The sequence below is a fragment of the Callionymus lyra genome, chromosome 3 (assembly GCF_982586985.1).
Source record: "Callionymus lyra chromosome 3, fCalLyr1.hap1.1, whole genome shotgun sequence".
In the NCBI taxonomy this organism is placed as follows: Eukaryota; Metazoa; Chordata; class Actinopteri; order Syngnathiformes; family Callionymidae; genus Callionymus; species Callionymus lyra.
In genome coordinates, this window is record NC_141820.1 from 40,696,746 (window position 1) to 40,761,694 (window position 64,949).

The following is a 64,949-nucleotide window of genomic DNA, read 5'->3' on the forward strand; positions in this document are numbered from 1 at the left end:
TGCGTATATATATTTGCATATATATATATATATTTTACAAATTCAATATTTTCTAGTAAAACTATTTTTCAAAATGTACTCTTGATTCCCAAGAACATTTCCATACTTCTGTAAACACATCCAGACTCCTTTCTTATAAAAAATAATGTATCATGAGGGGAAACCAGGATTCGAACCAGGGAACTTTTTATCTGCAGTTAAACGCTCATAATCACCTCAGTATAACAGGTAATTCAAATATGATGTTTAAAATCAAACAACATTACATTACTTGACAGAAAATCCTGTTTATTAAGCAGTTTTCAACCTTGCCCCACAACATTTGCACTCAGGCCGTGGACCTATGGTACACTACCGTCATATCTTACAGGTAACTGATTCGATTTAACAAAGTAACATTCGATTTCAATTTTTTTTTCTCGCAAATTTCACCCACCACACGTCTGACATTTACATGAGTACACATACACAGATACAAGAAGATAATCTTTTTGTTGTAAGTCCCTTTCAGGATAGACAGCTACATTTAAGGGGTTTGGGTGTGGAGCTCCATCTTGGCTTCACAAAATGTTATTGAAAATCCCCATTTTGTTGGTTAATCAGTCAACAGAAGCTACAATCAACTAGATTCTTCTTTCAGGACGACTCATTTGTGTCATGTGATGTAAGATAACCTTATTAGCATGTTTCCAAACAGCCTCAGGCAGTTTGCAGACTAGGCTTTTTTATTAACAGTATATACTTTCTGAGGAGTACTGAATGTGGTCCACCTTATTCCTGCTAAACTGTACTGATAAACGAAGGAGACCTCCTGAGGGATCAATAAAGTTCTACCTAAACAGTTTGGTCCAAAGATACAAAAAAGGCGGTGAAATTATAGCTCTGGTAATATGTGGCTATAAAACACACAGAGGTCATGCAGTACTACGCTTGCTAAGTTCTACAGTGATATTATGCTTCTTGCAAGATCTTTCTAGATATGGTGCATGAAATCTTAGCCTTTGGATTTCCTAGCGTGCATGTCTTCTTAATTTTGAGTCTGGTTCTGAGCCTGGAGCAGAACAATCACGTCCTTCAGAAGTATTCCCTGTAAATTTCTTAATGTGCATCGGATCCAGCTAAGATAGTCAAGCCTTAACTGAAGACAGTCAAAGCAGTTGCACCAACACCTGTGATGAGTGAACCTCCTCCTTAGAAGTTCTACTGCTCCGCCTGGAGGCTGTCAGACTTGCTGGAAGCCTTGAAGCCTCTCACTTCCTCAAACACCAGTTCTGTACAAAAGAGATCAAAGTTTAAAGTACGACATTTTTGGATTTTCAGAATCACAAACAGTACTACAGAGGGGCAGTACTGCCAATGGGAGTGATTTTTCTTTTTTACTGTGCTTCTCGTTTGAATGTATTGCCAAACACGTTTGAACGTATTACCAAACGTTTTGGAACGTATTAGCAAACATGTTGTAATGTATTACCAAACACGTTGGAACGTATTCAAACATGTTGCGTGTCTAAGTCGTGTCATCATTAAAAGGAGGTTAAAGTGTTAATTCAATAATACTAATAATATATATAATATTTACGTGAAATACTTATTTTATGTATGTTTCTGAAGAAAGTTTGTTCAACCTACACTCTCCATGTCATGTGTACAAATGCTTAGACAATGACCAAAGTCGTCTGACCAGCATTCAAACAACGCCTCGGAGTACCTCCACTGGGCCTCTCCAACTGCTTCCAGGCCCTCCAGTCTGAAAGTGGCCTGAGGCGAATGATCAATATATGGGGTCTCCGGTGGTGGTTCCGTGTTCGACCTCAGACCTTTTACTTCTGCTTTTTAACTTCTTTTAATCCAAATTTTAACACAGAAGAGCTACTCTCTCATTTTAACAGCAGTTTTCAAACCATCCTGGAGACTGTCGCCCCTTTCAAATTAAAAAAACATATCTGATCCCCACAACACTAGATAGATGAAATTACAAATGAAAGTGCAGGATGAATGAAAAAAAAGATGGTCTACAAGTATCCAAAGGCAAAAGCATTAAAAAATACCAGACAGCAGTTAAAGAAGCAAAAAGGGTTTCTAATGTGATTTTAACGAACCAAGCCAACCCACGGATTTAATTCCATGTTTTAGATTATTTTTTAATCCCAAATAAATCCCTCTCCCCAAATTCTACTCCCGAAGACTGTCAAAGAATTCTGCACTTTAGAAATAACCATCACTTACTTACTTACTTACTTACTTTTTTATAACCATGAGTCCATGAAATAAGGCAACAGATAACACCCCCAGATAAGATAATTGACACAAGCCACTCGGTTTCTAATTATTTTACTAATTTTATGGCACTGACCCTTCCCGTTTAAGATACGACTTCATCCAAGATGAAAACCACCTCATGTGCTCTTGATGTCATTCCCACTAAATGTTTAAAGGATGTTTTAAATACAGTTGGGCCCAGCATTTTACACATTTTTGACAGCTCTGTTTTAGAAGGATAAACTTAACTGACAACAACAATAATAACAACACATTTACTGTGTTTCACAACCCTGTCAATAAAGGTTTTCTTATTCTCTCATTTTCATAAAGTCACAACTCTACATGTACCAGGCTAGCATACCACTGTAAATTTAAGCTTATTCATTTCAGCCTAAAGCCAGGAGTAGGAGTTTAGAAGTTAGAAGCTAAAGTAGCTCAAGTTTAGGTGGGTAAAGCGCAAACATTGAAGGTTAGCTAGCTAAAGAATAGCTGCCTCAAGTCTTGGTAGTTAGCTACAGACTAGATGGCTAGCTAAGTACTGAAGTCAGGACAGCTTAATTGGGCAGGGGACCAGAGATTTCAGAAATCACTGCTCTATAAATGTCACCTTTCCACTCCTCCAGAGTGCGATCCTTGCTCTCAAGTGTCTGATCATAAGGCAGCGCTTCCGGCTCATCATCCGGATCATGGTACTGGGAAAAATACGTGTGTGACAAAGCCTCACTGGCCGATATCCGGCCGTCACCATCCAGAACCAGCATTCTCTTGAGCAGGTCTACAGCTGGAAGAGTTTATTACAGAATTCATAAGTTTTCAAACTTGCAAACTTTACTTGAAGAGGTGTGTAGCACTGGCCACTGACCAAGTGGGTTGGCTCCCCTGAAGATCTTTTCTAGGTCCTGCTGGGGCATGTAAGGCAGCGACTGGATGTACTTTTGCGCCTTGAATGAGAGATGACGGATCAAGAGGTCACACCAGACAATCTCTTGCTGTTCATCCATCAACAGGAAGTCACCAAAATCAATGACCCTGCATCTTTCCCTTCCTCACGTGTTCAGAGCAGATCTTCTTCAGCAAGTCAGGTGTCGGGGTCCCCACCATCTCCATGATTCTCTTCAGCTGGTCGATATCTTCCTAAGTGCTCAGGAACATTTGTGAAATAACAGGATGGACGAGAAACCTTATAGATGAGGTGATGCTAAAGGTGGGGGAACTTTTGACCCCCACACAAACACACGATCAACATACATGCATACTGATTACTGAATTAAGACAAGCTCAACTTGGGTTAGAGTCAAGTCACCGGTAGAATAAACATTTCTTTCTGCCTGGCAACAACACCTGAAGATTAACACAAAAGGACAAACTGAGCCGGCGAGACCCCAGGGGGAAAGCAGAAGACACAAACCAATGCCCATAACTAGTGTGACCTCCGCCCGGGAACATTTTAAGTTTTTCGATCACACGAGACAACAGGAAAACTCTCCCAGTGGGACGCCAGTGAGCAGAAACATCAAAAGACAATAGGGCCAGAAGATCAGCGTTCTTCTGTTCTGGACAGTCAATTTTTTTTTGTTGAGTCACAGGAGGAACGAGGCCCGGTCGATCGTCAAAGCTTGTATTTCTTTTGCTTAGAAGTTGGAAAAAAAAACGACTCGAACATACTCTGGATTGTTCCTTTCCTCCACAAATCAAAGGATAAGACCCGGGACGGGAGTGCCGGTCTCTGTGCGCAAACGCCGTGTATGACTTTAATAGCATTTACCTTGTAAACCGTTTTTGAATTCCATGCCACACCCTCTGCAGGAGTTGATCGTGTACATCCTGTAAACTTTTTTTGAAGGATGCAGATTGTGTGCTCCAGGTATTAATGCTTCAGGAATTGTAAAAAAGAAGATTAAAAAAAAAAATAGTTGGAGAGGATTTGTAGATACATGCATGTTGTACTTACTACCAAGCCAGTGAACATGTGCCAGTATTCTGAAGAAATCTGTAGAAATGGTATCTCTGAAGTTGGTGCACAATGTAAGGTATGCACCATCTCCCACCAGTAGGATAAGACGGGAGTGACCGGTTTCTGAGTTCAATGTTTTTATACAACTTTTTTTTTCCTCAATATTTCATGTTGACTTTTCCTATTTTTACGCTTTCTTTGTTGTTGCATAGCTGACTTTTTGGTGAAGTCAAGATACATTTTTATAAAGATTTATTTTACTTTTTATATGATCTACCCATTTACACTGTGATGTATTCAAAAACTAATTTCGGATCAGATGGTTCAGTGACTGCAATTGCGATTCAAATCCTAGAAAGACTTCATCCACAGAAAGCAGGTAGCTATGTGAAGGTACAGAGGTGAAGGAATGCAGAAAAAGGATACAGTCAGTGCCCGGAAACAAGACCTTCCCCTTCAGCAGTTCTCCCATGATGCAGCCCACCGACCACATATCCACTATGATACAGAGACAAACTTTTGAGTTGGCCCAAAATGTACTGTTAACTGCGTCTGCTACCATTCTGGTTATAGTGCATCCAGTTCAGCATGATCTCCGGTGCTCGGTACCAGCGGGTCGCCACGTAGCCAGTCATCTCGTCGTCCGTCTGCCTGGCCAAACCGAAGTCCAAGATCTGCCAACATGATTGTGTTAAAATAATATTTCAACACAAACTCTGCTAGTTGAGTAGAGAATCACCCTTAGCTCACAGTCTTCATTCACAGCCACATTGCTGGGTTTGAGGTCCTGAGATGAGAGAATAAGTGATTGACAAAAATACCAGTGGTGCTTGCGGCCTGTACTACAAAATCTGATATCTTTTCACCCTTTTTCACATTTTGATTAAGAAATGTTGATGGATTTGTCATAATAATTGTGCCATTTTTACATGTTTCATCAGTCCAATAAACGATTACATTTTTCCTGACCACATAGTCACTCTAATATTGAGATCTCAAATTAGGGACATCCCTGTTTTTACGGTTGTAAAGAGAGTTGGCGGTTAGAAGGTGGGGACTCACTCTGTGGATCAGTCCGGCTGAGTGGATGTACTGTTTCCCCAAAGAGACAAGTGGAAGAGGAAGAGAAAGAGAGACAACCTGTTAACTTGGGTCAAGGGTGCAGCTGGACATGATCCCACATTTCTTCAAGGAGATGCTTTTGTTTGTTGCATAGCAACCACTGAACTGACACTAGGTCACTTTGATACTCCTACTGGTCTCATTTAAATTAAGTCGCTCGGGGAGTGGAATCCAGACAAACTAGGTAGTATTTATTAATTATAATTGAAAGACAATATCATATTAAAAATGAATGTAAAAATTGTTTATCTAAAAGACATGGATTAATCTAATTTACGAGCTTAAATAGAACAAATATTCTATTTACGTTTCTCAGTGAAATAAATATTAAAACTCACCTTGAGGCCTCGCAGCAGCTGATAAATCAAAAACTGCACATGTTCATCTGACAGACGCTGAAATTTGACGATGTTATTAAGGTCGGCACCCATCAAGTTGGTCACCAGGTACCTGCAAGAGACCATGGCAACCTTCAGTCTCTTTGAGGATCACAAACAGCCTAATATGCGTTATAAAAATGTTTGTGGAAGATTTACAGTTCATTGAAGTCCTCCAACGAGGCTGCAGGTGAGAAGACGTCAAGAAGTCCGATCACCTGCATAGACAGAAGGACACGGCACTGTCACTGAGAGTCAGTGGAACTGAGGTTATTTATAAAAACTCACATTCTCATGTTTCATGTGTTTAAGGAGTCTGAGTTCCCGGTAGGATCTGCGACTGTGGATGAGAGACTGGAAAGGCCTCGAGAGCTTTTTCACTGCGACCTTTTGTCGCAACACCACGTCGTATGCAGAGCTGCAACAACAGTAAATGTATTGTTGACAAAAATCTACAACAAGGAGATCAGCAAAACGGTAACAATGTTTTAAAGACCTAAAAGAGATTTTAAAATGTGATCAGCAGAAAATAAATCAGAAACAGGAACAAAGAAGAGGAAGGAAACATACAGCAGTCAGAAAAGAGGCGCAGACAAAAAAACGGGGAAGTGAAAGAATGACTAGAAATTCAGTTTTAAGTTCCAAAAAAGCAGAACATGAGATAATCACATATTCTGTTTCCAAGAGAGAATGGAAGACCATTGTCAGAATCTGATGGTTGAGCAGACGTTCTCCACTCTCCGTGACAAATTAGTGAGGCCCTGGTATTTACAAGAAAAAAGATATATATATGCCCCTCTGGGTTTTTATTGGTGAGGTCTCACTCCCTGTGACACCCCGCTCTCACTTGAAGTCAACCCTTTTCGAGGCCCTCTGAAGTTCCTGAAGTATGTCCCGAATGACCCCCACTGTCATACTGCGATTCATTACTTGTGATTTGCTGAGATCTGTTCTTTCCTCCAATATAGTCTGAAGATATATCCTCAGATTGTTCCACATATATGTACTCATGTTTATTAAATGTTAATGTTAACAATATTATCTTTTCTATTAGAACTAATATTGAAATATATTCTTGTATTTACCTTATGACATTTGCTTTTACTATTCACAAACTAAGGTTGAACTATATTACTTTTAACATCCTGCATTCAAATGTGTAATCAGTGTGTGTATTTAGAGTGTCTGCGACCCAATGTTCCCTTTTTGATTGACATGCACAGCAGCCAATCTGAGCTCCCGCCTCTTCGAGTGAACGCATGGCAAAGTTAATATGAATCAAGAATAAAAAGAGAAAATGTGCAGACTTCCCGACATTCATTTTACACAGTTCAGAAAAAACGATATAGAATTATAAGCTTTGTTTTTTTAAATATCGAACACAATAATGCGTAAAGTTAAATAATCCACTGGTCGCCCCTGTATTCTTGTTGATAAGCGTGAGTGTAAAATATAAATATTTACACCAACATCTGAACTCATTTACAATAATGTGATTCATGTCAGACATGTTTAAAATTAGCAATTGTAAACTGTTAGTTTAAATTCATGTTTTCATTTGTTTTTGTTTTTTCATGATTACAGAAAGGAGAAATTTAAGTCTTGTGATTAACTTAAATATGATCGACATATTGAAATGGGGGCATGGAAAGGGATGAACCCGTCTGAATTATTTGTTGATTTTGATGAACAAAGGAAAAAGGCTCGAATTTGTGTCAAGCACAGATTCTTACATCTGAATATTTATTGTGCATCATTCGGGTTCGAATGAATGACCATTTTTAGTTGGAAATCAATGCAATTCTTAGAACATATGAGTCTGAACTTGTCTGCAGTGGAGGATGACATTTAACACAGGCTGACACGTAAGACCAGGTCTTATGGACATCTTTGGAAGTTACTCTCAGAGGAAAAGTATCTTCTTATGAGGAAATATCCTCCTTACTGACTGACTCTAGTTATTTATGTAAGTCAGCATTTCTATGAAGATGATTAAATCCACACATCCTTCCATCATGACTGATTATCAGTGCATTCACTTCATTCAGTGTAAATCATCTGAGTAAAGTACGTAATTACTTATGTTGAGTAAATTTGATGAAGGTAGATCTTGTGGACTTGATCATTATAAAAGTATCTCGCAAACCAAAAAAGTGTGAGCACCCCTCTTTTAGATAATTTAAATGGCAAAATTTAAGATTATGATTAATAAATACTTTCCATGGGTAACAATCATGGACTGACATTGATCTCTTCTTGGAGATGTGACTATTCCACAAAATATTATATCATTTGAATGTACAATTAGAGAAATTGATAATTAAATCATAATATTGTAGCTAGGAAGCATAATATTAATTGTCAAAGATGACATCGTTATTATATAAATCAATTACATTATCCCAAGTTAATATTGAATGGATGCGATACTGGCCTGATGACAGTACGTCTGATGTTGCTCACAGTGGTGCAAGGGACTGCTTGGGAAGATGCTGTGTTTGCTCTGACGCGAAAAAAATTAGAGGGAACATTGCTCTGACCCCAAAGGTTTTCTGTTCCAACATTCTCAACAACTTGAGCCAAGGAGTTACCATCTGTGTGGGTTCTGCTATTCAATGTGAGTCATAAAAGATATAAGTAAATGGGTATCTGCTTAGAAATGTATGTGTGAGAGGCACATCTTTGTTAGTTCATATTATCTCTGTTCAAATGTTGAAGACACACAGAAGATAAGGCTAAGGTGGAAGACAGACTAAGCTGATAATTTATAGTCGTGGTAGTAAGGGTAGATAAAAAGCGAAAACAGACCCAAAATATGTAACAAGGAAATAACTTATTGTATTCAGAGACGGGACTAGATCGGAAAAGATACCTTCTCTACCCAGCTATAGTGTAATGGTCATAAATCACCTGAAGAAGGGGGCTCTGGAGGTGTTTGTAAGGAAGGCAAATTTGAAGGTTCGGGGCCACTCTCTGGAAGGATCTGGTGGACCAAGCGCTCCGACTTTGATATTTTTTAATAATTTGAACATTTTATAATAGTTTCTACATTCTGAAAAATCTGTATTTTTGTTAACTATGTATCTTGATTTTTGTGATTGTACTTGAGTTCTTGTATGGCCTATTTTTCATAATCATTTTACCTTAAATAAATGTTGTTTTATTTCTAAGTTTCACTCTTCCTTGGTAGAAACAAATGCGCAGGACTCAAGAGAGAAGCACAGGACTGAGTTCTTCAACTTTGAATTGAATTGAATTGAAGAAACTGTGGTTAGTTTATGACACAAATCATTCACTCAGGCAAAGTCCAGTCTTAGTAATTTAATATCTGGTATGTGTCTGAGAGCACAATGTTCACCTGGATAGAGGAAACTGAGAAATAAGGAAAACTCCTGCGTTCACTCTCGGGACAGTAAACATGGCTGCAGTGTCATGTTCACACACTTCAGTGAACAACACACAGAGTACATGCTGCCAGGCCGGATGTTCCTGTCGAGTTTGATCAGTAGCCAGACTGTGACGAGAAACAGGATTTACACTTCTCTTCCTCACATCGACATGATATGACTGCACAGCTCAAAACATTTTGTAATTCAAGTATATGTAACTTCAGTTTGAAGTCACATTAGCTAACAAATGAGAATTTCTTTACGCAACTGTGATACTGTTAGTTTTGACAAAATGTAAATATGTTTTTTTCTAAGAAAATATAGCAGTAAGCATATAAGAATAGCATTTACTATATATATATATATATATATATATATATTACTATATCATAATTATAAAAAAAAAGAAGAAATGATGATGAAAAACCAGTGAAAATGGAGTTCATTGCTGTGCCCCTTGTGAATGCTTGGGCCCACTTAAAGTTGTAACTGGTACACTTGTGTACGAATGTTAGACCCATGAATCCAGGCATACTTGGTGGTTTTTAAAGGGCATCTAATGTGTTGATTTGACTGCCTCTTAAATTAATCTTGGACCTCTATTATACTCACCAGCAGTGTCTGTTTGCAAGAAACTATTTAATGAAAATATTTACGTCAGAAAATCTGCTTAAACCCTGCCCACTCTAACAATTATTTTCTGGAGATAAAATCTCTTTACCATAACCATATCCACTCTGCTGGGATCGATAGTCACAGAGAGATAGCCTTGCCTGGTCATCTGCTCATCATTCCAGATACAACACTCAAGATGGCCCAGAGGTCTAAGGTGCTATGTTCACAATGCAGTCTTGACTGAAGGCTTCTGCGATAAATGTGATGAGAAGAAGCTGGAAGTGCTCCATCTTACAATTTGAGCCTGTTGAATATATGCTAAACTACCAGTGTGTGGATATAGCATTCTTACAGAGGAGAGAAATCTTTTCAGGCTGTTACTCCAAAGCTTTGGAACGATCTTCTCTCTCTTTGCGCTTGATGGAGTCTACTGACTCCTTTAAGAAACATCTTAAGACGTTTCTATTTGTTCAGGCTTTTCCTTGAATTTTCTGGAACTCCTGTGTTGTTCTCAGTATTATCTTGATCTTTAAAGTATGTACTTTTTTGAGTATTGTTTTGATTGTTTAAGCGCTTTGTGAACCTGGTCTCGAAAAGCGCTATATAAATAAATATTACTTACTTACTTACTAATGTACTCACAGCTGCACACAATGATGTTTACAGCTTGGTTATTTTCCTAGACCCTTTTACTAAGGATGGGTCCTATAGGTTTTTTTGTCGATTCCGGTGCCAAATCAGAAAGTGAGTTGGAGAGTGGATCATTACTGAAGGCAGCGTTACACTTAGACTAGATTTGATAAAAATGCTTCACATAAATTAGTCTGTTGTCAAGTGTGTCTTAGCTGTGCTCCTTTATCTCCCTTCGCCATCTCACTATCTTGTTTCTCGTCTGCCTTTTTTCAAATGTTCTTTCCTTTCTTCTGATGAACATGAAGGATTACGGAACCATGTCGGTCCTTGAACTTGTGTTAGCGATCTCAAAGAGGCTGCTTTGGGAAATTAGCTGAAATGTAGATTCACCCCAGAGACTGAGTCAGAAGCTGCACCCCCATCACGCCGACTTTTATAAATAAATGCCATGCTCAGACACCCCCTCCCCCCAACTCCTGACCATGAAAAACCAGCAACAATAGCTCGGCAACAACAAAGTGGGAGGTTAGTGAAGAAAGGACTTTGTCACATTCGTTTTATTACAAAGTTGCTTTATAATAAAAATAATAAAAGACCCAAAACAGAACCTTGAGGGACTCCACACAACAGACCAGCTGATTCAGCTCTGCAGCTCGCCAGAGCTCTGACGTCATCAGACATGCTCGATGTCTGTGCTACATTCCTCCCTGTGACGTGTGTGCAGCGCAACAGCGCCTTTGTTTGCCTGGACCTCAACAGAGATCTTGAGCCAACAAAACTTAGGAGTGGTGGTCAGATGTTTTCATTTCCTCTTCTAATTTGGTGTTTACTCCAGAGCTACCCACATGGTCCAGCTGTCCAACGGAACACCCTCAAAAGGTCAGGCTGTGCTCCGCTGTCACAGCCTCAGTGACGTCATCAGTGATGCATGTCGGCCTGTTGAATGCTCGCTCCATTGCAAATAAATCCCTTACTCTGAATGATCTCTTCCCAAGAGAAAAAAACGGTGTCGTATCTCTAATTCTGATCCGAGCTTGCCTGATCCAGTGTGAATCAGTTTGAGTGGAATGTTGATTGTGAATGTGTAGTCAAAAGTTTCCGCTCTTAGATCAAGCAGTCATTTATACTTCATATTTTGATGATCTTTTAGTATTAATTTAATTATGGCTTATACGTATAGAATAATTTTAATCTAACAGTTTGATTCACTGTTTCACAAATCATTGTGTTAAAATAATGGATCAGGTTGCACATCTGAAATCGAACTTCAAAATTCAGAAAAAAGTAACCTTGGAAAAATAAAGATCTCCTGAGTCTGAAGAGATTGTCGAAAGGCTGAGCGTCTCTGGAAGTCTACTAAACTTGTGGTGCACAGAATTCACCTCAGGAATCTGATGTCCACATTTAATTAAATGATGGAAACTTCCAGATCTGATTACATTTGGAAACTGGTAACAGTAAAAAAGAAAAACATCAAAGTATTGTTTGACACCATAAATTCTCTCGTGTGTCCTGCTGCTCCAATCACCCGCGTCTTCTGTGAAGCTGACAGCAATTTGTTGTTGAGATTTTTCACTGACAAAATGTATTAATCAAAGAGAAACTCCCTCCCCATTTGTGTGGAACCTCTGCTGTCTCCACCTTGTGGGCCTTCGTTAAAGCTATAACTCTGTCTGATATTTCGACACTGGTGAGCAAGATGAAACCCTCTTCTTGCTTGTCCGACCTCCTTCCATGTAGGCTCTGTCATGTTTATGTTCTTCCTGTTTTATTTTGAAGGTGTGTTTCCGTTTGTGTGTGTCCTGTGTGTTCTATTGACAGACGCTGGCAGGTGCACGGCTGGTGACGATTGAGTGCGGGTTCTTCCTATTGATAAGGAGCATCTCTACCCGGAAGAACTCGCCAGAGTATTGAGTTTCCAGACCAGGTTGGCTATCCCTCTGATCTCGCTCCTCGCTTTTGAAATCTTTACTTTGTAAATCCTGTGGATACCCCTGACGTAATCAGCGCTTTATTTTACTCACGTGAGTCTTTTTGTTTTTAGTTGCTGTTTGACACCCTGATCTCCAGCCGTGCCCTGCCTCCGTCCCGAGCGCCTGTTTTGTTTTTTGTTCCTGTTCCTCCCTATTACGGACCGCTTTGGAGTTATTAAAGACTTTTATTCTCTAATTGGGTTACTAAAATGGCAAACCTCTCCCTTTCCACAAGGGTTTTTCCAAATGCATTTAAACCTTTACTAAAAAAGCCAGGCTTAGACCCCACTGACCTCAGTAATTTGAGGCCTTCTTCTAAGCTTCCATTCTTGTCCAATCTAAGAGAAGGTGGTGTCTGAGCAGCTATCGTTGTTCCTTAATCAGAGCGACATCAAGTTTCAGTCTGGCTTCCGCAAACATCACTCTACGGAGACAGCCTTACTGAAAGTGTCCAGTGACATCATGATATCAGCTGATTTGGGTAAATACACTGTTCTGGTTCTCTTGGATCTGCAGAAATCTGACCAGAAACTGTTTCCTTCAACTGAGAAAAATCTCTAAACTTCGGAAAATAATGTCACAACATGATCTGGAGCTTGTAATCCATGCGTTTGTGTCTTCGTCTGGACTATTGTAACAGTTTGTTTTCATGTCTTAAAAACGCACTCTGTAATTTTTAGTCGCGCGAACGCCAGTGGACTAAAGTGGTAGTGTTTAGCACGTCGGGAGACAACATTTCCAATTAGAACCCGCTAAACGTCCCGGTTTGCAGCAGTTGGACGAATTTTCATTGGCTGAATGAAGAATGGATATTGATGAGGTAATGAATCAGATTGTGGATAATGAAATATGATGTGTTAAGACGGCTATTTCGAGTCTATGTGGAAAATTTGGTAAATCGATAACTATAAATACTCTTTACAAGTTTGTTGTCAGTGATTTCTTAATTACTAAAAAGTAAGAGCACTTTGATACATTGTTTGATGAAAATTGCAATATAAATTAAATGTATTATTATCAATAATAACAAGATACCTTCTTAGATTAAAATCTTTCCCATAAAATTCAATATGATTCAGATCATTAAAAATGTTTATTTTACATTTGTAAAGTAACATTTGTGTTTTTTTAAAAACAGGAGTTGTGCAATATGGCCCACATGCAGCTTTACATTCTCGACGAAGAGGTTTTGCAACTGGCAAAAGTTCCATGGAATGATATATTCGCTGTAGATGACAAACAAGCCAGGAGTGGAGCAAAGACAAAACGGGCAAGCAGCCTCTAGACAGTTTGTGCTGTGGCAACATGGATGTCTGGGTGTAGGAAATAGGGCCATTATTCCTAGTTGTTGCGTCTGGAAAATAAGGCACAGTTTTCCAGACGTTTCCAGGTCCGCAGACCTAAGAGTACAAGTATAAGAGTTTACATTATATCATGTGTGTTTGTGTTTTAAATATATTTCAACATTTGTGTAAAACAAGACAACTTTATATATATATATATTTTTAATTAAACACATCAAACATCCACCCATCTGACATGTGTCCTCACTAGCTCCGCTTTAGGTGGTGGTGATACAGAACCTAGAAGCCCTAAACTCGGGGGGTCATCTGGCCCAAGGCTTTGTTTTTGAGGAAGTCCACATCTACTTTGCAGCCTCTTTCTGAGAATATCTCTCTGCAGTTGTGGTATGTAGGCATAATCATTTTTCTCCTTCACCGTGTACATGCTCCATGAATTTGAATTGTTATTGAAGTCTGTAATCGAAAGAAAAAACAAATATAAGAATACTATTTTTCCATTTAGATTCCATTCCGGTATATATACTTACATCTTGGGGCCATCTTTGTTTCGTGCCGAGCCACGGCCATTGTGACTATTGTAGTCAATAGACGCAAGCAGAGTCCTGGTGCGATACACTCGGGGAGTGTAGGAGAACCTTAAGATGTGGTTCTGGAAATATTCCAGATCAGATGTTGTCCTGTCGAGTATGAGAACAAACATACAAGTGAAATGAAACCAGAATACGATATTGCATTTGATTTGTTCAGAGTCAATCAAACAGACATCAGAGTTTATAAATCGAGTGCATACCTAAAGTTGATGAACTTAGATTGAACCTTAGATTCTTCAACAATTTCTTGTCTAGGACAATGGCAACAAGAGGCTGGTGAGCAGCTGAACCTATAATCAGACATGTTATTGTGAGATGGATACATGCAAAGCAAAAATAAACACACCCAAAAATAGATAATTACCTTGTTTTATCCATGATTTCTTGTGGTTACTTTCAACCAGTGGTTCATCTCACAAGATCCAGTTGCCCACGTGTGTTTGTTTCGAAAATGATGGATAGAATGTGGTAGAAGTGACTTCTTTTGAACGCTTTAGAGAAATAACGTCAATTAATCATGAGAAGTGCCTGAGAAACACAATTGCATACACACTAGTAATAAAATAAAGAGACAAAGTACCACAATGGGAAAAATGCATCTTCTATGTTTTATCAGAAAATTTGAATAAAAAAATAACAATTACCAATAAACATACAATATAAAAAAGACAATAACAAAAACGATGTTTATAAAACAACACAGTACACTAGACACACCTAACAGTAAAACCAAGTCTTGAAGAAATAATTTTTCCTGGATAACTTAAAGTTAGGAGCTACTGAAGTGAACTATACACATCGGGCCTGACTTGAAAAAAGTTAGCCATGCTAACTAGTCAGTCCTGAATCTCTGTTTCTCTCAACATTATAACAAATCCTTTGTTGTATTTACAAAACTGTCAATAACCGGGTTGAGTCTCTGAGAATTAATCATCGCAAACTAATGTCACATACAAGACACGATAAAACCACAGTTATTCAGTAACACTGATCTTTATAGAGTATAAATATTTAAGATAAACATTTTGTTTGTCTTCATTGTGTTGGAACTGTGAACTATTACGTGGTGAATATTTATTGCTACTACGCAGGTTTTTGATCGATAAAATGAATATTTTAAGCATCAAAAGTTTGAAACGACTTACTTGTCCAGCAAGAACTGAGCAAAAGCAGCGTCAGTCGTGAATCCTTCCTCGTCGCTGACCTCACACCAGCGAACAAAAGCCGGTGACGAGCCTTGACTGTCCTTTCATCCCAATAGATTCTCTTTTTCTTTTCTTTGACAAAACATATTTTTCCTTTGGCCCAGGTTCAGCCATAGAAGCACAATGTCGGGTCTCTCGCTTGCTTCAATGCTTAGCACTCGGTATACGATAGGCGGTAATGAGGAAATGACGTATGCCGTAAAGAAGTTCATTGTTTACATTTTTTGCGAAGCATGTTCCTACTATCCCCAAGAACTTTTAAAGTGAAAATAAAATTCACACAAAACACCTCAAGTCACGGTATAGGAGTCATTCAACTAGTTTTAAGTTGATGTATCATCACAAGTATTTTAATACAAAAATATTAAGGTACCAAAAACTATACAGTGCTGCTTTAGCAAGAAAGAGCTGTCTTGTCTGCAGTTGATACAGAACTCTGTAGCTAGAATTCTGACCTGCTCTAGTAGAAGAACTCACATTTTCCCGATCCTTAAATCTCTTCACTGGCTACCAGTTTCTTTCAGGATCATTTTCAGGCGCTCCGATGTCTTATTTATCTTCCAAGGTAGATGTTGGCTGGGTGAGGCAATCTACCCTCTCATCAGGCCTGCCGGGCAGCGAGTGGATCTGCTTCTGGCTGACTAGGGCCATGCTTCACCCACGATGTGGCAGCCTCAGTCATTTTTTTGGCACGATGTTGTCTGTTTAGCTGCATCTTGCGCGTCCACCTAAACCTTTGCCAGAGCATATCTCCTCGACGTGGCAGGATCAGTAGCTTACACTGTTTTGAGCACTGCCGTCCCCCTACCCCCACCCCCCTAGGCCTGTGGCTCCAGTGGATTTGGAATGTGGGCCGGCGGGGCCCTAGTGATGCTGCTGTCAGGAGTGGCTTCCAGCTGGGGGTACATTGATCCAGTCAGACTCCGACTTGGTTTAAACCAATATTGAAGCGGTTAGAGAGCAGAGCACCAAAAGAAGTAGAACCTGAGAACCTAGTTTGTAACTTAAATTGATTTTACTGAGTTAACACATGCTAATGACTTTATTGTGAAGAGCTGTGATCTTGCAACATTTAAAGCTCCAGAAACATGAAGATATATTTTTGACTGAAAATGTTCAGCATCTTGTTGATACAGCTGCACTGCTGGTGGGCAGTTAATATAAAGCCGTTACCTCTCAAATTTGGTTAGGCAACAACAGAACTGTTGAGAACATTGGAGCCCAAACTTTATCTCACAAAGCTTCATTCACAGAGAAGAACACACAAAGTCATTGCACTAATCCATGTTTTTTTTGGAAGAGATGAAAGCTGCATTAAGGGTGAGATGTTAGTGTCAAAGGCTTTTACTGTCAGTCATAAAAAAGTGCAATGTAGGCATGGAGCAGATGGGATGATGCTATTGGTGAGACTATATATAGAATGTTTTATACAATACTGGCAGATTAACATTATGTGATATGTCTGACTGACAAGTTGCTTAAAACGGTTCGAAGAGGCCAGATGTTTGTATGCAGTTGTTCCTAACTTAATAAAGTAAGCCACATCTAGTAATCTGTTTGTCCTCATCTTGATAGGAGTTTGATTGACATTTTAAGATCTCTAGAGCATTTACTTCTAAAAAGATTATTTAAGTTACAAAACAATATTAAAATCTAATATTGTTGCTATTTTGTTAAATAAATGACCCTGCAAAGTGTGTATCAATAACCTCAAGGTCTGTTAGTCGCCGTTTTCGATATTGGGGCCCTGAAATTCACGATGTTCTTTATCAACCCATTGGCCCTAAAAAACTCTTCAGCTGTTAAAACACAAGGCTAAAATGCTGACACTTCAAGTGGACCTTGCTAGGTGAGATGCCGTTCTGACTGGTCATCTTTAGCACCAACCCAAGACCAGAAGTGGCGTTCAGCTGGAAGTCTTAGGTATTATGGGGTCATGTACTCATGAATTCTAGAATATACCAGAAAGTCTGTCCGTCATGTGTGTATGTTGGCTAATGACAACTCGCATTACCACGATGTCAACATTTTACAGATAATAAAAGTATGCGTTGATTACAGACCAGCAGAATCAGAGGACTGCGCGTCAGAGTATTTGCTGCATCGACTTACTTCTGTTGTGAAATCAATACAGTATAAGATTCTAATGCTCGAGTCACATGACAAACTCGCCTCCTAGACCCATTAGCCGGCTATGATAGCGTAATGAATGTCTATTACAAGGGTTGGGTAATCGTCATGGCAACAAGGGAGCAGCATTTAAGACACATATAAGGGTTTTAATAGCATGAAACTGGTTTACTGTCAGCATTAGCTCAGATGTAATTCGGGAAATGTGCCATTTCAAAAATACTTACACAATCAACCACTACAAAAAAAGAAGAAGTTGTGTTATGATAAAAAGTCCCCCATTCACTTCGGGTGCATGTTAGCGTCTGATCCTCCCTACAGAGTCACTCACCAGACTGATCCATAAGCTCCGGAGCCCACCGGCGTCAGGTTCTGATATCGCTCGGGAACCTCCCACACCGTCTTGTTCAGCTCCTGTCGATAAAATCCAGGTCTGGCCGACATTTCACCGAAAAAAAGGAGCTGACAGAATGAAAGTGGGTGTTTGATACAAAGGGGAGGACCCTGGGTGAGGGCTGATGCTGCCGCCGCTAAAGCTACACCGGCCGGTGTCAGCCTCCTCCTCCCGCCCTCTCTTTTGATGCTTCCGCTTGTTTGTCTACACGTCCCTAGTTCTATCTGCGACAAAATGGGCGAGAATACTATCAGTGTCTACTTCTTCACACTTACCTATTCATACATCTTTCATCAACAATATTAATAGTGTTGTTTCCCTACAATAATCACCGTCAGGATGGCCGAGCGGTCTAAGGCGCTGCGTTCAGGTCGCAGTCTCCCCTGGAGGCGTGGGTTCGAATCCCACTTCTGACAATATTTTTTACCCCGTCTGACTCAAATGTATTTTTTTCATAAATAATAAGTGAGCTTTTAAATATTGTTGCATAGGCAAAGAATGTGTGTTAACCCCAGCAACAGGCTATTTTCAATGCACTGTAGAAGGGAGCGCTTTAAGACATCCTTTGTTCCTTCTGCCATAAGATGTTACAGAGATCTCTACCTCAACACATCGTTTGTACATGTATTTATGTATGGATGTGTTATTGCTGCTGGACAAAAGAATGTCTCCTCCGGAGATCAATAAAGAATCCATCCTTCCAGCCCTCCATGGCCATAAAGGCATTGGCAACAAATCACCTGAGAAAGGGGGCCATCAAGGTGCATAAGTGATGAGTTTCTGGGCCACTATCTTGAAAAAACTTGTAAATGCACCGGGATTTCAGACTGGACCAAGCGCTATAGACTTTGGCATTTCTGAATAATGTTCATTTTTGTTAACTTTTCGACTTCACTTTTGCATTTGTACTCAAGGTCTTGTATAACCATTTTTTCATAATCAATTTTATCTTAAATAAATTCACTGTTTTAAATGCATCATGGGAGATGAGGCCTGGTTGTACCCAGTAGAGGTCGGCTGCAGAGGCTTCCTTGTGCATTGACTGGAAGACAGCAGAGAGAGCCTCTTGTTGGCTCAGGAGAAGGAAGGAGGATTTAAGCTGGGGGCCAGGAGAGGATGGGCCATCACTGCCAGATCCACTAACTGGAGGGTGTTGTGGTTCAGGGTCGAAACACCCCATGATGGTTAGACGCCACCTGATGAGATCTTCTAATGGCCGTCAGCTACAGTCACTTAACAGGGGACTGAGAAAGAGAGCATGTTGATTTTTTGAAATAGTTTATTTGACGACTTAATTGGAGACATCAATGATTGTGGTCAACAATGATATATACATCATCGATAAAAACTTTCCAGATTAGTTTTTACTCCAGCAGGGACACTTCATGGAAGTAGGCTCCAAGCATCTTTGTTCCTTGGATGTAGTTTGATCTGTCAAAGAAAAGGGATAGATTTCTTTGGTAAGTTGGGAAAGCACATTACTATAGTATATAATGACTATTTAAATAAGAGGGAAAAATATTTAAGAATTGAAGCCAAGTTAACTTATTTTTAAATGCAATAGACATATAGAAGTCAAAAATTGGTGTTTCAAATCTGGCTTTGAAAAAATATATACATTTGTGGCCTTTATGGCTACCACTCATACAAGTCACATAATATGATGCAGTCATTTTTTTTGGACCAACTTGCATTGTTAAAATGCACTGTCTCAGCAATTGTATATTTAACCTTTTGTTGATCATATGCTCTTTTTACAAACTTAATGTATTTTTCCGCCACACAACTCATTTGTTTTTCACTGTTAATGTGGTGTACAGTGTACGTTTGAGGACATCGTCAGGTCTCAGAGAAATTTGGTCAGGTCTCAGGAAAAAAGTTAATTTTAGGACATCATTATCTCAGGAAAAACTCATTTGTCAGACGGCCTCAGGAAAACATCCATGAAGTATCATGACCTCACGGAAACATCAGTCAGATCAAACGTTCTCAGGCTTCAGAATAAAAGTCTTTAGCCAAAACGACATACGGCAGTATCAGGGCAAAAATGAATTTAATGTTTTATTTTTTTTTTTAAATGGAACCAGAAGTACTAGTCGTCGAAATCGATTACTGTGGCGGGATTTGCTCTAAAAACCTTAAAAAAGATTTTCTTGGACACAATGGTAATTTAACCTAGTATTACACTTTTTTTTCCACATTAAAGATATATGAGCGTCATGCTTTGTTATTGAAAGTGCAATTAAAAAAATTGAATGGATATTCATGCGCAATATTGCTTGTATATTTTGCTAGGTCCTTTAATAGCAATGGTTTTATTCATGCTGATTTTTTTTTATTACAGAAAATGGATAGAGAGAAGGCTTATGAAGCCCTCAAGAATGAGCTCGAAGACGGTAAATAATAATTTAATTTATTATTTATAAATGCTGTAAATATTCATTTAACCATGGAATATTAATGTTGTTACTTTAGCCTAAGTTGATTAAAATTATGAACTCAGTAATCTTTTTTCAAGATGAATATAAATTTCTATTTTGGCTAAAGACTTTTATTTCGACTGAGAACGTTCGATATGACGGATGTTTCTCTCAGGGCATGTTACTTAATGGTTTTCCTGAAGCCGTTTGGTCTGACAAGGAAGAGAGTTTTTCCTGAGACCTGATAACTTTTTTATGCCTGAGAGCTGACGATGTCCTAAAATGTACACCGCAGTTGTGAGGTTGTTTTACCTATTTATTTTTTCATTCTGTGAGTGAGCACCATCATCAGAAGATCCCAGGGGGAGCAGCATTACGTTACGTCCAGTTGCTTCCTGGAAAGTCAGGGTGACAGGAATGCTCCCCCCTTCACGTGTCAGGTCAGGTTCCATCCCAAACACTGCAATGAATTGAATTAAAAAAAAAGTCTGATTATTCAAATCCAAACAGAATTAGTAGTATGGTAGGTACGGTAGGTAAAACATCTAATGTACATGCTCATTAGAACACGTATTACGGTTTTCTGGATAAATATTACACAATCCTTTGTAGAAAAACCTGTCATGAATTCCTGTCATCTTAAACAGTGTAACTCCATTTGAATTGTGCCAATTGTTTATATTTTATGTTTCACCTTTGCATATAACTTACCTAATTGTTCTGAGTCTAACTACTGTAACAACATGTAAAAAAGGAGCGAATGAAGAGCTACTTAGATTGTTTCCGGACCAGAAGTTAAGCTAAATCCTCATGATGAGGGACTTTCTGCATCTTGGAGAGGAAGGATTCAACATTTGAAACATGCAAGCAAGTCAGGAGGTTGGGTTTTCACAATAGTTTCCCTTTAATCTGGGGTGTTTTTTTGTTATTTGTACCTGTCTTCATGGCTTTGCGACCAGCCAAGTAATGAGGATGGTTAAAGTCAGAGACCCAAGCTTTTGCCCCATGGCCCATATACACCTTCAGTTTGTTGGGGCTGCCCAGTTCAGCAAACTTCCTTTCCAGGTGGTCGATCACCTTTAAAATATACAAAAACATGAATAATTCAAGTTTGTTAGTAAAAAAAGACAATGTTTTTACAACTAAAGATTTCTTAACAATCATCTTATTAATACACAAAATATCAACAATTGAAGGATATTCCTAAATAGAATAGAATATTTTTTAGCCTTACAAGCTTCTCTACACTTTTAGGTTCCATGTCAGGCACCAGGCGTATGGAAAATTTGCCGATAACCTTGCGAGGAATAACTGTCTTGGCTCCAGCCTCAGAAAATGCCCCCTCAATACCATGGAGTGACATTGAAGGGAATCTCCAGCGGTGCATGAGAATGTCTTCCTATGAAGAAAATAGAAAGTCAAATAATTATTACAAATATATTGAAATATACTGGGACTATGTCGAGCAAGTATAGTTCCTTGCCTTAGTGTCATGTAGAAGCTGCCGAACTCCAACATCTTTGCGATATTCATTCAAATCAAAGTCAATGCCCTCATAGATCTTTTTCTCATCATCAGTCAGGGCAGCCACATCCTTGTACATGTCAAGAATCTGGATTTTCCCCCTTTTGTCCAGCATAGAATCTGTTGATCAGCAATTAGCTTTACATTTATTTCAAAGCCAAAAATGATTAGATGAAATAATTCTAAACCCACCATATTACATAGTTGTTCAAGTTTTACAATTTATTTTTTTTGCTTATCAGAATGAAACTATTTTAAATAATGAAATATGCTAATAAAAAAGCAAGATTTAAGTACAATAAAATAGGGTTGTATTGCCTTTATATTAATAAATTAAATTGAATTAGCACCATCTTTGAAATTATGAATTACTTTTTTGAAAAAGAAATCTCTTTAAATTCCAAGTCTTTTTCAAGTTTATTCAATAAAAATGAAAAATGTTGTTTTTTGTTATATTATGAATATAGTGAACAAGTTGCTCAGAGGCTCAGTAATGATTTACCCATCAGTGTGATCAGGTCCGTCATGGCTTCGTGCACTGAGCCACCAAACACGCCTGAGTGCAAGTCTTTCTCACCACCATCCACCTTTGAAATATGATAACATTTTAGTTACTATTGATCAAATAAAAATGGTTGATAAAGGTAACTAAAAAGATGTTCTATTCAACCTCAATAAAAAAGTAGCAGATTCCTCTAAGGCCATAGGTGATGCAAGGTTTATCCTTGCCCAGCCAGTAGTTGTCAGAGATGCAAACATAGTCTACATCCTTGAAAAAGCTGTCCTTGCGTTCAAAAATCAGGTCATCCAGACCCTCTGAGCCAGACTCCTCCATCCCCTCAAAACAGAATTTGATATTGATGGGAAGTTCCTGTAAAAATCCAAATGAAAATACTTTACTCTTTAAGCATCTAAACTTCCGATCAAAGTAGAACCTTTTGTACAACGAAAAATGAGAGGATACATTAAAAGCACTTTGCAGGCATTGATATATGAAGATATTTTTTTAATTTCATAAGCATATTTGTTCTGAATTACACAACAGGGCGGGACACAAAACTGGTAATAACATTAATCGCTGTTCACTGTTGAAAGTGTTAACCATGCTAAATAAATAGATACATTATACAACCCATTTCACTTTAAGAGTAAGTTTATCATGTACAGTTCTTAAATTCCAGTATTCAAATACAGAAATCCTGGTTGTTGATGTATATCTATTGATGTATGTGTTGTGTTGACACAGGATTAGTCTCTCTGAGGTTCATAGTGGAAGAAAACTGATAAAAGTTAAGTATTTAGCAATGTAATATTGACATTTATGCAGTTAAGTGTGCATTTTAAACGGTTATTCAGTTTTTCCGTTTAATGATGCAATGCCGTTCAATGAATAAGCAAAGTTGCATGATTATCTATGACCTTTGGTCTTGTCAACCACAATAACCGTAGTTCACCTGAGTATCATGTTTTTAGTTTTAGTGACACATAAAATAGTTTCTGTTTAACTTTAAAATATAATGTAATCAATTTAATTTATCAATTATGTAACGTTCTTATATAAAGTACATGGAATAAGACCATATTGTTCGATGTAATACACAAAATGTTTTGCTCATCATCAAGTTACAATAATTAGGTCACTAAATATCCGAGTATACATTGTTCCTAATTTTTAAGAAAGATTTTTTAATTGACAAAAAAAGTTGTGCTCACCTGCTTGATCATCTGGTGTGCCTCAATGCAGTTCAACCAGGCCAAAACTGGACCTTTATCATCTGTAGAACCTCGTCCGTACAGTTTTCCTGCACCAAGGAAAAGATCATGGATATTCAACCGATTGAAAAAAAACAAAAACTTTTCTTCCCGATTTAAATCAATTATTAAATGTACATAAGCTAATTATTTCGGAACTCGAATATTTGTATTGCATTGTACAGTTGTGCGTTATTATTAGTAAAACAGCTTCAGTCAATCAGCAGCTTCGTCACATGTAGCGCAGAAACTTCCTGTTGGTGTCAAAGTCACGTGTGTCGTCAGACCAGGAAATGAAAGAACAGAAAGTGATTATGTTGACGAAGATCGTCTTTTTGTCAATATAAATGTTTTATGTGGTAAAAAGTATCATGTAAACGTTCTGTTGACGTTTCTTTAACCCATAAAAAATATTTTAAAGAGACGTTTGCGTATGCCGCGTCTGACGTCATCACGTAGGAAGTGGGGGGACAGAATTTGTAGGGGGTACAGAATTTGTACCTACATCGGCCCTAAAAAAACATATCGGTCTATTTCTACTATATACTATACGCTCTACGTTTTCAAGTAAAATCTCATGTATTCAATTTATTTCACGTTTTTAGAAGAGTGATGGACGCTGTGAAGCAATAGCTAATGTTTGTATGACTATGACTTGCTCGCAAAATTTCTGATAAACAAAACCTTCCTTAAATGTGGATGAACTGAGGCTTTTCTCTGATCACTATCTCTATGTTTGATTGCACTGCAATTTCGTTTTATAATAATCGAACACTAACTCTCATTTAATAATTTATTCAAAATCCCTTTCCCTTTTTTTTTATCGTCATCATTTGAAGTCGATGACGACGACAGCAACAGCTGTCATCCGATACATTTTATTTTCTTTTTAAATATTTATTTAGCCGAGAAGTAGCTGAATTTCAGTTCCAATACAATCTCCTTTAGAAATGGTCAAGATGTTTTGTTTCTCAAGTTAAGAGTTAATCATAAGGGGGATAAATCATTTTGTCGGTAAAGAAGTCACAAAATAGATATTTGTCCCAGTATGAGAAAAATTATGTGTAACGGTTTTTGCATTTAACTAATTTAAGTCTAAGTCTAAATCTAAATCTAAGTCTTTGTAATATTTCCTTGTATACAAGATTAAAAAAACTTTTGCTAAAATCGTTAACTGCAAAGGATGTTGAATAATTTTGAACGCATCTGTACGCATGCACAAACAAAAAAAACTCACCATCTTTTTCAACCAGAGTGAAGGGTTTCGTGTCCCAACCGTCCTCAATATTTGCAGGCTGAACATCAAGGTGACCGTATATACACACCGTCTTCTTGCCTGGGTCTGATCCCAAACTTCCCAAAATGATCGGTGGCAGAGGGATCTCCTCTCCTGATGGAAGCTGTGTGATTAATAAAAACCTAATTAAGACTTTATGATCTTAAAAGACATGCATTAGTGACCCTGATTTTCTATTTTCTTTACATTTAACGCCATTATAACGCTAAAAAGCCAAGAAAATAACTGTATTACTCACCTTTTGCTTCCCAATGTCAACCATTTCCACTGTACCCCCCAGCCTTTCAATGTCTTTTGCGACCATGTCCATCATCTTCTTGATCTCATCACGTTTCTCTGGCCAAGCAGAGACACTCTGGACTGCCACCCAGTCTGCAAGTCGCTGGAATGGGGAGGGGAAAAGTAAAACAGATCTCATTTTATTTATTCACCAGAAATTAATAGAAATCAGAATCAGAATATCACAACATGATGAAAAGCAGAACAGAAGAGTAGAGCTTGCAGCTATATCATACATTGGAAATTCACTTCAATATACAAAATATTACATGATTTAAAAGATAATTAATTTTTAAAAGAGCAACATTTATAAAACATAATGCCAAAACCCTTACTTTCTAAACAATCTAATAATACATGACAAAGGAAAACTGTGGCTTTGGCAGCTGTTTTTTTTGTACAACCAATTCTATCTCTTCTAAGAGGTGTCAGTTACATAATATGTACTTTTTTGTTCTAATAGTTTCCCTGCTTTTAAGCGCTTACATTAAGTGACAATATTTTGACCAATTACCATGTACCAAGTGCATTTCTATATTTCAATTAAATCAGTTAAAACAGATTTGGTGAGAAGGTACTTTTTTTTGACAATTTTACTTCACAAAGCTGTGTGAGTAACTAGAATTAAATAAAAATTAGATGATTTGGATAACACAGATCACAAAAGACTCACTTCAAGAGACCTTTGATAAAGCACAAAGTTTCAACAGTGTACAAGAACCTACTCCTGATATTATCAAGTCATGTGCTATCTTATCAATGCCTAGTTAATCATACCACAAGTCCATATATTACATTTAATCAGCAGCATTTAAAGAAACAAGTAAGTAAACATACCTTGACGTAAAGGTCCTGGTTATCATCTAAATACTTGAAAAGTATTGGCAGGTGAGCCATTGCTGCGAGAATGTAGTGCTGTGGGAGAGGAAAATGGTCAGAGTCTGCTTCTGATTTACAAATATATGAAAAACAGCTCTCCCACCCTTCTCAAGAAATCCCGCCCTCTTTTTAAGGTAAACTATGCGTTGATTTAAGTTATCTTGAAGCTCTATTGTGCCCATCAGTATGTATCTGTTTGTACAAAACTCTCTTTTAATAAAGAAAGAAGTTAGGATATATAGAAAATGTGTTTAAGCCCCGCAGCTGAAAAAGCTCCTTTTTCAGGAGTTAAAACTTATTCACCATAACCACGCCTACTCTGCTGTGATTGGACAAGCATCGAGGTTTGTCACGCAGAATCATCAATCTCGGATGTCTCCACCTCCAAAGTACTGGCATGTGTCAGTGCAGGATCCGGGCAGCCTACAATATCCAGGCTGCGCATGAGCGGGAACGTCTCACACTTGGCAATGTCACTATAGTTCTGTTGAGTCTGGCACACACCACGCAGACCAATGACCGTCTGACTTAGTTTGCCCCCGTCTCTCAAAAACATGTGTACATTCTGCGCATGTGCGAGATGTAATTCTTCCCCATATCCGCAGGTGGCGCTGCAGCTGCGCTCATCTGTGTTGACGCCAGAAAGAAGTGAAAACAGGAAATGCGTTGAGACTAGCGGTTGGTGTTTTCACCCGTTGAACGAAAGATAAAATAAAAATACGATGAATAACGACACAAATATGAAGTGTCTGACATTGCCAGCCCTTGGTCTTCTTTGTTGTGGAAGAAAGAAGTAGCAGAAAAAACGCATTAAGTGGGTGAAGTCCTGCATCTCACGGCGGCAGCTAGGAGGGCTGTTCCGTATTTGTGACGAGCAAGATATAGGGAAATCATTTTGATTATCTAGAATGATCATTACAGTCATCTCAAAATTGCAGAATGCCAAAAATGTGTTGCAATTTGCAAATTTCTGAAAATACACAAGTCTTCATACTACAAACTTTTCAACCTTATAATGCTTACATTTACATCGTATAAAGCAGGGGCGGTGCAAGTTTTTGATCCAACCGATCAAGCATGTAACGTTTGACTAATACTTCAGCTGAAGCAAGCAAAACCAGACTCACAGTCAACCGATTGGTCAAAAGGTGTCCTCTTGATTGGTTGGAAGAATAACCTGCACCCACTGCAGCCCTTTGGGGAACACTTTGGCCACCCCTGGCATAAAACTTTGTAACTCATAACATTACTGCAAGTCTTTATTCTCTCACTCTACTTTTAATTTCAGTGTTCACAGATCCTCCTCTGTGCCTCCTCCTGATACCTCTGCTGGTCTTTCATCCCCCTCTCCCTTGTAACTACAAATAGAAATACATCAACCAATTTATAAATGTACTACTCATCACACCCACACATCATCATTTTACACAGAGTACTAATCAAGGTATCACCACAATAATGACATATAGAATTACAAAGTTGGTATTTATTCAAATACATAGTTGATCTGCATGATACGTAGAGAGTCTGTGAAGTTGACAAATTGCTGAAACAAAATACTAAGGGTGACAATGTGGAACAAAGTGCAAGCAACCCTGCAAGTGTCAGGATTATCAAGTGATCAAGAACTAAATAATAATAACACTTTTATAATAACACTTAAGCCAAGTCAAAGTCAAAAACCCAAGTCAAATAAAATTATTCTTAGAGTCTTTCCTGCTTTAAAATTAATAAGGTTTTGAGAATAAATGTAAATAAAATAAGCACTCTCAGTATAATCATATATTAGAACAACACAAATTATGTAAACAAATCCGATAAACTAGTCTGAATCTGATTCACAAAAAGTGTGCATGCATAGAAGGACCTTAGAGCACAGAGGTCTGGTGGCATAATCACGGTTTTAAACACATTTTAATACAAGAAACACTCAATAATCACATTAGTGTTCGACACGAATTCAAAGTTAGTTAGTAAAGCATTTTACGGTGGTATGACTCAACTAAACTTGTTAAATATATTTAAACAAACAACACAAGAAGGTCTGTTATTGTTGACTTTCACGCAATAAAAGCGATATGTACAAAATATTAATTAGGTAAAGGTCTGACATCCGTCACAGGTTTACTGCCTTACTCCACGTTAATATGTTTGCGAATATATTTGATTCAGTATTTTATTTTATTTGTAGCCCTTTAAATCCATTTTTATGGAACGAGATGCTTCTCTAGATGCTTATTAAAGGTAGTGGTGTTAAATCTTGTGAAGCGATTTTCCCTCTCTATACATCCACTCACATCTTCTCTGTAGCAGTTGCTGTTACTTACTTACTTAACTAAACGGCTGCTACACCAGACCAACCAAAGGCCCCTCTTGGAGTCTATTATTCTCTGTCCCAGCAAACATTTATCCATGATTCTTTAATAAAAATATGTACAAAATACTAATTAGGTTAACAAAGGTCTGATGTCCGTCACAGGTTTACTGCCTTACTGCACGTTAATATGTTTGTTAATTCTGTTTGATTCAATATTTTTTAATTCGTAGCCTTTAAATTACTTATTAAAAAATGTTGAAGTCTTTCAAATTTAACATAAATGTGGGCCACAGACAAAACCAAATGAGTAACAAGCTACACGTTTTTGTATGAGTGAACAAATTTCAACTGTGTGATGACACTTAACATAAAAAATTTATTATAATAAAAAGACGCATGGGACTTTCACCCCAATGGAATTTGTATATGGCTATATGTGAGCATGCCGCTCATTGGCTGAACCGTGTCCAATGCAACGCATTAAACCTACGAGTTATCGATACATTTCAATTTTTTTTCATTTTATATAGATAACATTCATTGATTTGGTAGTCACTGATAGTGAATGTTTATATTGCGTTGGTCAGTAACAACTGTGCTATTTTAGTCAAACATGGTTTAGCCAATCAGTATCATCAACATATTCGGTTGGTGTGAAAGTCACGTGAGAATCAATGAGATGAGCCAGATGAATAATTTTCCATCTGTCACTTCCTGGTCTGACGATACACGTGACTTTCACCCCTAGCTGATTGCGTCAGGGATACATGTTACAAAGTTGAACTTTGTTCACTCATAAAAAAAGCTTTTAAAAAGGCGTTGTGGCATGTGAAAAGTTCCAGGATGATTTTTTATGGCCAGCATGTCAGTTAAAGTCTAAAGGAAAACTTGACTTGAGCTCTGCAGTTGTTCGTTTGTGTCGATGATCATAATAAAAGAGTTAATAAAAGTGTTCGGCAGAAACTGTAGTTCTTTTTGGAATCTCCCAGTTTACCACAAGATAAATAATCGTTTCATGCTTCAACTAATTGTACATCACGGAACACAAAACATCATGATGATTAGATTAAATGTACACTATACATTATATGTTTTCCTCTTCATCTCTCATAAAATCGATGTTGATACTTCTCAGTTTTTCTTCCTAATCAGTTTGCCTTAAAAACATGGCAAATCAAAACAGGCCAATGCGCATGCGTTCCAGGATCGTGTACTGACAGGGTGTTCTTTTATATATGAGCCATAATGGGCTCTGACCTAGAACACACTTCACAATTTAAGTAGAATATTGAGTCTGACGAGCCATGTTTACGGACATTTTCAGTCACTTCTGAGGCTAATTTGATCAATTCAATACACCGGAAGTTTGCTTTAGATATATAAACACGTACACACTCAAAACAAACACGTACGTTTAAATATACAGTGTAAATACGAAAAGGATACGTATATAACTAGAATCGTCTTTACAAAACCCTTTTGGTGATATTTCATTTTTCATTTAAATCAGATAATCTTTAAAATTGTTACACATACCTACTTATACTTTTTTTCTACATTGAGGACACTAGATATATTTTTTAAGGTAGATTAGAAGAAGTTATCAACATCACAAGTGAGTGAATCCGACTTAAACTTAAAGAACGGTTACAGCAAAGCAGTGTATTTAGGAAAACAAATACGGCATGCAAACTACGATAAAGCAAAACTTTTGAAAATGTGATTGTTCAACCAGATGTTACTACACGTATTCGGTAGAAATCAAAACTGGGTGTTCCTTGTGCGTTTAATGCATCCCAGGAAGAGCAATGCTTCCGTAAAATCCACTCGAACTTAATAAGACGTCTATAACAAGAGTTTAGTTAAATATCAGACCAAACAACCCACTCACGTTGTACGTGTATCCCCGTGTTGTGGACTCCCTCGAGTGACTGATAAAATCTTTATCCAAAAGGGTACAACTTTCGCAAAAAAAGGCAATCAACTTAGACGCAGAGTAGAATTTCGGTCTAGGCACTTCCTACGTGATGACGTCACAACTCGTGACTCGCAAGCAAACGTGGAAACGCTAACGTATTTAAAAAAAACGTTTTGTGAACAGATATTCAACTGAGAGATTGAAGGGGATTTTTTTTCACTACACATTCAAAATTTGCTCTAACAAAAAGAGCCCCCTTTGCACTCGGATAATTTCCCAAGCATCCATCCGTCTGCCGCATCGATAAATAATAAAAATAAAACGACTCGTTCAATCAAGTGTGCTCATATACATTAAATAATGAATTTAAATAAGGAAAAAAGAAAAGAAATGAAAACTAAATAATTACTAAGGTGTTTATGATCCGCACTACAGACAGGTAGAATACGTTATGGAAAGGGTAATATTCTAAAAAATAATAATATTTGAAATGCAAATTATTTCGGAACTCGAATATTTGTATTGCATTGAACAGTTGTGCGTTATTATTAGTAAAACAGCTTCAGCCAATCAGAGGCATCGTCACATGTAGCGCGGGCACTTCCATTGGTGTAAAAAATCAGATGCATCGACAGACCAGAACTGTGTCTCAAATCGCATACTAGCGTACTCAAAGTTAGTATTTTTAGTGCGTAAGTGCACACTAAATTGGCGTACTAACATGCCAATAAAACTAAGTATGGTTCGATGGATACTAACTACCCTAAACGGCCTCCATCTTAATGACGTTTTAAACGGAAGTTACGTAATATATAATTTACATATATATGCATATACTTATGGGTGTATTTTCAGCCAGCATTAGAAGGATGACACGTCTTTGGTGCTGATACCAGCTTAAATATCTTGCGAATATTTAGATTCTCATTTTTTTTCTTTATTTCTTTTTCCAAACTTGCAAAACGTGCTGCCAGCAGGTGTCGGCGATAGTGTTCCAACAGCTGGTTGCAACATCGTTAAATAGAAGTAGAAGAAGAAGCTGTCGTGTCATTTCCGGTGTAGGTACAATTTCAGTCCCCCCTACAATATTGGTCCCCCCACTTCCTACGTGATGACGTCACATGCTGCATATGCGAACGTCTCTTTAAAATATTTTTGATGGGTTAAAGAAACGTCAACAGAACGTTTACATGATACTTTTTACCACATAAAACATTTATATTGACAAAAAGACAATCTTCTTTGACCTAATCACTTTCCGTTCTTTCATTTCCTGGTCTGACGATACATGTGAATTTGGCAGTACAAGTGTACATTTAATAATTGATTTAAATCGGAATGAAAACTAAATAATTAATGAGGTGTTTATGATCCGAACTACAGACTACGTAGAATGAGTTATAGAAAGGGGAATATTCTAACATTTTTGTTATTTGAAAAACAAATTATTTCGGAACTCGAATGTTTGTATTTTATTGTAGAGTTGTGCGTTATTATTAGTAAAACAGCTTCAGTCAATCAGCAGCTTCGTCACATGTAGCGCGGACACTTCTGTTGGTGTCAAAGTCACATGTATCGTCAGACCAGGAAATGAAATAACGGAAAGTGATTATGTTGACGGAGATCATCTTTTTGTCAATATAAATGTTTTATGTGTAGTAAAAAGTATCATGTAAACGTTCTGTTGACGTTTCTTCAACCCATAAAAAATATTTTTAAGAGACGTTTGCATATGCAGCGTGTGACGTCATCACGTAGGAAGTGGGGGGACCGATATTGTAGGGGGGACCGAAATTGTACCTACACCGGTTAGTGCATAGCAGCAGTGTTTGATTTGAGACATACTATCTGTTGAGAATGTGCGTACTAGTTAGTATGTACACTATCCTGATGCATAATAACTTCTAGTATACTAAGAGAAGTATGCGATTTGAGACGCAGCACGCCTGTCAGGATTAACATAATTACAGTATTCACATGAGCATGCGCACTGAGCCTAATACGCAGGCGCACTGGCCTCATCAACCAGACAGATACAACCGATCACTTTGTCAGTACAGGATCGGGGCAGCCTGCAGTATCCCTGCTGCGCATGTCCGGTGATGACTACGGTTCTCTCACAGAGACAAAGCTCGTTCAGCCTGCAGGTTCGCGGCTGCGCATGCACAGGATTTCAGAGCTCGTTTTGAAACACTACCGTGGAGAGTCAAAGTAATCCAACAACGATTTAAAACATACTTACGTGCTGTAACGAAGTTATCACTTGATGACTATCAAAACGCTGTTAACTTAATTTGTATTTTCAAGTACGATGTGTTATTGGTTTTATAATAATGATAATAATAATAATGATTCTTATTATTATTATATTATTATTATAGGGTCAAACATAATGAATACATGAGAATATACTTCAAGTGGTGACTTTGACTAATGGTTCTGTTTTAACAAGTAATTTGTTTTATATGGAATGATTAATTAATGTAACTTTATTTGTATTTCGGTAGTTACTAAGGTAACACATTGGTGATGTATAAAATATTTTGCTCTATCAACACTAAGACTGCACGAATCGTTAAAAATCGCGATCTCGATTCCTACTTATAGACGATCTCATTTCCAAGTGACTATGATTATTAAAATAATACATTAAAAAAAGAAGTTGTGCGTTCACGGACAAGGACCAGTACAAAGACATTCGTGAGAAATTCGGCAAATAGAGAAGATCTTGAGGTGTGTTCACAGCCGAACATGAATCCTCGTTCACTGAACGAATCCGTGTCTCGCGAATCCCTGGATGTGAATCCTCATTCACTGAACGAATCCGTGTCTCGCGAATCCCCGGATGAGAATCCTCTTCACTGAACGAATCTGTGTCTCGCGAATCCCCAGATGTGAATCCTCGTTCACTTAAGGAATCCGTGTCTTGCGAATCCGGGGATGGGAATCCTCATTCACTGAACGAATCTGTGTCTCGCGAATCACAGGATGTGAATCCTCGTTCACTGAACAAATCCGTGTCTTGCGAATCACCGGATGTGAATCCTCGTTCACTGAACGAATCTGTGTCTCACGAATCAGTAGAAGTCTAACGTGACAGACTCCCCTTGTGTGTAGACGTTTACAAACAAACATTGCAGATGTAGTAGAGATTCTGTTACTTTAAAAACACTGTGTGTGCGTTTCCAGCCTGTCCAATAAACAAATACAGTGTGACTAAATGTCTTGTTAGATTAAAATTATTATACACTATACGTATATGCCATACTTAAATGAATGCTAAAAGATATATACACATACACAATACACATTCACAATCAACATTTCACTCCAGACTGATTCACATTGTTTCAAGACAAGTTTGAAACAGAATTAGAGATACGACACCGGTTATTTAAAACATCTTTTTATCTATCAATCACACCTTAAATCGTAGATCAAAGAACGAAGCAAGACACATCCGGGAAAGGGGGGCTAAAAGACGGAAACCCCCTCCCGAGAACATTTGAATGATTAGATTACAAGAAAGAAATCAGGATGTCTCTCTACGGGGGATCGGGACACAGGGAACTTGAAAGAATCATTTGGCCAGAAAGCACGACCCCCTGGGCGAGAAATTTGCCTTAAATATAGCGATGTTTCTACAGATTGGGACCTTTTCTCCCGGGACTATTGACCTGTACAGTCGCTGGGAGAAAGTGTGTCCGGTCGTAAAGCTTGTATTTTGTTTGACGGCGAATAAACGACCCGTGACAGACTCTGATTTTCCATCTTTTTCCACGAAGCGAAGCATAAGAACCGGAACTGGAACCGGAATGGAACGGACTCTGTGTTTTGATCGTTTTAATATAAATATATTTTCGTCCTTTCAAAATAACAAACAAAATATGTGCTTGAGTTGCATTATAATTTAAAAAGCTATTCAGATTTTTAGCGAACTAGCACTCGTGTTAACACACCACAGAAAATTACATTAAAGGTAATGAAACATTATTTCTGAGTTGACTTAAAGCAATAATTATATCTTACCTCAAAAGACCAGTGACCCGCACCTTGTTCCGTCAAGTTACTGCAGGAGCGCGAGCACAAAATCTGACTCAATTTGACTTGACTTGACGAAACGCTTATCCGCGTGTCAACAAATGGGACGTCATATCTGGGGGTTTGGAGGAAGTTGCGTGTATTAATAAACGTTTATTAGCACGTGTGACGTCACCTCTGCAGGATTGCGATTACTGTTGACAAACGTCACGTAGATCGCTCATGATCGCAGCTAAATAAAAAGAAAGGGGGGTAAAATCGCACTGTCCACATTAAACATTTCAAGTGCGCTTCATAGTTTTAGAATTACGGTAGCCAAATGCAACACCGACACGTAACGTCACGTTACCATGGCAACGAAGAGTTGGGTGTCGCGTGAAATGTTACCAGGGCCGTTTGATCCGACGCTGGGGAGTTCTCTGTATATTAATGGGTGACTGGGGACAGCTAAAAATTCCGACTCGGGTGTGAGGACGTGTTGCTGGGCCGCAGGACCGCAGGCACACGCACAGTTTGCAGTTGCAACACTGTGATCAGTAAACAGAGAAGCAGATGGAGCACAATAATCCCTCCAGATTTAACACTAAAAGACTCAGGGACTAATTCATTCCTCGTGCTATTAGACTGTATAACTCTGAATTTAGGGACAGGACGTCCGTCCGCCTGTCCATCCATCCATCCATCTCTCTATCTGCATAAATTATTATTTTGTCTTCTCTTTTTGGTTTTGGGTGTTGTTGTTTAAGTGTGCGTCAAAAACCTTGAACCTGAAAATCTTGTTTTTAATTTGACCGGACCCATTCCAAACATCATCGCCACAGTTTACCGCCCCCTGAACCCCCACAGTCATTTTGTGATCAAATTCTCCTCTTTCCTCACCTATCTATCCTCTCTCTCTCCAAACGCCATTCTGCTGGGAGACTTCAATATACACATGAACAACAATAACCTTCACCTCACCAGAGACTTCACATCTGGCCTTGACAGTTTTGGACTCAAACAATTCATTGACTTCCTGACCCACATCAAAGGACACCCCTCTAAGCTCACTGCTGATGAACACCCCATAACTGATCACTTCCTTCTGACTTTCACTACTTTACTTCACCTCTCTTTTATCAAGCCCCCACGTCTCATTAGATGCCGAAAACAAAAGCATCAATATTGACACACTACGCTCTGCCAATAACAGTTTTGCCATCCCTGACATTCTGAACTGGTCTCCTTCTACAAGTCCCACCTCAGCAACACTCTTTCCTCTCTTGCCCCACTAAAAACATGTTCTATCTCTTTTTCTTATAATGTCCCCTGGTTTAACCCCAACTCTACTACTACTCTACTCCATTAAAGCCGCTAACCGCCAACTTGAACGATTCTATAAACTAAACGGTCTAACCATCAACAAAAACATGTATGCAGCTCAAATGACTCATTAGAAGAACTCAATTACGAAAACAAAATCCGACTATTATTCCGGCCTCATCCTCTCAAACCACAGCAATGTGGTTTGAGAGGATGGTGGCACATCTGGGTCAAAAGCAAGAGAGCGCGAACACAACAGCGAGCACAAAAAGCTAACGTGGGGTGTAAAACATGATGTTGTGGCGACTAAATAGGATCAACAACCGTGCACATAGTGGTGACTCGCTCGCCCCCGAGTCGGCACTTCGATCTCTCTCTCACTTATGAGATCAAGCCTTTCTTTTCTCCTTTCGCCTGACACAAATTCTACAACTGAGTGACGTCACCAAGTCAGACTCGATCAACAGATAATCTACAGTAGATCAATTACGTATTTTAAAAAAAACTTAGGGGTCATTTTGGACAGAACAGATGAAGCGGCTGTTCCAGATAACTTACCTGGTTTGGGCGGTGAAACAATTTCTCTAAATTCTCTAAATGACATTTCAAGTCCATTATTCACAATATTGGATGAATAGTGAATTTATACTTTTAAAAGTTAAAATATGACATATTATCAATAATAACAATCCAATAATACTTATAAATAAATAAAAGTATATTAAAAATAATAAATAATCGAACATTCTAAATATATCAACAACAGTGAACAGTTATAACAAGACAATAATTACTAGGACTAGAATTTATTTAAAAATTGTTTGGCACTGAAGGTTGTATTTAGTGCGATAAAAGTGTCTGTCCTTCAACAACTTCACCGCTACAAGATCCTCTTTACTTTAAAAAACCCTCCCATGGACTTCAGAACACCTTTCAATAAACAAATTCCAACATGGGGTGATCCTTAAGACACTAAGACACTTTTACTCGTACACACTTTTCCTTGATTTTCTGAGACTCCTGTGTTGGTCTCGGTGGTGTTTTGACCTTTTAAGTATACATTTTATTGAGTATTGTATTGATTGTTTAAGCGCTAACGTCATACTTGTGCCGTCCCTGTTCTCCTTGGATCATTATTGGAATGTGACATTCGGTGTCTGGTCCATGGTTGTCTTCTTGATTTAGTGCCATATAGAGCTCCATTAAGGCACCTAGTACATTCTGTGGGAACTGGATTTGGCTTGACAAAAGCCGTAAAAAAAAAAACATTGCATTGTTCACCACAAATTTCAAATAGCCGCTGTCTAGAGGGAGTTGTTGGAAAGCCTCTGTACCTTTGTTTATGAGTCTCTGAAGAGATGCCCTTTTCAGCGGTTCCTGAAATTAAAATGACTATTTTTTTTCTTTTCTTTAGAATCCCTTATTAGTCCCACGAGGGGAATTACATGTATGAAGTAAGTAAGTAAGTAATTTGTTTTTATAGAGCGCTTTTCCAGACCAGAGTCACAAAGCGCATAAACAATCAAAACAATACTTAATAAAATATATACAAAAAAGGTCAAGATAACACCGAGAATAACACAGGAGATCCAGAAAATCAAGGCAAAGCCTGAAAAAATAAAAACGTCTTAAGATGTTTTCTTGAAGAAGTCAGTAGACTCCATCAAACACAAAGAAAGAGGAAGATCGTTCCAAAGCTTAGGAGCATCAGCTTGGAAGGAATTCTCTCTTCTGGCAGTGAACCAGGTGCGAAGAACCATCAGTAGATTCTGATCCACAGACCTCAGAGCCCGAGCTGGGGTGTAAGGTTGGATCAGATCAGTTATGTAAGGAGGAGCCTGACCACGAATAACTCCAGAATTTTAAAGTTGATCCTGAAAAAAACTGGAAGCCAGTGAAGAGTTTTAAGGATTGGAGAAATGTGAGTTCTTCTACTAGAGCTGGTCAGAATTCTCGCTGCAGAGTTCTGTATCAACTGAAGGCGAGACAGCTCCTTCTTGTTAAGACATGAAAACAATCTGTTGCAATACTCTAAACGAGAAGACATAAACGCATGAATAATAAGCTCCAGATCATGTTGTGACAACATTTTCCTAAAATAAACAACACATATATTACGAGGTAGGGGATTGCATGAGCCACCCTATTAGTGTAGTATCAATTTAGAAGTATTTATTCGAGGAGAATATTACAAATTTGTCAAAATAAACAAAAACACGTTTAAAGAAGTATAGTTAACAGTTTATCATTTTGTTGGGATTACGAGAATAATTGATAGGATCATTTGCATATTATTGATACAGTGGTCACGCTACTACTGCTTCAACATTACATTTTCTATATTGATAAATGCTAAAGATGCTTTTCAGGTGTGTCTTCATTTGTGGAATACTTACCTGTATCTTCTCTCCATACTGAATCAATCTGTGTTGTTGTAGTTTTAATAATTAAATTATATGAATATACAAAAGTATATCATAACAAATATAATATGCCAAGTATTGTAAGACAATAATATTTTTTATTTTTATTATTTACGAGCACCATTGCTAATGGGGTTGTTTTGTTGTGATTAGCAGGCTGATCGAGTCTGACTTGGTGACCTCACCCAGTTGTAGAATTTGTGTTGAGCGAGACAGCACCATTTAAAAGACACATCAAAACACATTAAAAGACAAATTAACACATTAGCTTTAATAATTACTCTTAGCCCTATAAAAAGACAAAAACTAATTAAAACAGTTATTGGACAACAAAGGTTATGCTGAAATGTATTAAAGAAACAGCATTATTAAAGGCATATTAGCAACCATATAATGAAGCTTGAACGGTTTATTTTACGAAGGAAATTTGACAAGTCAAAATGGTCTCGGTGTTAAATGAACTTCGTTTGGATGGAGATTTTTGTGATGCGGTAATTAAGGTCGACACTGCTGAATTTCCGATTCACAAAAATATCATGTGCAATTGCAGCCCCTACTTTCGGTGAGGTCTGATTTTGTTAATTATTTTGGAATCATGCTTCAACTACTTCAGCAATTAGGAAAGTAAATTCTGTGTTTTGTTTTTTTATAATGCTTATTTTTCCTTAGTTATTATCTTTTAAATCATTTTGTAGGTATTGACTCAAATAAATACCACTAAATATGAATTATTATTGAGGTTGGGGCCTCATGTACTAGTAATTGTTTTAATTACACCCAGTTCCAGAAATGTACTTAAATCTTATTTAAGTGAGCATTCACCTGCTATATATCTGTTCAAAATGTGACTTATACTGTATTTTCTCTTTACTAACTGTTATAGCCGCTTACTTGGATCACACTATTGTTTCAAAAGTATGAAGGCTTTCTCTATAGAGAAGCTTTACATTGTATGCACCCATAGGGGAATCAAGATATTGTACCCGAAGTTATCTAAAAGTATATTGGGTGAACTGTTTTTTTTTTCATCTCTTCTATCTCTCAGAGTCCTTTTCAAACGCTGGTCCGGTCGAGAAGAGAGAATGTTTGACATCTCTGGGCTCTCTTCTGAAATCATGCAGCTCATCATTGAGTTTGCATACACTGGAACTGTTTTTGTGACAAAAGATAATGTGAGGGACCTGTTACGAGCATCTGATTACTTCAACGTCATCAACCTAATGGAAATCTGCTGCGCTTTCTTGGAGGAGCACCTTAGTCCGGAGAACTGTGTTGGAGTATGGCATCTGACCAACACCTTACATTCTTATGATCTCCAGCAGAAGTCATACAGTTACATTCTGACTCATCTTGAGGAGGTCTTGTTATCGGAAGAGTTTACACAGCTAACTGTAGAAGAGTTGTCCAATATCCTGGAAGGAGACGACCTCACTGTCAAAGAGGAAAGTACAGCGTTTGAGGCTGTTATCCGCTGGATCACGCAGGAGTCTGACACAAGAGGACGACATATATCAGAACTCTTGTCAAAAGTAAGTCATTGGCATCCCCTCAAAAAATGTATTTGTTAGCTTTATTGATCTAGTAGGAGTTGGAGCCGCCATTAAGGCGTTAATGTATTTCACTTTTTAAAATTATATTACATATATTTATATTAATAAGTCATATAAACAGATGTTATTGATAAAAAAAATGTCCGTCAAAGGTCAGACAGGTTTATGAATCTATTTTCTGACTAATTCAACCTATTTAGTTAATTGTACAAGTTTGATGTTGTGTTAATTAAAATTATTTTGTGGGCCATATATAATACTGACGAGTTTGCATGACCTTCAAGACAATTTTTCTCTCTGTAAAGGTCCGGCTTGCCCTGCTGAGTATAGACTACATGAGGATGAAGGTCTGCACAAATAGATTGGTGAAAAACAGCCCAGATTCCCTAAACATTGTGGATCATGCCACCAACATCATTCTTTACATCGTTACAAACAGACTCAATGTTCCAGGATTCTACAACCTTGTCGCTCGACCTCGATTGCCAAAGTTTGTCCTGTTGGCTACTGGTGGCTGGTTCAGAGGTGAATTGACGAAAGTGATCGAGGCCTACGATACTCGTGCCAACCGCTGGGTGACCCTGAGTTTATCTCTAGACCGTGCCCGTGGTTATCATGGAGCAGTCTTTCTCAGAGGCTATTTGTACTGTCTTGGCGGGTTTAATGGAGAAGAATATTTCAACAGCGTACACAAATGTGACCTGCAAACTCAAATATGGGATGAAATATCGCCAATGCATTGTCGCAGATGTTACGTCAGTGTCACAGTGTTTAATGGACAGATTTATGCCCTGGGAGGATTCAATGGATTACATCGACTCCGGAGTGCAGAGTATTACAGGTCTGATAAAAACCAGTGGATCTTTATTGCACCCATGCAGGAAGCTAGAAGTGATGCCAGCTGCAGTACCTTTAGAAACATGGTAAGTTAACATAGTAAGTTAAGAAGTATTGGTTAAATATGATGTTTCTCGTATTGGATTTTAATTGTCATGTTATTCAAAATAAATAGAGCAAACATTGCACTTGCATCACAAAATATATGTGAGATATCCATTGGAAAAGGAATTGGTTTACATAAAATTATTTTGTCTTATTTCATGCCAATAAACTCTTTTACACAGGCGATCTATTAGTTTGTTGCTAGACATGTATAGAAAGACGATTTCAACGGAAAACAGTAGCAACCCACAAAAAGGTTGACACAAAATTGAGCAATTCTTTATTAATGGATTTTCCGGTGAGACCAGTAATGGTGCAAATAGAAATAAGCTGATAAAAGGCTAGTTTAGAGTTTAGACTTTTTTTTTTCCAAATGTCAGATATTTGAGTTTTGTATATTTTTTGACCTATATGTTTATTGTTTATATGTTTATATATGTTTTAATTTGTTACTGTTAACAAGGGTATTTAAGTAATGATATCATATACTACATCTAATAATTAGAATAAAATACTTCAAATATTAGAATCTATGTACACACTTTTGAATATATATTATTTCAGTTGTTGCATGTGTTCACAGACAAGTGTGACCACAAGCTAACTAGTCTTTTCTGTCCAGATTTACATTTGTGGTGGATTCAACGGACTTATTTGTCTGCAAACAGCAGAGTGCTACAATCCTGAAAGTAACCAATGGACAAAGATTAGCAATATGACAAGCCAACGGAGCGGACTTTGCGTTTTCACTTATGCAAACTGTCTCTACGCAGTAAGTACATCACACACATATAAATGATAACATTATTTCTATTCAGCTGCCTCTAAGAAATGAATTGCCTAAAGCGCAATTCATTCATATTCTCAAGTTTAAGATATTATTAGTGTCACTGGATTGAAAGTTAAAGTCAGTAGGTCAAAGCAGTACAGCAACCTGGATTTAGTTCAAAATATTCCAATTAAGCACATAGTTTACAAATGAGGAAAGCATAGAATAGTTAGCAACAGTATTATAGTTTTAAATTATTGTATTGAATGGTACAATAAAGGGATATTTAAGAGCATGTAACTACACAAGAAAGTACAGCACAATTATATATTTGCATTACAGTTTTCTGTTATATTCAAACAACACATTATAAAAAAGTGATGAAATGTCTAAAAGATGAGGCTTTGAATTAAGAGTAGGAATAGGCTGGAGAAGAAGCTACATTAACGGAAGTATTTACTTACTTTCTTTTATTTTTAATAATTAATAAAAGAACATACGCTTTTGTAACAAATATCTTTAAGAACACCAAACATGGAAGCTTAGGAGTGGAAATGAGCTCCCACAGGATTTTTAATGAGGGTGTGAGTGTATGACCCATGAACGATACTTGATGCTATTAATTAAACCTATGAAGCTATATATGTTTTGAGAATTACTCTGGCAGCAGTGATGAACATTTTGATTTTATGCCACTGCACATCTTCATGATATTAGCAGTCACAGATTAGAAGTATGACGTTTCCATCTATTATATATTTGATATCTCATAAGATGGGTGCAGGACACCTCAAGGACACATTATTTACCTTCGCTATATAATCAGCCCAAAGTAAAGTGAACCTCTGTATCACCACAGAATGATGTAATTAACTTCTTTTATTTCATTTTTTACTGCAACTTGGGAATACTGAACAAAGCAGTACAGTATAGTGTATTTCAGCACTCACTCTTGTACACATTATAATATTGTATAAACATGTTTAGTTCTTAAGTACATTTTAGCAAAATAAAACAATACAGAGCACACTATTCCAACTATGATTCTAAAGTAAGTAGTAAAGTAATTGTATAGAATTAAAATGACCCATAGTGAAGCGCTTTTTCCTCACAGGTTGGTGGTTACAACGGTCATGAACGTCTTCGCACTGCAGAAGCCTACAGCCCACAGACAGCTTCTTGGCATGCAATATCACCCATGCTGACCCCCCGTAGCAACTTTGGCATTGAAGTCCTTGAGGAGCGTCTTTTTGTAGTTGGGGGATACAATGGTTCTTTGCCCTCGAGTGATGTTGAATACTATGATGCTACGTCAGACATGTGGTCTGCGGCCTGTAACACCAATATTGACCGCACTGCCCTGAACTGCTGCGTTATATATGGACTCAACAATATGGTAGAGTACTCTGTACCTCGCTATAGCCTACCAGTTCTGCCTATAGGTGGTGAAAGAATGGAATTAGAAGAACTTGATTAAAATATATCTTCTACTTGTTGCTTTAATTTCTATGTTCTATGTTAAACCTTAAGGTGTTGGAATGACTATATACATTTGTTTATTATCTTGCCGTTAATAAAAAGTGACGAAAACAAAACATATATTTTGTAATTGTTGATAAACATTTTACAGGTTTCATTTATTAGGTTCTAATTTTTCATTTACAGTTCATGCAAGTGTGCCAACCGAGGGGTTTCTGATTTTATTTATTATCCGACAACGCCACCTGGGAAATTTCAGCCCAGGAAATATGCAATTTAAAAGGGCACGCCGGTCCATTAATACAATAAGACAACCAGATGTGATTACCAATTTATTAAATTAATAAAGATTTTATTTACCAATGAAGATATATCCTCAAATTGATCCACATATGTGTATTCATTGATGGGTTGAATATATGTCCTCGTTTTGTGTACTCACATTGATAATGTTATCTTTTATTCGGAGTTCAAACATTCTTGTATTTCGTCCCTTCGACTTTCGTCTTTCTCAGGGAGCATTTTGGGCCAGTCTGTCACAGCACTGACCTTCTCGGGCAGGTCCTCACTTGCCCGCTCGCTATGAAGGATACAGAGGTGACACTGAACTCGCACTTGGCCTTCACATACAGTTTGTTCTCCAACAGCCGCTGAAGAACTTGTTGGACGTGCTGGCAGTGCTCCTCCTGGTTCCGAGAAAAAATAAGTATGTCGTCCAAATTGACAAAAACTGAGCGGTTGAGAAAGTCCCGGAGGACATCATTTACAAGGTTCTGGAACACAGCAGGGGCATTAGAGAGACCGAAGGGCATGACAAGGTATTCAAAATGGCAGAGGGGGGTGTTAAAAGCAGTCTTCCACTCATCCCCTTCATGGATGCACACAAGGTGGTAGGCATTGCGTAGGTCCAATTTCGAGAAGACTGTAGCGCCCTGCAGTGGCTCGAATGGGGAACTGATGAGGGGCAGGGCATACTTGTTCTTGATTGTAATGTTGTTGAGTCCCCTGAAGTCGATACATGGACGAAGAGACTTGTCCTTTTTGGAGACGAAAAAGAAACCAGCACCAACAGGGGAGGAGGAGGGTCTTATAAGGCCAGCCGAAAGAGAATCCTTGATATACTTCTCCATTGCCTCCCTCTCAGGCCGGGACAAGTTATACAGGTGACTGGGCAAGGGGGCGCCGGGGGAGGAGATCAATGGGACAGTCATAGGGGCGATGAGGGGGCAGGGTGAGCGCACAACACTTACTAAACACCTCCCCTAGGTCATGATAGGCTGGGGGAACCAAGGAGAGGTCGGGGGGTACCTGGGGTGGGGAAACACCTCCCTCTGCTGGAGGCAGGGCAGATTGAAGGCAGGTGGAATGACAGAAGGTGCTCCAACCCACCACCTTGCCAGACGACCAGTCAAAATGGGGGTTGTGCCGCTTGAGCCAGGGGTAACCCAGGACCAGAGGGGTAAGAGGAGACCGGATGACATGAAACTGAAGTTTCTAATGGTGATTACCAGAAACAATTAATTCAAGGGGCTTGGTACGATGAGTAATAAGGGCCAGGTGGTGGCCATCTAAGGCATTAGCGTTTAGGGGCGAGGGTAATTGTTCAAAAAATAATGCCAACCTGAGATGCGAACTTGGCGTCAATGAAGTTTTTGTCTGCTCCCGAGTCCACCAGGGCAGATACCGGCAAGGGACATCCGAGGAACAGAAGAGTGGCATCCAGCAGAGAGCGTGAACCGAGAGGAACGGGGACGGAGGGGGGGTGGCTCAGCAGGGCCCCGAGTCTCACTGCTGGGCCTTGTCTTTTGGCAGTGACAAACAGGTGGAGATGAGATGTCGGGGTTGTGCACAGTACAAACACACTCCGGTCCTTAAACGACGGGACCGCTCAGCTTCGGTGAGACGAGTGTGCCCCAGTTGCATGGGTTCCTCTTCGGGCACGGCACATCTCACGGGGGCAGAGAGGGTAGCTCTCGGGAAGTGTGGGGAATAGGAAGTAGAGACTGCTGGGGGTATGGAACTCCCTGTCTTCTCCCTTCGCCACTCGCGTAGGCGATTATCCAGCCGGATGGAAACGGAGATCATTTCGTCCAGAGTCTCAGCCTCTAGTAGCCAGCTCATCCTTGATGGACTCACTGAGACCGGAAAGAAAAAGCCCACATAGTGCTTTATCGTTCCAGCCCGATCTTGCTGCATAGGTATGAATTTAGTGCGCTCAGTAGTCAACGTGCAACTGTTGTGGTAGTACGTGGTGTGATTTCTTTGTTAATACTTTAACCCATACTAACTATGTTGTTAAAAAGAAGAAAGTGGACAGACGAATATGTACAACATGGATTCACATGTATCACGGAATGTGATGGGAGTGAGCGTACTATCTGCATGATTTGCAACGCCAAGTTGCGCAACTCTAGTCTCGCACCGGCAAAACTAAAGGAACACTTTAGACGGGGAATACAGAAACATATCATATACATATCTATGTCTTGAATTAAAAAAAAAAAACATATTTTATTTTTCACTAAAGAGGGGATCGGTGAATGCGCATATGAAATAGGTGGGGTTCAGTACCTCCAACAAGGTTAAGAACCACTGGTCTAGAGGTCTTTAAAAGAAAGGACGCGCTAAAAGATTAGCTGCCACTCTCTGTAAGAATCTGGTGGTTGAACCAGGATGTCGGACAGAGACTGGACTGAGCTCGGAACTTCTGGTATTTCTGAATAATTTGCATTCTTTGTTAACTGTTGTATTTAAGGTCTTGTATGGCCTACTTTTGTAATCATTTTTTGCTTTTAATACATTGACTGTTTTAATTCTAAAATGTTACTCTTCCTTGGAGCAAACGAATGCGCAGAACTCATTAGACAGGAAAGAGAATTGAGTTTGCTTTACCAACCACAAATACTAAAAAATGCAAAGAATGACAATCTTACTCACTAAACTACCATGTGAACTACGCACCACCACCAATGTCACCGTTCACCGAACGTGCAGCGGGAAGCCACCACTAGGGGGAATCCGGGCGCTCATTCAGTCAGTCTGTTCACAAGAGACCAGAAAAATCACAGCGTATGGGATCTTTTCATAAATATTCATCAGTTCGCATACGAAATAACATGCAAACAATGAGAACAGAACAGTGAGATTTGGACGGATGGATTTTTTAATATTACTTCACACAAAGACAAAACAGCATCGGTTTATAAGGTGGCGAGGTGAATAGCCTACCCTGAGCCGTACCCTACTCAGGCCTTGACGTGCCTGGGCGAGTGCAGTGGTGATGTGGAAGAGAGGAGGCACTCGAGTGGATCTCTGAGCTGTCATTCTTAACGAGTTGCTCCACACTCATAAGCCAAAAAACACCAGCTCCCCATCAGCTGAGCAAAGACACTGGAGAGTCGTTCAGGAACTTGCATACCAGAAGCAAGGAATCGTTTGACGTGTTGAGCTCTGAAAACTGTGCGCCCGTGCTATCATCTACCCGGGACAACAATGACATACCTCCTGGTCAGGGGGGGTTCCAATAATAAAGGGAAAGATTTAATTATCGCGAGACACGGAAGTGAGTGACTAAACATGGCGGCCCCCTGTCACTAAAATAAAACAAACTATTCCGCTATATAACTCAAAAAAAGTCATCCAGCAGCAACCATGCAATCCCTCGAGCTAGAGGAATTTATCGACAACCTAAAGGAAAGGGTTCGTCGGGCGATACAACTTCTACTCCAGCGGCGAAGCGACAACGATGGAAAAACTAATGGATTCATAGATCAAAACCGACTTCTTCATACCTCTTAACCACCAACGTATTAAAACACTGTTAATTAAAGTTTGACACTGTGGTGTACAGTAAAGGAGTACCTCAGGGGAGAGTGACAGTACTTGCCCCTCTCCTCTTCACCATCTATACTTAAGACTTCTGCTACAACTCAGAGCCGAGTCTCGTCCAGAAGTATGCTGACGACACTGCCATTGTTGGATGCATCAGGGACAACAGCGAGGACGAGTAAAGAAGTCTGATACGTGACTTTGTGGACTGGAGTGAGAGGAACCACTTGCAGTTGAACACCTCAAAGACCAAGGAGCTGGTCTTGGAATTCAGGAGGTCCAGGACAAAGCCACGTCCAGTGTTCATCAGAGGTGACGAGGTTGAGATACTTCACAACTATTAAGTACTATAAGTACTTTGGTGTGTGGCTGGACAGTACACTGGACTGGTCCTGCAACACAGACCATGTATATAAGAAAGTTCAGAGTGATCCTTTAAACTCTTCACTGGCTTCCAGTTTCTTTCAGGATCAACTTTAAAATTCTGGTTCTTACTTTCAGAGCTATTCATGGTCAAGCTCCTCCTTACATCAATGATCTGATCCAGCCTTACACCCCAGCTCGGGCTCTGAGGTCTGTGGATCAGAATCTACTGGTCGTTCCATGCACACGGTTCAGGACTAGAGGAGAGAAATCCTTCCAGGCTGTTGCTCCTAAGCTATGGAACAATCTTCCTCTCTCTTTGCGCTTGAATGAGACTACTGCTTGATGGAGTCTACTGACTCCTTCAAGAAACATCTTATTTTTATTTGTGCAGGCTTTTCCTTGATTTTCTGGAACTCCTGTGTTGTTCTCAGTGTTATCTTGACCTTTAAAGTATATACTTTATTGAATATTGTTTTGATTGTTTAAGCGCTTTGTGACCCTGGTCTGGAAAAGCGCTATACAAATACAAATTACTTACTTACTTACTTTCTGTACTTTCTGAGGAGTCTCAGATCATTTAACATCTGCAGGAAGCTCCTCTGCATGTTCTACCAGTCTGTCGTGGCCAGTGTCCTGTTTTATGCTGTAGTGTGTTGGGGTGAAGCAGATGGATGCACGAATGCTCCTTCCCAGATGCAAAACAAATAGACTCAAGGACTCATTCATTCCTCGGGCTATTAGATTGTACAATTCTGAGTTTGGGGCAGGAGTGGACGAAAGTATCACGATGTTCTATTCTATTTTAGTCTTTGTTATTTTTCTTTGATCTATGTTCTTTATCTTTAGACTTAGATTGTATCATCTTGTTCTTTCTCTTTGTTCTTATTTTATTGTTATTTTTATGAATAATTGCTGTATTGCTCTGTCTAATTGGAAAAAAAAAAAAAAATTCCTGAAGGAGACCTCCTGACCTAACCTAAACCTATCTACGTCCAAACGTCATGGTGGCGGCTCGTAAGGACGCAGCGGCCCCGTCGGGGATCAGCGTGTGTGAAAGTTTCGACTGTCTTGTGGAGCCTAGACGCTTAGTTGGCAAACGTTACAGCCGAGAGACGTTAATAAACATCAGGAAGAAGAATGCTGCAAGAATTGAAGCGCTTGATTGCATTTTGGGCACTTTACACCAGCACGGAATACTACTGGATACTTTGCCGGCAGCCACTCGAGTAAGGAGGAAGCGTAAGTGGTGCGAACGTTAACAAAAGAGGGGGGAAGTGAGCCGGGATACATGCTAGGGTATTAGCTAACCCCTACAGACCAGCGGTACTGTCGCTCCTTCTCTCTTATATTCGCTCCCTTGACTACAAGCTGCACGATCTACGCCTTCTGAGAGGAAACTACAGAGAATGTGTGTTTGCTTTCACGGAAACATGGCTACGGACAACCCCAGACATGGCCATTCAGCTGGAGGGGATGACACTATTTTAGTCCTACAGAGAGACAGTGAGTCGAGGTGGGGGGCTCTGCATCTATATAAACAAGAACTGGTGTGTTAATGCTACGTTAGCCAATAAACACTGCTCTTCATTAGTTGAGTTAATTATTGTGAAATGCTGGCCATTCTACCTGCTGAGGGAATTCACTAACGTTATAATAGCTAGTGTTTACATAGCCCATGGTAATGAGGGGGAGCTGCAAGACGCCATCGGTGAGCTTCTGACTAAACACCCGGAAAACTTTGTTGTGGTCGCGGACACTTTAACCACAAAAGTCTGAAGAAAGTGCTTACCAAGTTCAAGCAGATTGTGGACTTTAAAACCAGAGGAGAAAACATGCTGGACTTTGTACAAATATCCCGGATGCATACAAGGCCACAACTTGATGATCTGGTTCTGGGGGGAACCAGATCATCAAGTTTGTTGACGAAACCACTGTGCTGGGACTCCCACTGATCACTGACATCACTTTTGCACTTTAAAAATGAATCTTTGTTTTAGCCAAAAGGGATAGCTGCAGTTTTTATACCATTTAGTTTTATTGTTCCTGTTTTTAGTTATATATCATTCCACTTTGCACTTTTAAACGTTTATGTCAATTTTGCTGATGGAATGTATCCGAATGTTTGTGAATTGTGTGCTGCCTACTTGTGTATGATTGTTGAGTGATCAAGTCTTGGATCCCTGAGAAACGCTCTCTCTTTTTGTTGCACTACTGCTGTATGTACAACCAAATGACAATCCTCTGACATGGAAACAAGGCCAAGCGAATCAACTATGCACAAAAGCATAAGAACTGGAGTGCAAAAAAATGGCAGCAGGTGCTCTGGACTGATGAATCAAAATTTGAAATATTTGGCTGTAGCAGAAGGAAGTTTGCTTGCCAAAGGGCTGAAGAGCGGTACAATAATGTGTGTCTACAGGCAAAAGTGAAACATGGTGGAGGTTCCTTGCAAGTTTGGGGCTGGATTTCTGCAAATGGAGTTAGAGATTTGTTCAGGATTAATGTTATTCTCAATGCTGAGAAATACAGGCAGATACTTAACCATCATGCAATACCATTGGGGAGTTGTATAATTGGCCCAAAATGTATTATGCAGCAGGACAAGTATCCCAAGCATACAGCCAATGTCTTTAAGAAATATTTTCAGCGTAAAGAAGAAGTAGTCCTGGAAGTGATGGTATGGCCCCCACAGAGCCCTAATCTCAAAATCACAGAGTCTGTCTGGGATAACTTGAAGAGACAGAAGGATTTGAGAAAGCCTAAATCAGGGGTGTCCAAAGTTTTTTAGTGAGGCCCAAATACAGAAAAATAAACAAAGGGCCGGGCCACACACTAGAGGTGACACATGGATACTGTCTTGTTACAACCTGGCTCATTACTCAAGGTCTCAACATAAAAAGGAACACAAACAAACACTTTAGGTTTTAAATAAAGAACTGTTTATTTATAAAGTAAAAAGTGTCAACAGGCCTGCAGGTGGCTCAGGCTGTCGTAACAGTGTGTATTTAACTCTATAAAACTCACTTATAATGTGCAGAACATTGCACTCAGTGGGAGCAGTGAAGCTGTCCTTTGGATTGAAGGATGGCTGACATTTCAGGAGAAAGTTTGGTGGTTGAAATACGAAGGACTCCACATAGATGGCTATCAATCATTCTGGTTCTCAGTCTGCTTTTGTTCTGATTTAACAGAGAAAATGTTTGTTCACATATGTATGTTGAGCCGAACAGACTCATCATTCTTTTGGCATGGCGTCTCATCAGAGGAAACTCGGCACCATCCAAACTCTGATAGAAGTCAGGGAGGGAGAGAAGCTGAAGTTGACTCTTCAGAGAATCATCACATTGCATTTCAATCAGTTCTAACTGCAGACTCTCTTCCACTTCTTCTGCATCCACCAGGAAGGGGGTCGAGAACAGCTTGGTTTGTTTTTCAATGACAGAAAAATCTTGAAAACGCTGGTTGAATTCTGTCACGAGAGATGCAATCACAGACACATATTTCTCATTTTTAGCAGAAAGGTCGGCGTTCGGATAAGCAGACTTGATTTCAGACAGCACAGGGAAGTGTGCAACATTGAAGCTTCGTAGTTGTGTATCAAACAGGCGGAGCTTTACACAGAAGGCTTTCATGTGCGCATACAGGTGTGGCACCAGCTGATCTTTGCCTTATAGGTTCTTATTCAGTGTATTCAGATGTTGAGTAAGATCAACTAAAAATGCTAGGTCTGCCAGCCACAGAGGGTCACTCAGTTCAAGAAGAGGTCGGCCCTTCTCTTTCAAAAAATGGTCGATTTCTGATCTCAGCGACTGAGTACATCCCCGTATTCAGCATCCACGTCAGAAAGGAAAGCTTGAAATTCTATGTGGTACAGTCCTCTAGCTTGAATTATGTTGACCGTTTTTACAACAGTGTTCATCACATCGCCCAACTGGACAGTCTTGGCACACAGTGCTTCTTGGTGGATTATACAATGCATTTTCACAGCCTCACCTCTGCTCTCTTTTACTTTGGCGCACACCATCGATGCCATTCCTTTGCGATCGCCATGGCCGGAGCTCCATCCGTTGTTACTCCACAGAGCCTGTCCCATTTAAGCCACATCTTTTCAACGGCCTCTGACACAGCTTAAAAAATATCTCTACCCGTCATTGTGCCTCTTGGACTAATCATATCAAGCAGCTCCTCCGTACAACAAAAATGATCATCTACTCCCCGCAAACAAATTAACAGTTGAGCGGTGTCTGTAGCATCAGTACTCTCATCGCATGCTATGGAGTAAAAATCAAAAGCACAAGTTTTGTCTCTCAGTTGAAGTGTCAAGTTAGCTGACAAGTCCTCGATTCTCCGCACCACTGTATTTCTGGATAAGCTTACGTTGTTGAAATCCTGCACTTTCTCCGGGCACATTATTTCTGTGACTTTGATGAGGCACTGCTTTACGAAATCACCGTCTGAGAATGGTTTGCCATGCTGGGCAATAAGCTAAGCAACTTCATAGCTTGCTATTGTGGCGTTTTCCTGTATTTTGTTAGCACAAAAAAAAAAACGTTGTTGAGCTTGCTTGACTTTCTGGGCTCTTTCGGCACCAGTGTACGATGTGTAGCTCTGATGTTTGGTCTCATAGTGCCGACGAACATTATAGTCTTTCATCACAGCAACATATTCATTACAAATCAAACAGACACACTTTCTGTGGATTTCTTTGAAAAACGAATCATTTTCCCACCATGTTTGAAATTTTCTACACTCACTTGCTAATTTTCGTTTCTTTGGTGCTGCCATTTCTGGTGACTCGCGGTAAAAGTTTTTCTTTGCTTAATTTTGTTTAGTAGCTGTAACAGTTGCGAAGCACTGTTTCCATGGCTGGCTCCATCTATTGTTGAAACTGAGAAGTGCAACAGAGTTGAGCTCAAGCTTCTTGTGCGGGCCATATTCAATTATATTTTCAGAATTTCCCGCGGGCCAATAAAAACTGGGCCGGAGTTGGCCCGTGGGCCGTAGTTTGTACACCCCTGTTCTATACATGTGCATTTGCAGCGCGCTCCTGTACTCTGCATGGTTCGTTTTGGCACAATGAGGAGAAACTGGGTTGTACATGGAAAATTAAGGGACGACGGATGGGTTAAAAGGTTCTGCAGGTTAGTAGAGTTAATCAGTTTCAGCTGTAGCGACGCAGGAAATGGCGTGGTGGTCCAGGACAAACTCAGGAAACAAAGTAGAAAAAACAAGAAGTTCCACAATAAAACAGGAAAGGATAAGACAGATTGGGTTTGATTGTAAATGTGATTTCATAATAAGGGAAGCCTTGATCTTTAATGGTCTCCACTCAACCTTCAATGAGCTTTGAACATCCCAGAAAACTATACAGTTGCAGATATTACATTAATTCCCTGTAATTTTCGCAGTACAATAACTCAAAAATAAGAGCGTCTATAATGTACATGGAGATCAACTGGTAACACTTGAAGACTTTTTGGGTAACTCGAGTCCGAGGTGAAAGAGTTAAACATGTGTCTGCACCGAGATCGCTTTGCAGAGGAAATTATCAATCCAGAGTATCTTCGGGTCATTTATTTACCACTTCCAAGCCAAGGAAATATAAGCTTTCCATCGACCGGGCTTCTCTCTGCGACACAAACAATTTAGCAGTCAAGACGAGAAGAGCGCAGAGTACTGAACATCTGCCTCTATTGTCATCTTTCTCTCCGACTCCTTTGTTCAGATCTGCTGTCCATCAGCTCCCCCTATCATTCTTTGAATTAATTAATAACCCTGAGCGTCCCGTTGGGAGTGGTAGGCCTGTTGTCCCCAGATGATGGTATATCACAAATGTTCCGTGGTCGAAGTTCTGATGTTATGAGCGCTGGTTCCGGTCTTCTATAATGTTTATTCTATCGCTGACTTGACTATATTCCTGAGTTGAGCTTGTCCAAACACAGTAATCAGTTGGAATGTTGATTCTGTGGGTACTGATATAATGCAACATCAAACAGTTTATTTTATTACCCTTTTACTTTAGCGTCTAGAATAAATTAATATAGCCGTTTTAATACAATATATTTGATTACCCTTTAGCTTTAATTTAAGTATGGCCTATATAAATATAACCGTAATAATCTAACAAAGTCACTGAAATAAGGAAAGATATATAGAAGCAACGGCCATTAGACACTCTTTGAGTGTCCTCACTAAATGGCTAAGTAGAGCAGCAATGGAAGGGGATCCTAGTTAAAAGACCCAAAGACTGAGTTCAGGATATTACCCTGATCCTTTCATCATGAATGAAACGTCTATAAATCACTGACTGCCATTAAGCCATCACATACTCGTGGATCTCGAGGAAAGAGACTCATGGCCATGTTGGGAAATCCGGACACAACACAGCAGCCGAGAGCACGTCGAACCATACCCATGTTACAAGCCTTATACCACAAGTTTGATTTTGCATTCAAGTATTCAACCTCAGATATGGCTGTACGTCCGTTGGTACCCCCCACAGAAACAAGTTGTTCCTCAACTACAGCAATGCCAAAATTAGTGCGGGGTGTATGCATGGAGGACACAAACGTCCAAGAGTTGCTACCAGGATGGTAGACCTCTGCACTGCAGAGATATCGTTGACCGTTGAAGCCGCCCACCTATAGGAGTCAAATAAATTAAGGTGTCAGAAATAATAGACAATATTGTAGTTATTCAAACAGCATATTAACTTAAAAAAATAAAAAAATAAAAAAATATTGTGCGAGCTCTTGAAAGAAAGTGTGGTAAGTTTAATTAAGGACACATCATCAGTGTAAATATAGTGTTATATAAATGAACTTATACTGTGGGATCAAATGTAATCATCAAGTCTGGCTTTTAACTTTGGTTACTGGTTACTTACAGCGTAGATGCGGTTTCTATAAACAACTACACCAATGCCACTGCGGCGGCAGAGCATGGGGCTGATCATCGTCCACTGGTTAGTTTCAGGGTTGTAAGACTCTGCTGTTCTTAGGCTATTTGCCCCATTGTATCCACCACAAATGTAAATCTGTTAAGAGTGATAACATTTAAGGTAAATTACACATTTCCAAAGTACTCAAAGATCCTTAAACTAATAATTATAAACAATCATTCATCCATCCATCTTTACACGAACCTTGTTATTCAATGTTGCACAGCTTGCATGGCTTCTTGTCTGATGCATCTGAGCAATAAAGCCCCATTGGTTTTCCTCTGGTTTATAGCACTCGGCAGTCCTAAGACGGATGCTATAATTGTAGCCTCCCCCCAAAGCATAGATGCACCCGTTAAGCACAGTGACGCTTACATGAGAACGGCGACGTTGCATTGGGGCCACTTCATGCCAAGTGTTTGTTTTGAGGTCAAATCGTCGCACACTGTTAAGAAATTCCATTCCGTTAAAACCTCCAATACAGTAGATGGAGCCATCGAGGAACACAACTCCATGATGTGCACAGGGATACTCCAGAGTATTGGACAAGGTGACCCAACGGTTGTCACGGATGTCATAGGCCTCTATTGTTGTTGTTGCATTCCCATTGTTCAACCCTCCGATAGCCAACAGGATTGAGGTAGGTAAGCGAGGATGGGCAATAAGGGTTCTTAGGCTTGGCTCGCTGGAAATAATGTGCGACACCATATTTGAGCAAGCAGTGTCATTTTTCACAAACTTATTTGTAGCTACTTTGGTCCTGATGTAATCCGGCGTTAACAAAGTAAGACGAACCTGCGAAGCAGATGGGTCAGAGGTGTCAAAACAAATATTCATTTACATGAAAAGGTCCATTTTCAATCAAGAGTATTTCTGAATTAAATAGTAAAATGTAAACTGTCATTAGAGCTCCCGCTGCTGTTGTACATTATGCAATTTGTAGTATGAGATCTGAAAGTTCTTTTCACCACTGATGACTTGATACATCATGATTAATTCATGAGTCATTCAATAAAGCCTTTCTTTCAGGTCTATTTAACTTTTCAAAATGTAGACATGATGTGAAATTCATCAAATAATTGCTTATTTGCAAAGAAGAAATTATATTGGTTTTGTAGAATGACTATGGAAGTATATCAGGGCCATCAGAATATTGAACTTTGTGGGCATTATAGGTAGAAATTCTGGGACTAGTGTTAAAGGCTATAAATTAAAAATATTTAATAATCGAAAATATAACTAATTCAACCTTTCAATATTTTGAATATTAAATTCATCCATTCAATATTCTGATTGATCACTAATATGCAGTTTAATAGGCTGAACTCAATCTGTGGGGACCTCATTAGACTTTACTCAGTTGTTGATGATTTTGGTTTTTAGATGTTTTTAACTTACTTTACACAACAGTTCTTTGATATGTTTTCTTCGTTGTACATGATCATGTGAGACCCAGTCAACCACAGCCTGAAAAGCTGAGCTCTCTTCGCTCACATTGAGATCATCTCTCACCAGGATGTCTGATAGCTCCTGTAGGGTCAGCCCAGTAAACTCCTCCGAAGCTGAGAGCTCTTCAAAATGAGCCAGAATGAAATCGAAGGCCTTCTGCTGGATCTCAAAGGATTGCAAAGTCTTTGTAAATTTCCAGACCCCAATACAGTTTTCTAAACAGATATGTTTTGCCAGGAACTTGTAGCAGGAATCCTTGATTTCTACAATGTTCACATAATCTGCAGCTCGCAGCAGTGAACGCACATTGTCTTTGGTCACAGGAACATAACCAGTATAGGCAAACTTCACAATGCACTCCATGGAGTCTGGACAAAGACCATTGATGACAAATTCTCCCTGTTCTGGGACAGACCAGCGTTCAAAAAGAGATCTAAATAGAAGAACAAAAGATTTTTTGACATATAGGTTGATAGAATTAAAGTTGAAGATTTGGTAGTGCAAACAAATTAATAAACTAGGTTTAAGTTCATAGATGAATTATTTCTTTTTGAGCTCTAATGAAATAAAACTTACATACCGGAAGTAAGGGCTGCAGTTACAGAGGATGATCTTGTGAACAGGGAAATGAACATCGCTAACTCTGATGACAGCATCACAAAACACTCTCTGTAGACGATACTCATTGTATAATGAACTTGACATGAGCGATGATTTGCATCTATCTCAGATCAAAAAATTAAAAATGTAATCTTTCATAACCTCTGCAAATACTGTATATGCTCAAATGTAGCATTGTTGAAATAATGACTTCTAATATTGTATCTTTCTGAACACAGTTGTGTAGTTCTTTTATACTTTTGTAACACTCAAGATGGGTTCAAGACTTTAATGACATCACCACTAACTGTGATGTTGCATGGCTATTACTTTGATGTTGCATTTTAGTTGGTTGATCTTGGAAAAGAGTTCCAGTGAATCAGTGAATCAACTCTCCACACTCTAACACTGAGGTCTAAATAGTGAATCATTAAAACATTTCTCTGTGCAGTATTCTTGACATTCAGGAGTGGAGTGAAAAGATGATTATATTCCAATTTAATCTTTGTATCCTTTTTCTTTGATCTATGTTCTTTATTTTTAGATTGTGTCATTTTGGACTTTCTTTTTATTGCAAATGAATGAATCTATTGTCTGTGTTGCTGTGTGCTGGAAAAACAATTTCCCTAAGAAGATCAATAAAATGTATCCATCCATCCTTCACGTTGGTACACAAGTCATTGCCCTTTAAATTGATGAAAATCACAGAGGATCGTTTTGGCAGATATCTCAAAATTCAATGTGACATTTTTTCTAAACGATTTAATTTGTTTAATGTTTATGGGACTAATAATGATAATCCTAACTTTTTTAGAAATGTCTTTCACTGGCACATCTGACTGGACATTATATGGTCGGGGGTGACTTTAATTGTGTTATTCAACCTCAATTAGACCGATCTTCTGGAAATTGCACCTTGCACGCTGAAACAAGAAAGGAAATTCTACAATATAAAAATGACTTCACCCTGATAGATAGTTGGAGGAGCCTGCAACCCAGACAAAGAAAGTGCTCTTGTTCTTTTTTTGATTAAAACTGTTATATTCATATACGCCATACTTAAATTAATGCTAAAGGGAAATCAAATATATTTTATATTAAACAGCTATATTCTAGATGTTAAGGTTAGACGGTAATAAAATATACTCCGTTTGAGGTCAAAGGAGGGAGAACTTCTAACCCCCCAGAACTTCTGACACTCCAGGGGGGAAAGCAGAGAGCAGAGGACAGGAACCAGCTCCCAGAACAGGAGGATGTCGGCTTGGGAACACTTAAACTATACGATCATCTAAGGACAACAGGAAAAACTCTCCCAGCAGGACGCTAGGCGGTAGAAACATCAAAGGAGGATAGGGAGAGCCAATGGCCAGAAGTTCAGACCAGGGGGTTGGTGAGATGAATGTAAACAGAGGAAGATTTTCATAACTCTTCGTTCTTCTGTCTGGACATCTCAACTGTCCCTGTCGCAGAAGAAGCCCGGACGATCGTTAAAGCTTGTATTTCTTTTGCTTGGAAGTGGTGAATAAAAAACGTCAAGGTACTCTGGATTGATCATTTCTGTCGTGTTGACCATGTGATGCCCTTGTTTTTGTTTTCTTTCTGTGACAGGCGCAGGCAGGTGTGCACGGTCTTCGGCTGATTGTTTGGCGGGTTCTTTCCATTCTTAAGGAGCATCTTGTCCCGGAAAAATCCGCCAGAGTATTTAGTCTCCTGACATAGGTTTGAATCCTTTGTTGTCTCTGGATCAAGTTTTTCGAACCACTTCTGTTCTGACGGTGTCGGCATCTTTAGTTCCTAACGTGAGTTTTTCTTGATCTTCTTTTAGTTGTCAGCCACTGCCCCTGTCCTGGGTTCCTGTGTACCCGTTTTCTATTGTGGATACATTTTTGTTTTTGACACCCGTTCTTGGGCACATTTTGGATTTGTACCTTTTTTTGTGATTGCTTTTTCTTTTACTGTTTATGGTCTGTAATTAAATCTCTTTGTATTTCTACCTGAAGATTCTGAACTGTTTCCGCATCTGGGTCTCTCGACTTTGAGCACATTTATTTTTCCAGTGTCAGTTAGTTTTTAACAAACAGCCGTTGTCCTACTCTTCTTGTTGTGCTAAGATAGCGTATTTAATTAATCTCCTCCGGGGTAGAGCAGCTGATTGGGCCACTTCTCTATGGGAATCCAACTCTCCGGTTTTATCTACTTGTGTATCACTGATGAATCGAAACATCCAAGTGCTGTTAGGAAATTTCAGGGGTTTGTTTTTGCTTGAAAGTAAGTTTTGTGTAACAGATCACCACGCGGTAACGATACCAGCGATGTTTGTGTTTGTTTGTTGTTGTTTTCTTAAAGTATGCAAACGGTAGCGAACTGAAGTTTGGAGCTTATTGTGCTGTGTTGATCGATGTATTTTTGAAATTTATGAACTTTTTATGACCACAATTGCAAGCTAACAATAAGCCCTCCATTTACCCGTTTCTTTGTTTTGTTTTTCTGAAATAATGAAAACAGTAGTCAACTATGTTTAGAGCGTATTGAATTCTCATTTCTAATAGTGTGTGAATTGTCCTCCTCAGAATGGTTCTCTCTCAGTGTACTGCAGAACCAACTTCAACTTGCACACACTACGTGGAGGCTGAGGTACAGCAAGTGTTTGTTTTATTAAAATGTTTATAATTTAACATCTGTATTTATTGTACCAATATGAATATAAATATATATTTAGGAATGACAACACTAGAAAATGTAAAAACAAATCTTGTATTTGACCGAACAATCTGACACACGTAACACACGGACCAAAATAAAGTGCAACAACCAAACAACTATAGTACGTAAACAAAATAATGCTTAAATATATTAGAAAAAAAACACCCAAAAACAGAAAGTCAATCTAAATTTTGTTTTTATTTGACTCCTTTGCCGCCTCCTCCAAGTACCTTATGGGTGTTGCCGGGCTTGAAGCTGGGGACCCTGGGAGACCGGTGACAGAATCCGGATGTGTTGGGGCTAGTGGTGGGTGTTGGAGCTCCTGGCGTGCTGGGACCCGGTTCAGGGGATTCTGAATCATCCTGGAGAACATGGAAACAAAAAAATTATAATACATTCAAATAATTTGGAAATTATCAATGGTTAACTGTTAAGACAAAGTGTTGTCTTAACACATATAAATACACATGATTCACATAAATTACTTGGCTTTAATGAAATACACAAACAAACAGCATCTTCACTGTTACTCTTAATTGTGTATTAGCATGGAATATCGTCAAAAAAATGCTTTATTAGCCTCAAATTAAACATAGTTTTTTATGTGCAAGAAATAATACTTTTCACATGAAATACACACACAATAGCGTCTTCACTGTTACTTTTAAAAGTTTATTAGCAAGGAATATCGTTGAAAATAATGCTTAATTAGCATCGAATTAAACACCGTTATTTATCTGCAAGAAATAATACTTTTCACATTAAATACACAAACAATAGCATCTTCACTGTTACTCTTAAAAGTGTATTACCATGAAATATCGTTGAAAACAATGCTTAATTAGCGTCAAATTAAACATCGTTTTTATATGCAAGAAATAATACTTTTCACATAATATACAGAAACAACTAACTGTTAAAAGTTAACTTAAAAGTTTATTAGCAGGAATATCGTCAAGAATGTAATGCATACTCACAAGTTTACGAACAGTCACTAGCTAATGTTAGCATCTTCACTGTGTGTTTATATTTTATCAGCATGGAATATCAGCGGTGTACTGAAAGGCTTGTCTGGCTCAGCCAGCAAGCGATCTAAAATCCCCAAAAAACTAAAATCCAAAATCAGGATCAAAAAGGCAATAACAAAAGCGCTGGCAACGCCAGGAGTGTACAAGAGAGTTTTAGAGATTGGGAAATAACTTAGACCGAACGGGAGCGAACTTTACTGAACGTGTGGAAGCGATCAACTGGCGTTGCGTTCACGGACTGTCGGAATCTTCAGCATCGGCCTTGATTGCCTGATCTCCTGCAGCTGGTTGTTCCTCCTCTGCACACAAAGGAAAAAGAAAAGATCTCGGGGGAAAAAAAACAAAACACAACTACGACACCTCACTAGCCTGGTAGGGAGACCAGGCACTACGTTTAAACACTACCACTTCACGGAAAGTAGAATTGGGAATCCACTACAACTTTCGGGCATGCCCCCATAGTGTCAGGCCGAGTGGTAGGGCTCAAAATAAGAATCGGAACCGGGCCTTAAAGGGTCTTGTTAGCGTACCCATTAAAATAGATAATAGGCTGAGGGAACACTGCAGAGAACTTCGCAAATATGCTTTCTCTCCTCATCCTTTCCTCTGTAACCGACCAGTTACTCAGATGACTCCCATGACCTCTATGCCGCCACCTGACGAGTGAAGAGAACTCAAACCTCTATCCTGTCTAATGAGCTCTGCGCATTCGTTTGATCCAAGGAAGAGTAACATTTAGAATTAAAACAGTCAATTTATTAATAGCAAAGAATGATAACAAATGTAGGCCATACAAGACCTGAAATACAACAGTAAACAAAAAATGCAAATTATTCAGAAATACCAGAAGTTCGAGCGTTTCGGTCCAGTCTCTGTCCAAAATCCTGGTTCACCCACCAGATCCTTCCAGAGAGTGGCTGAAAATATTTGAGGAAGTCCCTTCTTTTGAAGACCTCGAGACCCTCCACAAACACGTGACGTAAGTGGAGTGTACAATTACAAACTCTGGGTACAGGATGTTTTCCAAAATCTGACTCCTTCATGAACAACAGATGTTGTTTCCATGCCTTGACCTAAACATTTACCTATACAAAGAATCTTCAGTCTTCCTTCACACTTGTTATCTCAAACCAGGTCTGTAGACCATCAATTCTGTGTCTTTACATTTTTAGAATCGTATACGTTTCTTATCTCAACAAGAAGAGCATGCCCACATGGCTTACATCCTCTTTTCCAACACATATGCCTTGTGTCGCCCACAGTTTGAACTACTGACAAAAAGTGGCACCAAGGTCCATACAAAGCTAAGGCACAGATGCCCAGAGCCCCCAACCCTTGAACCCTGCTCCATGCGAAAGACGAAAGTTGAAAGACAACATACAAGAATATGTTTGAGCTCTGAATAAAAGACAACATCAATGGTAAATATTGAGTACACAAAACGAGGACATATATTGATGATCAATGAATACACATATGTGGATCAATTTGAGGCTATATCTTCACGAGAAATTGCAACTTGGTCGAAAAACACTTGATTCCAGAACAGCGCTCGCACAGGCTAACAAGGGGGTTGTGCCTGTACTATGGAGAGCCTGGTCACAGACTACGTTTTTGTCCTAGTCGTCCTAAGGTAAGTGGGACACACCCTCTCTTCCCCTGACCCTTCTCACCGTATTGCTCTACCTGCACTCTTGACTCTGTTCTAATAGATTCTGGCGCTGACGACAACTTTATTGACAAGGACTTTACTCTTTCCCTAAATGTTCTCCTGGTTGATCTTGACGTTCCCCGACCGATCTGTGCCATTGATGGCAGACCCCTGACTGATTTTTCTCACGAGACTAGGCCCCTGTCCCTCACTATTTCGGGTAACCATTTTGAAGTGATTAGTTTCCTTGTAATTTCCTCTCAGTTAGTTCTTGGTTTGCCTTGGCTTCTTCTGCACAACCCTCACTTTGACTGGGTGAATTCTTCTGTCTTGGGTTGGAGTCATTCCTGTCACTCACAGTGTCATAGCTGCTCCTGTTTTTCTTGCACCCCTTGTATTCCCTTTCCTGCTCCTATGTGCTGCTCCTGTAACCTCAGGCCCTCAGCTAACTGTGTCTTCCCTCCTGACCTCTCCTGTGTTCCTCCAGAGTATCACAATTTGGGTGAGGTTTTTAGTAAAGAAAGGGCCCTATCACTGCCACCACACCGCCCTTATGACTGCGCTATAGACTTGCTCCCTGGCTCTCCTCTACCCTCCAGTAGGCTCTACAATGTATCTCGCCAGGAGAGACAGGCTCTTGAGACTTATATAGGGGAGTCACTGGCAGCTGGGTTGATCCAACCTTGCTCATCTCCCCTAGGTGCCCTTTGTTGCCAAGAAAGACAAGACTCTCAGACCATGTATTGACTACCGGGGACTAAATAATATTACCACTAATTGACCCTTCTTTTGAGCCTTGGCCTTGAACAAGGCTAGGATATTTACGAAGCTTGATCTATGAAATGCCTATCATTTAGTCCGCATTAGAGAGGTAGATGAGTGGGAGACTGCATTCAAGACACCTCTCTGCATTTGGTAAAGCTGTTCAGTTTCCAAGGACTGCTTAATGGTGTTCTCAGAGATTTCTTGAATGACTTTGTCTACGTGTATCTTGATGATATTCTAATCTTTTCCAGAACCTCTGAGGAAAATCTCTGCCATGTTCTTCGCGTTCTACAACGCCTATTAGAGAACAAATTGTTCATTAAAGCTGAGAAGTGCAATTTTGGGGTATCGTCTGTATGTTTTATGGGTTTCATTTTAGAGCAGGGCCAATTAAGGATCCTAAAAAGATTGAGGCAGTTACTCAGTGGCCGGTACCGGGTTCCCGTAAGCAGCTTCAAAAGTTCCTGGGTTTTGCTAATTTTTATAGAAGGTTCATCAGGGGCTATAGCCAGATTGCTGCTCCTCTTACACGGTTCACAGAGACTAGGAGCTTCCTTCCTCTGGTTTGTCGAGGCTGAGGAGGCTTTTCACATGTTGTGCTCCTTGTTCGCCTCGGCACCCATCCTGCGCCAGCCGGACCAAACCAGACAGTTCATCGTCGAGGCTGACTCGTCTGACACTGGCATTGGTGCGGTGCTCTCCCAGCGTTGCTCTGAAGGTGACAAGGTGCACCCCTTGCCACTGGCTGAGGACAACTACGACATCGGGAACCGGGAACTCCTGGCTGTAGTGGCATCTCCTCAGGAGTGGAGGCACTGGTTGGAGGGCTCGGAGCTACCTTTTCTAGTCCTTAAGGACCATAAGAACCTGACCTATTTAAGAGATGCAAAGTGTTTGAATTCTCGCCAGGCCCGGTGGGCACTGTTTCTTGGACGTTTTGACTTTTCCCTGACCTATCGTCCCGGCAGCAAGAACGTGAAGCCTAATGCTCTGTCACGTCAGTTTGAACCTCCCAAGGCCGACAGGGAGGGTGACACCATCCTGTCAGAGAAGTGTTTTGTGAGGGCTGCTTGCTGGAATGTCGTAAGACTTGTCTAGGGGGCATTGGAAAAGGATCCAGGACCAAGCTCTGCTCCACCTGACCGACTTTTCGTCTCCGTGGTCTGAAGTTTTCCTCCCGGGTCTGGAAGTCCTTCTGTAGGTCCTTAGGGGCTACTCCAAGGCCCGATTCCAATTCTCAGTTTGAGCCCTACCACTACCACTACCACTACCCCTAGCACTACCACTTCGCCACCCGGTAGGCCCTTCGCGTCACCCTTCAGATTTGGTCACGGCCTACCCTACGTTACGTTATCAATCGTTGCCGCTGACGTCAGCAGAAGCGACTCAGAACCTGCTGCAACAACAACACTGGCTTTGCTCCTTGCGTTATATCGTTAAATATTGTCTTTCTACAACAAGTCGAAGACCTATCCGGAGAAGAAGATTTCATCGAAACATCCAAGTGCTGTTAGACAATTTCACGGTACGTTTTTGCTTGAAAATAAGTTTTATACGCGCTAACGCTACAAGCGATTTATGTGTTTCTTTGTTTTGTTTTTAAAGTATGCAAACAGTATTGAAGTAAATTTGGAGCTTATTGTGATTGTGTTAATCGATGTATTTTTAAGTTTATGCACTTTTTACGACCACAATTGTAAGCGGAATGCTAAACGTGCTAGCAATGGTCGATAAAAGCGATCTATTTACATGTTTCTTTGTTGTTGTTTTCTACAACGATGCAAACAGTAGAGAAAGTTTGGAGCTTATTGTGATGTAAATTAATGTGTATGCATTTTTAAGACCGCATTTACAAGATAACAATGGTCAATATAAGCCTCCATTTACCCGTTTGTTTTGTTTTTCTAAAAGATTGAAAACAGTAGTAAACTATGTTTAGAGCGTATTGTAGCTGTGTTTATTTTTTAAGTGTTTGTTTTATTAAAATGTTTATAATTTAACATTTGTATTTGTATTTATTGTACCAGTATGAATGTTAATGTGTATTTAGGAATGACAACACTAGAACTTGTAAAAAGAAATCTTGTATTTGACCAAACAATCTGACACATTTAAAATGCAGAACCAAAATAAAGTGCAACAACCAAACAACAATAGTGCGTAAACAAAATAATGCTTAAACAAACACTCAAAAAAAGAAAGTCCATCTACATTTTGTCTTTATTTTCCTAAAACAGATCTTTTTGTTGCTCTTCATGCCTCCTTTGCTCCCTCCTCCAAGTACTGTAAGGGTGTTGCAGGCCTTGAAGCTGAGAGACCGGTGACAGAATCCAGACGTGCACCTGAGGCGAGTGATGGGTGTCGGAGCTCCCGACGTGCTGGACCCGGTTCGGGGCATTCTGCATCATCCTGGAGAACATGGCAACAATAACATTATAATCCAGACATTCAAATAATCTGGAAATTATCAATTGTGTTGCTTTTATGAGTGATGTGTGGTAAACTGTTAAAACAAGTGTTGTCTTCACAAATACACATGATTTACATAAAATACTTTGCTTTAATGAAATACAAAAACAATGGCATCTTCACTGTTTCTTTTAAAAGTGTATTAGCATGGAATATCGTTGAAAACAATGCTTAATTAGCGTCAAATTAAACATTTTTTTTTATACTCACATCTGCAACATTTGTGTACTGAATGCCTCGCCATTGTTCCCTCTCCGTCAGCACTCGGTTTCGAAGTGTGACTCCGACATCACTACCTCTAGTAGGGAGA

The 64,949-nt window shown here is 39.3% G+C and overlaps 4 protein-coding genes, 1 long non-coding RNA gene and 1 other non-coding gene across 8 annotated transcripts; 2 read left to right on the forward strand and 4 right to left on the reverse strand.

Annotated features, from left to right (window-relative positions):
• Window positions 1–267: 267 nt before the first annotated feature.
• On the reverse strand, window positions 268–18,090 carry mapk11 (mitogen-activated protein kinase 11). Of its 2 annotated transcripts, XM_087788009.1 has the most exons (12): window positions 17,886–18,090; window positions 6,004–6,133; window positions 5,875–5,933; window positions 5,677–5,788; window positions 5,279–5,308; window positions 4,956–5,003; window positions 4,776–4,890; window positions 4,643–4,714; window positions 3,313–3,392; window positions 3,125–3,203; window positions 2,870–3,043; window positions 268–1,271 (listed from the first exon to the last, which is right to left on the reverse strand). In XM_087788009.1, the coding sequence occupies exons 1-12, from the start codon at window positions 17,996–17,998 to the stop codon at window positions 1,201–1,203; spliced, it is 1,083 nt and encodes a 360-aa protein (XP_087644135.1). In that variant the 5' UTR covers window positions 17,999–18,090; the 3' UTR covers window positions 268–1,200. The 2 variants fall into 2 exon arrangements, with proteins under 2 accessions (XP_087644135.1, XP_087644136.1); XM_087788010.1 differs by lacking the exon at window positions 5,279–5,308.
• LOC148084997 (uncharacterized) lies at window positions 13,484–17,863 on the reverse strand. 2 transcript variants are annotated; one of them, XR_015710779.1, is made up of 5 exons: window positions 15,365–17,863; window positions 14,584–14,710; window positions 14,420–14,509; window positions 14,157–14,306; window positions 13,484–14,082 (listed from the first exon to the last, which is right to left on the reverse strand). It is a non-coding gene; the product is annotated as an uncharacterized LOC148084997 (long non-coding RNA). The 2 variants fall into 2 exon arrangements; XR_015710778.1 differs by having other exon boundaries at window positions 14,584–17,863.
• Window positions 18,091–18,281: 191 nt separating the features above from the next.
• Window positions 18,282–18,364, forward strand: trnal-cag (transfer RNA leucine (anticodon CAG)). The gene has a single exon. It is a non-coding gene; the product is annotated as a tRNA-Leu (tRNA).
• Window positions 18,365–19,209: 845 nt separating this feature from the next.
• On the reverse strand, window positions 19,210–30,449 carry cndp2 (carnosine dipeptidase 2). Its single transcript, XM_087788008.1, has 12 exons — window positions 30,308–30,449; window positions 26,058–26,135; window positions 25,180–25,323; window positions 24,882–25,044; window positions 23,606–23,694; window positions 22,563–22,763; window positions 22,395–22,479; window positions 21,852–22,012; window positions 21,603–21,767; window positions 21,304–21,445; window positions 20,681–20,828; window positions 19,210–19,379 (listed from the first exon to the last, which is right to left on the reverse strand). Exons 2-12 carry the CDS (start codon window positions 26,115–26,117, stop codon window positions 19,313–19,315), a joined length of 1,425 nt encoding a protein of 474 aa, XP_087644134.1. The 5' UTR covers window positions 26,118–26,135; window positions 30,308–30,449; the 3' UTR covers window positions 19,210–19,312.
• An 8,088-nt stretch (window positions 30,450–38,537) lies between these two features.
• LOC148085000 (kelch-like protein 10) lies at window positions 38,538–42,952 on the forward strand. The gene is made up of 5 exons (XM_087786035.1): window positions 38,538–38,662; window positions 39,146–39,629; window positions 39,956–40,573; window positions 41,215–41,364; window positions 42,476–42,952. The coding sequence occupies exons 1-5, from the start codon at window positions 38,541–38,543 to the stop codon at window positions 42,836–42,838; spliced, it is 1,737 nt and encodes a 578-aa protein (XP_087642161.1). The 5' UTR covers window positions 38,538–38,540; the 3' UTR covers window positions 42,839–42,952.
• A 9,393-nt stretch (window positions 42,953–52,345) lies between these two features.
• On the reverse strand, window positions 52,346–56,161 carry LOC148085001 (kelch-like protein 10). Its single transcript, XM_087786036.1, has 5 exons — window positions 56,004–56,161; window positions 55,373–55,856; window positions 54,179–54,769; window positions 53,921–54,070; window positions 52,346–53,675 (listed from the first exon to the last, which is right to left on the reverse strand). The coding sequence occupies exons 1-5, from the start codon at window positions 56,126–56,128 to the stop codon at window positions 53,328–53,330; spliced, it is 1,698 nt and encodes a 565-aa protein (XP_087642162.1). The 5' UTR covers window positions 56,129–56,161; the 3' UTR covers window positions 52,346–53,327.
• Between the last annotated feature and the right edge of the window lie 8,788 nt (window positions 56,162–64,949).

Excerpts from the sequence above, each read along its gene's own strand:
- cndp2 (XM_087788008.1), bottom strand. The coding sequence starts at position 26,117 with ATGGCTCACCTGCCAATACTTTTCAAGTATTTAGATGATAACCAGGAC. Across the intron at positions 23,695-24,881 it reads CACTCTGGTTGAAAAAGATG|GAAAACTGTACGGACGAGGT; the intron begins GTGAGTTTTTTT and ends TCCTTGGTGCAG. Across the intron at positions 21,768-21,851 it reads AGCTTCTACATGACACTAAG|GAAGACATTCTCATGCACCG; the intron begins GCAAGGAACTAT and ends TTTTCTTCATAG.
- LOC148085001 (XM_087786036.1), bottom strand. The coding sequence starts at position 56,128 with ATGTCAAGTTCATTATACAATGAGTATCGTCTACAGAGAGTGTTTTGT. Across the intron at positions 54,770-55,372 it reads TCAAAGAACTGTTGTGTAAA|GTTCGTCTTACTTTGTTAAC; the intron begins GTAAGTTAAAAA and ends TCTGCTTCGCAG. Across the intron at positions 53,676-53,920 it reads ATAGAAACCGCATCTACGCT|GTGGGCGGCTTCAACGGTCA; the intron begins GTAAGTAACCAG and ends TGACTCCTATAG.
- LOC148085000 (XM_087786035.1), top strand. The coding sequence starts at position 38,541 with ATGGTCTCGGTGTTAAATGAACTTCGTTTGGATGGAGATTTTTGTGAT. Across the intron at positions 38,663-39,145 it reads AATTGCAGCCCCTACTTTCG|AGTCCTTTTCAAACGCTGGT; the intron begins GTGAGGTCTGAT and ends TCTATCTCTCAG. Across the intron at positions 40,574-41,214 it reads GCAGTACCTTTAGAAACATG|ATTTACATTTGTGGTGGATT; the intron begins GTAAGTTAACAT and ends TTTTCTGTCCAG.
- mapk11 (XM_087788009.1), bottom strand. The coding sequence starts at position 17,998 with ATGTCGGCCAGACCTGGATTTTATCGACAGGAGCTGAACAAGACGGTG. Across the intron at positions 4,891-4,955 it reads ATGAAGACTGTGAGCTAAGG|ATCTTGGACTTCGGTTTGGC; the intron begins GTGATTCTCTAC and ends TCATGTTGGCAG. Across the intron at positions 1,272-2,869 it reads CACTCTGGAGGAGTGGAAAG|AACTGGTGTTTGAGGAAGTG; the intron begins GTGACATTTATA and ends TCTTTTGTACAG.